Source organism: Hylobates moloch, unplaced genomic scaffold (assembly GCF_009828535.3).
Source record: "Hylobates moloch isolate HMO894 unplaced genomic scaffold, HMol_V3 SCAFFOLD_8, whole genome shotgun sequence".
NCBI classification, from domain to species: domain Eukaryota; kingdom Metazoa; phylum Chordata; class Mammalia; order Primates; family Hylobatidae; genus Hylobates; species Hylobates moloch.
In genome coordinates, this window is record NW_026652283.1 from 22,786,781 (window position 1) to 22,858,869 (window position 72,089).

Here is a 72,089-nt window from a genome sequence, read left to right on the forward strand (position 1 = left end):
ATGATGGTATTTTTATGTGTGTGCATAATGTAGCATGCAGAATGATCTGTGTTCCATAACCTGTGAGGTAGCATAATGTAGTAGACTTGCATCATGCCAAGAAACATAGATTTAGTTCTGTCACTAATGTTTCATGTGACAGAGAATAGTAATTTAGGCTTGTGAAGTAAGTTGATTGGACCAAGATTCTTTCTATCTCATAAGACTATAGGGATCTATGAGATGTTTGTCCCTTCCTTCTTGATTTTGCTTCCAAACATGCAAAAGTCAAACAGCAAGTGTATTCAATTTAAAGTCAATATTTATATAATAGTTGGATGACAAGAACACCCACCACGGTTAGCTTCAACTTATTTGGTTTTAATGTTTATTTCCATAACATTTGCAAACTAAAAATTTGGGAATGTTTATCATCAGAATACTCTTTATCAAAGTATCATTGAAAAGTGGTTCTTAACTCTGCAAGAATCAGTGCAGACACACTTACTTTGGCGTATCATTTTAAATACAGCTTTTTGCAGGACTCTTACCTAATTTAGCTAAAAGCAGAGAGTTAAGCATATGCATTGCATGAAGATATAGTTGAAATTTATCTTCCCTTTAAGCTAGTAAGCAGTGTTCTCTCAAGGTACATGCCAATAAAAATTTGTCCAATCCCTAATGTCCTAATGTTCATGCTAAAAAGTAACAAAATCCCTGAAGCATCCAGATAGAATAACTTTAAGCTTAGTTCCTTTATGAGTAAGTCATTTTAATTGAAGAGATCTGATCACACTAAAGGACAAAGACATTTATCTCTCTGTATAATGAAAACTGAAAAAGCCACTGGTAGTTGTTCTACAGAAGACCTGGATGTGGAGGAGCTAAGACACGCTCCAGGGGAGCTGTGGAAGCAGTAACACAGGAGGGGTTACAAGGAAGGAGGGGTTACAAGGAAGGAGGGGACCACCAAGTCTTCACTCATAACTAAGCAATAATAGTGAGAGTTGTGAGCATTGTTGAAACAACCAAGACACTTCCCTGGACCAAGGAATGAACACACAGCCATTAGCCACATTCATGGCAATGGGGACTTCAAAGGCCAGTGTGGCTCTAGCTTACTGAGAAATGTGACTAAAACTAACCTTGCACAATGACTGCTGAATGCTCCCAGGAGAGTCTTTGACTATTGAGATCTTTTATTTACATAGAAATTGATTTAATTAACTTTCATTTCATACGTGGTAGTCAATATTCTGTAGTTACCATTAGTGTTGGCAAACAGATTGACTCTGAAGAGTGTCAAGAGCTTTTAGAGGGGGACCCCAGCACAGACTATATGGCAGAGAAGAGAAGAAACTCGACTTTCATGACCTGGGTTGCCCCCACTACAATTACATATCTATTAACATTCTACATGTTTTAAGAATTTGATTCTTAAAAGTCATTAAGGGAAAGTCATTAAGAAGTTTCATTTCAAAACAGTTTATACAAGGAAAACATAGAAAAAATATAAATTCGGGCATCTATGTAACTTAGGTAAAAATTTTTTTTCTATTCTTGATAGTTTTTTAAATTATTATTTTCATTTTCAAACTACAAAAGGAAGATACCCAAATGCTCAGCTTCTTATATTATTAGTGTTATTCCTAATTTACAAACCAAGAACAACTCAAGCACACGGAAGAAATAAGCAAGTGGCAAGAGACTTGAGAATTGTAAAACTGCTGGCAAAAGAATGACCAGCAAATGGTAATGTAAATGTCCTGACCTGCTGAGTCTCCCAGTCCAATCTCTCCCACTCCAGGTGTCCTGGTGTCCTTGATATTATCTATTTCTTGAAATGCTAAAAAAAATAAATAAATAAATAAATAAAAAAGAAAGGAAGAAAAATTGACACAAAGAAAATATTAAGTGAGAAATCAAAGTAATTCCAAATACTCAAATAAAAAAATTGAAAATCATAAAAATAGTTAAATGAGATTTCTATTGCAAAATGTTGGAAAAGATATTAAGTAATTTCATTGTAATAATTTTTTTCTAGACCAGATTCATAGCCATAAAACAACATCAAACTCATATGACTGTGCCAGTTAGTGGCCAATGAATGAAAAATCAATGAAAAACTAAAAAATTTTTATTAATGACATTTCAAGATACAGCGACAACTGAAATGTAAAAATATGAACTAATTATTTTGGAGCCATATCAATTAAATCACTTAAAAGTCATCATATGATTAATTCAGTCATGTGAGCACGCATGTGTGATGCACGAACTCACTCACACAAGTGTGTGTGTATAGCGTGAAGTGATCCTAAGCCTAGTTTTACTGAGACAATTACAACCATTTTTTATAGTCCATGATAGTTTCAAATATATATACAATGCAATATTACTTAGAGCTACAATACTTTATGCAAAACATTCTAATGGGCACTGAAATTTATGGAATATATATGTGCATACATTTATAGAATTTATGGAATACATGTATATGTATAAATTTATGAAATAAAATTTATGGAATACATAAGCACTTAGCAAAGCACAGTGCTACATTGTACTAGGACACTAAGTTATAGAAGAATAAATACTTCATAAACCCACTGAATAATTTCCAGGCAAAAATACCAACAATAGGAAGAACAAAATCAGAAACAGAAACACTCTATAAGTAGTCACTTTATCAGAGACAGACTGCAGGGTCACCAAAGCAGAATTTAATTATTGATTTCCGGGAATTTTTTTGCAAATTTATCTAACCTCTTGGAGGCTGATTTTCCCAATCTACAAAATGGCTTCAGACGCTTGTCATGAACCCCGAATCTAAGTTTTCAATACATATAGCTATTTTATTATGATTTTCTTATTTATTTGTGATTGTTGAATATTTTTTATATGGGGAAGTTCATCAGCTATTGTCTGCTTTTTAAGGTTTGGCCACCAAAATGACTACATTATATGACTTCAAGACGTTTAAGCATTTATTAATTATATGTGGGATCTTGCAACAAGCATATTAAAATTGTATACATAAAAAGCTTATCAATTTTTTGTCTTAGGTTGGTCCTGTATTATCAACCAGATTATGCAGGTCAGTATTTTAATGACAATACTTCAAATTGTACTTTCAGGAAAATAGAATTCCACTTCTGAAATACTGGTCTAACATACCAGAGCTGCAGACCTAGAGGAAATATAAGACCAGGTGACTTGTGCAACTTTTATTTATTAATTTATATTATTTTTCATTTTAAAAAGCCTAAATAATTTTGGAATATTTAGATTCTTTTACAGTACATAAAATGGCAAAAAGAATTACACTCTATAACCAAGTAGGATTTATCCCAGGAATGCAAAGTTGATTTACCATATAAATATCAAATAATATAACATACCATATTAATAAAGGGAAAAATCATACAATATCTCTATAGATGCTTTTCAGCATCTGACAAAATCCAACACCCTGCTTTAAAACCATCAAAACATTTAACAAACTAGCAACAGAAGGAAACTTCCTCAACCTAGTAAAGACCATCTTGGAAAAATCTACAACCATAATACTTAATGGCAAAACAATAACTGTTTTCTCCTTAAAATAAGGAACAAGAATGTTTGCTCATACCACTTTTATTCAACATTTTATTAGAGATTTCATACAGGTTCACTAAATAAGAAACAGAAAGAAAAGGCATCCCGGCTGGAAAGAAAGAAGTATGATTATCGCTATTTGTAGATAACGTTATTATTTTTACTTAGAAAATCTTAAGGAAGTAATTTAAAAACTATAAGAGCCAAAGAACAAGTTCAGTAAGGTTGCAGGATAGTTGATCAGTATATAAAAATCAATTGTATTTCTACACACTAGTAATGAACATTCTGAAAATGATATCAAGGAAATAATTCCATTTATAATAGCATGGAAAGAATAAAATACTTCGGTATAAATTTAACATTAGAAGTGGAAGGCTTGTGAATCACAAACTATAAACATCTTTGAAAAAAATTAAAGAATATCTAAAAAATGAAAAGACAACCCACATTCATGGATGAGAAAACTTGATATTCTTAAAATGATAATACTCCCCAATTAATCTACAGATTGAACATAATTCTTATCAAAATCCCAGTTGGCTTTTTTACAGAAACTGTCAAGCTGATCCTAAAATTCATATGGACATACAAAAAGTCCAAAATAGCTAAAACGATCCTGAAAGGAAAAAGAAAAAGTTAGGGGATGTATCTTTCTCAACTTCAAAATTTATGACAAAGCTACAGTAATTAAGACATTAGTGCCAGGTGCGGTGGCTCACGCCTGTAATCCCAGCACTTTGGGAGGCCGAGGGGGGCAGATCACAGGGTCAGGAGATCAAGACCATCCTGGCTAACACGGTGAAACACCATCTCTACTAAAAACACAAAAAATTAGCCGGGCGTGGTGGCAGGCGCCTGTAGTCCCAGCAACTTGGGAGGCTGAGGCAGGAGAATGGCATGAACCTGGGAGGCGGAGCTTGCAGTGAGCCGAGATAGTGCCACTGCACTCCAGCCTGGGCGACAGAGCAAGACTCTGTCTCAAAAAAAAAAAAAAAAAAAAAAAAAAAGACATCAGTGGTACTGGTATAAGGATACACATATAGATCTAATTTCACAGAATTGAGAGTACAGAAATAAACCGATACATTTGCAGCTAGTTGACTTTTGATAAGGTTGCCCAGACAAGTCAATGGAAGGAAGAATAGTTGTCATACAGGTATTAATATATTTTTTTAAATCTGGTCTTTGTCCCTGGTTCCTGGCACAGAGTTTCAGAAATTCTTGAAATTCCCTGAGTCATAGATGTGCCTTTGTTATGCTAATGAGGTGGCACAGGGTTGTTGCCACAGATATCCTACAGGATGGGGGAGGTTGTCGGGGACCGGGGCTCAGGCCTAACCACACTTGGAGAGGGCGGATGGATCACAGGTCAGAGATCGAGACCATCCTGGCTAAACGGTGACAGAGTGTGATCCCGCCTCAAAAAAAAAAAAAAAAAAAAAAAAATCCTATGTAATTAGAGTGATGGCATTTCCAGTCCCCTCCTACCTCTGGGGAAAGAAGAAGATCTGAAGATTGAGTTCAGTCACATGGCCAATTACAGGCTTAGCTTATGTAATAAATACCTTGAATAAAAACTCTGAACATGAGCCTGGGTGTGGTGCCTCATGCCTGTAATCCCAGCACTTTGGGAGACCAAGAAGGAGGGCGGATACCTTGAGGTTCAGGAGTTTAAGACCAGCCTGGCCAACGTGGCAAAACCCCATCTCTACCAAAAATACAAAAATTAGCTGGGCATGGTGGTGCATGCCTATAATCCCAGCTACTCGGGAGGCTGAGGCAGGAGAATCACTTTAAGCTGGGCAGCAGAGGTTGCACGAGCCGAGATCACACCACTGCACTCCGGCCTGAGCAGCAGAGCAAGACTCCATCTTAAAAAACAAAAAAACTACGAACATGAGGCTTGAATTGCACCCAGGATAGTGAACATATTGATGTACCAGGAGGGTGTTGCAACCAACTCCATGAAGACAGAAACTTGTGCTCCAGATTATTCCAGACATATCCTGTGTACCCCTTTATCCAGCTATTCATTTAAGTCCTTTATAATAAAATGGCAATTGTTAAGTATAGCACTTTTTGTAAGATAGGTAAGTTGTTCTAGTGAACTATCAAACCTTAAAGGGGTTCTTAGGAACTCCCAGTTTTGTAGCCAATTCTGCCAAGCAGAAGTAAGGGTAGCTTGGGGACCCCACTTGCAGTTGACCTTTGAAGTAAGGACAGTCTTGTTGAGGACCTTGTCCTTGAGTTTGTAGGAGCTGATGTTAACTGTGAATAGTTAGCGTCAGATTGAATTGAACTACAAGACACCCAGCTGATGTAAGAGAATTAGCATTAGAACGTAATACAATCTTCAACAAATTATTCTGGGATAACAAAATATCCACATGCAAAAGAATTAGACTGGACCCTTATCTCATGTATAAATAAGAATTAACCCAAAATGGATGACATATACCTACACGTAGAAACTAAACTATAAAAGTCTTAGAAGAAAATGTTCATTCATGACCTTGGGTTTGGCAATGGGTTGTCAGACACAATACCAATAGATATGTCAAGCAACAAAAGAAATAAATAGATAAATTGGACGTGAAAATTAAAAATATTTGTGCTTCTAAGGACACTATTGAGAATGTGAAAAGACAACCTACAGAATGGGAGAAAATATTTGCAAATGATACACTTGACCAGGGACTGACTTACATCCAGAATGTATAAAGAACTCTTAGAACTCTATAATGAAAAGTCAAATAACTAATTTAAAAATGAGCAAAAGATCCGATAGACATTTCAGTAGAGAAGATGTACAAAGAAGATGCTCAATATCATTAGCCATTAAAGAAATGTAAACCAAAGCCACAATGACATGCCACTATATATCCACTAGGATGGCTATAAAAACAAAATAGATCATTACAAGCGCTGGTGAGGCTATAGAGATGTGGAAACGCTCGTAGATTGCTGGTGGAAATATGAAATGTTGCAGCTGCTATGGAAAGTGGTTTGCAATTCCTAGAAGTTTACAAATAGAGTTACCAAAATGACCCAGCCATTCTACTTCTAAGTGTATACCCAAGAGAAATAAAAACCTATGTCCGGCCGGGCACGGTGGCTCACGCGTGTAATCCTAGAACTTTGGGAGGCCAAGGAGGGCGGATCACGAGGTCAGGAGATCGAGACCACGGTGAAACCCCGTCTCTACTAAAAATACAAAAAATTAGCCGGGCATGGTGGCGGGCGCCTGTAGTCTCAGCTACTCGGAGAGGCTGAGGCAGGAGAGTGGCGTGAACCCGGGAGGCGGAGCTTGCAGTGAGCCGAGATTGCGCCACTGCACTCCAGCCTGGGCGACAGAGCGAGACTCCGTCTCAAAAAAAGAAAAAAACAAAAAACAAAAAACCTATGTCCACACAAAAATGTGTATACATATGTTCATAGCAGCATTATTTATAATGGTCAAAAGGTACCAATAATTTAAATGTTTTTTTAACTAGCTGACAAATGAATAAACAAAATTTGGTACATCCATTACAGTGAAATATTATTCAGCCTTAAAAAGGAATACAATACATATTACAACACAGATGAATCTTAAAAACATTTTATCAAGTGAAAGAAGTCGGTAAGAAAAGACCATATATTGTATAATTCTAAGTATAAGAAATGTCCAAAATAGGCATATCTATAGAGACAGAGAGCAGATCAATGGCTACCTAGAGTTATGGGAGAACACTTGAGGAGTAATGGAGAGTAAAAATGAGTGCAAAGCTTCTTTCTGTCAGATGGAAATATTCTAAAATTAGGTAGTGGTGACACTGAATAATCCATGAACTTACTAAAAAACATTGACATGAACACTTTGAATGAATGAATTGTATGGTACATAAATTATAACTCAACAAACAAGTCTTAAAAATTACCTACTATGAAACAAAAACACATTAACTTAGTCTCATTATCATTTTTTTTAAACTACACACATCTACCTTGAAAAATCTAACAATGTTAAGATAATACAAAATAAATGTAGATTACTCCCTGATACATAACATTAATGGCATACCATGGCTAAAAACTAATAATAAAATGTGTAATAGGAAGATGTTCTACTTTTAAATTAGTCTTCAGAGATTAGTCTTTCAACAGGACTCAAGTATTGTAATACAATCCAAGTGTCACTGTCTCTTTTCAAGGCTTAGACTGTAGACATATTTTTTAACTCAAAGTATGGCCACATTTAGAATACAATTTGTTAATAGTTGGAAATCATAGACATTCTAGAATTTTGTAAAACCACAGAGATTTTTGAATTATCAATTTGAGAATGACTGTTATAAAAGAAAATTTTAGCTGCCAAACCAAAATAGATAAATACAGGAGAAAACATCTGCTTTAAAAACATCAAATTTTGAAAGAGGGGGAATAAGAAGGGGATCATTAACAGGGTTCGAAAATACAGTTAGAAAGAATAAGATCTAGTGTTTGGTAGCACAATAGGGTGACTGCAGCTCACAATAATTTATTATATGTTTCATGATAACTAAAGAGGTGGAATTGAAATGTTCCTAACACAAAGAAATGATAATTGCTTGAGTTGATGGATATCCCAATGACCCTGATGTGATTATTACACATTGTGTGCTCAAATAAACAAATCACATGCGCCTTAAAAACATATGCAACTATTTTGTCTCCATAGTAATTAAAACTTCTAAAAACATCAAATTTCAGCGACATAAAATTGAAGTTCCCCACTTCTATCTATTTAACCTTTAATTTTAATATGAATGCAGTTAATGAAATACTGAAGAGGCTACATATCCTAAGGGACTCACATTTATCCAATTTCATGATCATAAGAGTTATATGATTAAACAGCCTCAATTCCAGTTATACCACCTAAGTGTCTAACCTCTCTGTTTAGTTAAAACATATCTTACTATTCAAGTGTATTTTCTGCTACTGAAATTTAAATAAGGCTCCAATCCCTGCTCTAAAGTGTATATGCACATTGCTTTGAGTTAAATTGGGGATTTGTTGAACAGAAACCATCCAACCATTCATCTGTTCATTTACTCAACAAAAAGTTCTTGAACACTTATTATAAGATATTGCATATAAGATAAGGCAGAATGGAGAGATAAAAATAACATGTAGTTTGGGATCACACAGATGTAAGCTTGAGTTCAGGCCTCAACTTATTATAGGTGGTAAAACCTTTCTGAGCCTTAGTTTCCTCATGTTTAAAGTGATGATTAATTGAACTAATGTGCTTACAAAACTCGGTAATTAATGTTAATATCTTTTTTTCCTGCCTATTTGACAGTTAAGTAGATTAATCAGACAAGAATTCTGTGTGTTAGGAGGTAACAGCAGATATTGTAATGTGTATAAATAAATAATATGAAAAATTACAAGGTAGAAATTTCCAGTGATAAAATGAGTGAGATGATTTATACTAGATATAGAATATAGTATCATCATTATCATCAGGTAGATATAGCATTTATACAGTTAACCACTGAGATAAATAATTATCAAATAACATGAACTTTCTGCCAAAACATTAATGTTCCAAAGTATTAACTTTGGGAAATAATCAGAGGATTTGTACTTTATATAACCAATGATGTGCACATTCATACATAATATAAAAATGATTCAAAGTATAAATATGCAATGTTACAGTGCTAATTCAGAATTACAGGAATTTTTTACTTTCTCCTTTTGCTAAACTATATTTTCTAAATATTTCTCCAATAAATTTCATAACTTTCCTAATAATAAAAGGGCTATTAAATAAAGTAACAAAACATACATAGGTTATATGTTATTATTTAAATGAGGCAAAAAAAAAGTTTTCCAAAGGTTCTAAGTTGGCACCTAGTCCCTTCATACCCAGTCTTCCACCACAGCACACAGATCTCTACTGGGGCACCCCATTCAACTGGAAGTATCTAATTTCATCCCTGCTAGAACTTTTTCTAGCATTCTGCCTGCTCTTAAGAATAGAAAAGCAACATTTTGAACAGCAGTGCTCATCATATAAACATGAAGTTTCCTCCAAACAATATTGAATAACCAAATTCATAGAGTCAGAAAACTATCATTATCTTTGGATTTATATCACATTTTACTCCACTTCCTATGTAGTAGCCAAAAGTCTGAAGAAAACATGTATTGACTTATTGTGTTTCCTGTTAGACACCTTATCTACACTGGGTTTTGATTTCACAACTACCCCATGAAGTGCCCATGGTTAACTCCACTTAACAAATGAGGATACTGGGTTGGACTTAGTTGTCTGTGGTCACATGTGACAGAGCTGAGATTTTAACTCAGGATGGCCTGGTGTCAAAATTCATTTTCTTCCCAATATATCACATAACCTCTTCAAAATATGCCTGTGTATCAATTTCCCATTTTGTTTTCAAGTGTTTGCCATTGCATTAAATCAGGTAATTGTTACTAACATGGAAATGAGCTAGTCAGATTTTAGTGAAAAAAATACAAGACATGAAGGCCTCCTCCACTCCATGCATCACTCCTCCTTCTTCCTTTCCTTTCTTTCCTATATAGCACTTGCCATCTCTGAAATTGATTTGTTTTATAACCATGTCTATTTTGTTCATCGGTTTACCTCCAGCACTTAAAACAGAGCCTGACTTCAAATAAGAGTTTAATAAATACTTAGTAGATGAATAAATATATTCATGAGAACACATGTAAATTCTTTTTACTAGTTAAGTGTCTCTTGACAAATCTACTAGCCTCTTTCAGCTTTTAAATCTCCATTTCTTAATGCAATACTACCTAAGGTTGTTATAAGTTTAAATTTATTCACTCAAAAACTGCCCACTGAGCACCTACTACATGACAGATACTATTCTAAGCAATGTGATCACAGCAGGGAACAAAACGGACAAAAATCTCTCATGCAGCTTACAGTCTGGTAAGTAAAGAAAGACAAGAATACAACACAATGTATTAAATAGCAATAAGAGCTTTGGAGACAAAAACAGTTTGTGGATAAGAATCTGAGAGCAGGATCTGCAATTTTAAGCAGGGTGACTAGAAAAGAAGATATATGAGTAAGGAGGTGAGGGACGTGTAAATTGGGGAAAGAACTTTTCATACAGAGTAAATAGCATGATGGCATACTGTATTTTCAGAATGGCTGCAACGGAGTGAGTGAATGCAAGAGTAATAGGAAGTGAGGTCAGATGAGCCAGGGGGAAGGCAAGGGTTGTGTAAGGCCTTGTAGGCCATAGTTAGGATACTGGCTTTTGTTCTTAGAAAAATTAAAAGCCAATACGGAGGTTTGAGCATAAGTGGAAAACCAGGTGACTTAGGTTTTAATTGGTTCAATATTTCTCAATGAGGTTGTTATTGGCATTCTGAGTGGACAGCTCCTCTTTGTCCCCCCTGCCACCAAGCACATGGCAGGCCATTTAGTGTCTCTAAACTGGGCCCATGAAATGCCAGTAGAACTGCCCTGGTCTTTTGACCACCAAAAAATGTCCCTATTTATTTCCAGGGCTATGTTAAGAATAGGCTTAAAGTAGGTCAGGGTAGAGTCTATTTTAACATTCCAGGCAACAGTTTATATTATCTTGGGCCGAAGTAGCAGTGGTGAATGTGGAATTTTTTTTCCGCACGGAAGTTTTGCCAGTGGACCGGACAGGGGTATGAGTGAAAGCTAGGAGTCAAGGATGACTCCCACATGCTTAAAATGAGCAAATAAAAGGATGGAATTACTATTAGCTGAAATTGTGAAGACTGAATGTGGGTGGAGCAGATTTAATGGAAAAAGCAGGCGTTCATCAAGGCACGTTACAAACCACCATGTAAAAGCAGATATATCTAGGTTTTATCCAATAATTTTATGAAATGAGGGAATGAGAACTAGTTCTGAACTGAAGGATTTTGTTAGACCATGTTTTGGGAGGGGATAGGATTAATAGAAATAAACATTAAATAAATAAGTGCATAAATGATTACTGATAACTAATTGTAATATATTAGCTCTTCCAAGCAATAAGATTATGCTAAGAAACATTAAAAAAATATATAGCCCAAAGGATTGAATCTAATTGTGGGATTTCAAACAATACATGGTATGGTGGTAGGCAGGCTTTTAACATTGTTAAAATCATACTGTGCCCATATTGCTTGGAATAGACACCCTACAGTGAGACTAAGGCTGAACCTTGGGAAAACAGTGGGTGATACAACTGTCCAGCACCCCATACTGACTAAGCATCACCACTTTCAACACTGCAGAGTCAACTGGTCAATATATGTGACCTTTTCTCTATTCTGGGTAATTCGAGGATTTCAAATGAAAAGCCATGTCCAGATATTATTTAGATGTTTCTTCACGTGTAGAGTTGAGACATCTTTCCAGACAGACGAAATTATTTGAATGAACACGATAAACTGATTGATACAAACACATAATTTAGAGTTGCTACGGGGAAGTGGCTGATTGCATCACTGTTAGAACATTTTCCAGCATTCTGCCTGCTCTTAAGAATAGGAAAGCAGCATTCTGAACAGCAACGCTCATCATATAAACATGAGATTTCCTCCAAAAGGTATTGAATAACCAAAATCAAAGAGTCAGAAAATATTCATTATTTTTGGATTTACATCACATTCATGAACACTGTATTTCAAGATTTCTTATTCATATTCTCCATGATTAGATACAAGTGAGGTGTTTACATTCCAAAAGAAGCCCCAGGCCTAGTGCAGTGGCTCACACCTGTAATCCCAGCACTTTGTGAGTCCAAGGCAGGAGGATTGCTTGAGGCCAGCATTTTGAGACCAGCCTGAGCAATGTAGCAAGGCCATCTTTATACTGAAAACTTTTAAAATTAACCAGGCATGTTGGCATGTGCCTGTAGTCCCAGCTACTCTGGAGGCTGAGGTGGGAGGACTGCTTGAGCCCAGGAGGTTGAGGCTGCAGTGAGCTATGATCACACCACTGCACTCTAGCTCAGGCAATAGAGTGAGACCCTATCTCAAAAATAAAATAAAATAAAATAAAATAAAATAAAATAAAATAAAATAAAAAACATAGACACACGAATGAGTTTTGCTTCCATTAGAAAATGTTATCACGTTTCAGACTGACTCAACCTATTGTTAGAGATGCTTTTTCTGTGACACTAGTGGAAGAGAACTGGATGCAAGTCTTCAGGCAGGTGGCATCTCCAATCACCAGTTAGCTAAAGAACTTAGAAGCGTTATGCAAAGGTGGTCGCTTGAACTAAAGTGGAAAGGAAAGAGATCAAGAAGCAGCAGTGGTAGACAGATGCCCCACTGGCTTCGCATTGTTGTTTCACTGGAAGGACATAGTGTGTCATAACGAATTACCATTAATTTGAGCCAGCAGTACTGTTAGATTGAGCCTGGCAACCCAGGATGACAAACAGTGCCTGCAAGATCATCTAATGAGGGACAAGGCTGCTTCAGTCGTGCCGCTTCACTCAATTAGTGGACAAGGCTTTTAATGCTGCTCTGCACAACTAAAGTAATTTTGATTACTTAGAGCTAAGTCTCCATTTAGAATGTTTCGGAAGCTGACACAGTTTTTTTGGTTTTTGTTTTTTTTTGCCTTTTTAAATATAAATTATCTAGAGAGCATTTGAATGGTAATAAGCTATTTGAAAGCCAATCACATTATTCCTTATTTTTGCTTAAGTAATACTGAAATATATTTTTTTAAAGTTCAGAATGATAGAATTTACTCTAGCAAATGAAATGTAAATAAGATAGCAAATGATTAAGAATATTCTGAGGGTGTGTGTGTGTGTGTGTGGGTGGGTGTGTGTGTGTGTATGCAGGCACTATGTGTGTCTCTCTGTGCCAGAATTACAGTTGGTGAATTTCACTTCATCAGCCAACATTATCAGGAGGGTTGCATATTTATTCTATATATCCACATTTTTAAAAAATTCCAGATCTTGCCTTCTTTGGCTGGGAGCATTTATATCTCATAGCTTTTGATATAGGGAACTGATGTTTCTACTTCATTATTTTTTTCACTATGTCACTGCATGAGCACTGATAGGTGCAATGGTATGACTTATTTAATATTGTGATCATTGATTTATCTCATAACTAAAACCTTACCCACACAGAGGCTACTTAGGCTGAATAAATTCCTTCCATTCTCTTTTGAAACATAGGGTGCTCACTCTGTCTTTACACAGCATTCTCCCATCTTCTAGCTTTTTTCTACTTAGTGTGTTGAATTCTCAGACTGCCTCCCCTGGGTGGCACACAATATACATTATTATTTTCTTGATTAAGGCTTATACTTCCTGTATTTTTGCAGAAACAAGCAAACGTATGTATTTATTCTTACATGCCGCTCTTTGTTAGGCAAAAGACAGCATTCCATATACACTTTTGAAGTTTTCTTTAAAATTTCCACCTAACAATCTTTCTTGGAAATGTCTTCATATTAGTGCATAGAGATCTTCCTCATTATTTTATTTATTTATTTATTTATTTGTTTATTTATTTATTTATTTTGAGATAGAGTCTCTATCCCCCAGGCTGGAGTGCAATGGTGCGATCTCGGCTCACTGCAACCCCTTTCTCCCGGGTTCAAGCAATTCTCCTGCCTCAACCTCTGGAGTAGCTGGGATTACAGGCACCCGCCACCATACCCAGCTAATTTTTGTATTTTTGGTAGAGCTGGGGTTTCATCACGTTGGCCAGGCTGGTCTTGAACTCCTGACCTCAGGTGATCCACCCGCCTTGGCCTCCGAAAGTGCTAGGATTACAGGCGTGAGTCACCACACCTGGACTGTACAAATACTTCTGTAGCAAGAAACAACTCTTAACTGTCTTTAAATTTAGAACTCATATCAGCGGTTTCAAAACAGTGATTGAATGAATGAATGAATGAATGAATGAATGAATGAATGAATAAATAAATCTACTGGATCCAACAGCAGCCTGACACAAGAGCTTGGGGATAGCTTTCAGCAAATATAAGCCTGATTTCGAGTTCTGAAGGCAGGCAGGTGTATTTAGCAATAGCTTTTTCCTACTCTTCGGAAAATGAGGCAGCCTGGAGATGAGGTACAGACCACCTTTCCTGCAGTTCCTATGTAATGGACGGGGTGCATCCTGGTTTGTGGCTTGAGGCTGCTGTGTGTCCAAGTAACACATTCATTCTGTTGTTGTAACCCTTACAGGAATGATGACTAATGCTTTGAGGAGACAGCAGAGGTCAGCCAGCAAGCCCAGAAAAACCTGCCAGCACCAAGAGGGTGTCCTCAACAAGCGCCTGGGGGACTTATTATTCTAACTGAAGGGACCAGAGCTTCCCAGGAAGGGAAGAGGAGAGATATGAATACCGTCTGTGTTCATGTTTGCCAAAAACAAAAGGCTGAGAAATCTCTGAGAGACTCTACATGGGAGGTGAAATTTACCTTTTCTAAGACCATTGTTGATTTTCCCTTTACCCTTGAAGTGGAGAAATATCACTAATGGTCAGAGGAAAGCTCCGCGGTTCTATTAAAGAATGTGAAATAGGTTAACGCTTCTGCACCAAGATTTGACTGACTGTTAATACTAGGTTTTAAAATTCACTTGTAACATTTATAATACAAATACCTGATTCACCTGCATTCTTTTGGTGGGGGGTGGTGAGGGAACCTGGGGTGTGAATGGCCTCCTAAGCAGCAAAATCACTGCTAATATCAGCGTTTTGCTGTCTCATCATCTAATTATCACATACAGGGCACTAATCGAAGCACCTCATTTAAAGTGGGAAAAGCTTTGCTAAGGGCAGATGATTCAGCACGGTATCCTTCGATGAGTACTGTCATCTCAAATCATTTTTAAGAAGTAGGTGTTGTGTAACTAATAAGTAAAATGAAAGCATAGAGTTTACTAATAAGTTACATGTTCCATTTTTTAAAGTCTCTGTAGTCACGATCATCCATTTTCCCCAAAACTGCCCTGTCACATAATAATATGCATACATACAAAACTTATTTCATGTTTAAAAGGCATCCCAGAGAGATGAGATGTGGATGGGTGTGAAGAGTGGATCTGGGGAACCGAATGGGTGCAGATGTCTCCACTGACAAAGAGAAAGGCATATGGCTTCCTTCCTCCCTGGTGTGCCCGGGTCTCAGAGAGAGCTCTAGATTTCCCTGTGATAAGCTTCTGCTTTCGAGCTCCACTGGGAAGATATTTTGTATGCCACAGAAAACCAAGATGTTTGCATTCCCACCAATCCAGGGATAAAGCATTTTCCTCATACAGACACAAAACATACAGTATATGAATGTTTAATGGAGGCTAAAACTGGGAGAGGAACAGAAAACAAGAACAGAGCAGGTTAAAAAAATATCTGGTTTCTCTCTATCAAAATACTAATTAAAATTCATGTTCATGGGGATGATTATACATATGTTTTTGAACTAAAAGTCTAACCTGGCACTATTTTTTGGCCTTATTTTTGTGACAACATTTTTGTCCATATGGCATGAAGTGAATCATTTTACATCTTTTTTTAAGCTCTATATGTTTTTCTTGTTGTCTATTCCCTCTTCTCCCACCACACACACACTGGCAGCCGCTACCAAGTTACCAAATGCCAACTCAACCCTGCAAGCTGGCTGCATGGAGCTATATAGTACTGGCATCTTCCTTTCTTTGCAGAAATATTCTGTGTGTGTGTGCGTGTGTGTGTCTGTCTCTCTCACACATGCATGCATGCACACACCCCACATACATACCATTGAAGCACCCTGAATATTTCTCCTTCATTTCCACGCTAATCTTTCAACTCCTCGGGATTCTGCCCAGCTTCCAGTGTGTGTGCGGCACTGGCTGCTGGCCTGCTGCAGAAGACCACACCAGCTTATTTGGTGCCTCTCACCCCTGGCCTTCCTTCTCCATGGCATTCTGACAATTAGTGGTTCACTTAAGAACTGCTATAAATTAATGGTTAATCGAGCCCATATAATTAGTTTAGTCACAACAAAGTGCAAGGCCCATGATTGTCCAGTGGTTCTCCGCCAACCCCAATCTCTCATTTTAAAAATTACAACAATCCATATCCCCACTTTTGCAGACAAGAGAACGCTCCTTATCTGTGGTGCAGCCACACCGCCTGACCGCTTGGGTTGTGGATGGCACACGTTTTGTACACGGGCTGCCTCCACCAGCATCAGGCACTGCTGAGTTTGTGTGGAAGGGCAGCAACTCCACCTAACAAATGTAACTTTAACAACAGTAAAACAACCTAATAGCTTAGCATGCCAGGGGGCTAATGTGGCGGGCCATTTACTGCTGCACTAAATAGCCCCGGTTTGATTCTCATTGCCAAGTGTCGAACTGAGAATTGCAAGGCAGGAGTAGCTCCTAATTCGTGAGATAAAGGGGGTCATTGCTCATAGAGCTGGGGAAACTGTAGAAGCATAAGAAAAAAAAATAAACAAGGCATTCCCTTTTCAAAGGCCATCAAAACCTGGGCTAACCATGGTCGGGAAAAGCAGAGGCTGATTTCTTGGCACTCATATGCTAACTTCTAACTTTGGGTAAATGTGCTTTGTTTTGCAATGTTCATCTGGAAAGAGACTGGAAGAGGAAGGGATCCTAATATTGAACCATGTCATTTATTATTTGTAAATCACTTTGACACCCTTGGAACAGAAGCAACAACACAAGAACAAAGTATATAATTCAGCCTTGGCTGTAAAATGAGCCACTGACATGTCCCTGCCAGCTATTCCGCCTTGTGTGCCCTGAAAAAGTTGCTATGGATGGTTGTGACCCGGCTAATAGGCTGGGCAGGAAAAAGACCGCCAGCAATAAAAGGGAGAACAAAATTCTTGTTAATATTGCCACATCTGATAATATTGTCTTTCTTTTTCCTTTTTATTTTTATTCCCGGCAGTTATAAAGAGTTCTAAGTTCAAACTGCCCTCAATGGTCATCATAAGGTTATGTGGACAAAACAGTTCCCCTATCTTGTTTTTTAATAGAAAAGAGAAATCATCAAAAATTTCAAATGAGATCCCTAAAATGGGACATCTTTCTTTCCTGAACATTAGCCCTAAAACAACTGATTTCTCTAATTCCTGCCATCACTCAGATTGGCCTTGAATTACCTCCCAATAGGCCTCCCATGTGCTTCTAGATGAGAGTATGTAATGGGGGATCTGTTAATTAACTAGAAGCAAAGTTGCACGGTGGGGATCAAACACTGGATACGTCCTAAAACTCCCACAGAGAAGATGAAATGCAGCGCAAACTTTAAAGACTTCCCGTCATTAGCTGAGACCTTGCTGCTCCTGGCCCAGACCCCTCCTGTTTCTGAGAACAATGAGGACAATGATGGCAGAAATGAAATAGTGCAGCCAGGAACAAAGGAACTAGCTATTTACCGGTAGAAAAAGAAAAAAGCTGGGGGAGGGGGAGAAAAACGGAGAACTTTCTTTTTCTGTGGTTCCTGTCTACTTTTAATTAATTTACGACTGCCAGGGAATTGCACAGAGAGCACACCCAAGCGCATCGTACCCCAGCTCAGTGTTAATATATGTAACATCTTCTGTTTACTCCCAGGAAAAGTGCAACCCGCTGGAGAAAGAGAGGGACTCCGGGGAAGGAGAGAGAGAAGAGGTTGGAATGAAAGAAAATGGACAAACTATCAGGCTGAACTTTCACACTTAAGATCAGGGTTCAAACTAGAAGACAATAAAAACAAAGGAAAACAAAGCCAACACCATCCCAGGAGTAACATACCCTTTTTAGATCACTGTAAAATGCAAGAACCATGCCCTGACACAAAGCTCAAATTTTGCAATTTTCGGAGGTCTCCTGGTAACTTTCATATAAATGTACATAAGTATCATGTCAACAGCAAAAGCACATAGTCATGATATTGACTTCTTATTCTTCCCTGCTTCTTGACAAGATAAATCTAAAAAATGGCACTGAAAATTGAGAGAACAGCTGAATAACAAAACCTGACTAGTAAAAAACTTGGTCCTCATTTTGCATTCCCTGTTTTTGCAGAATTCAAATCAGGAGCTTTTCCGTTATCTAAATCACAGGTTTCAATAGGATTAAGAGAAGAAATAAGAGAACCAACAAAGTGCACAGAAAGGCAGCTCTGACCTTTGTTACTTCTTGTCGAAGCTCTTACTTTGAGATGGACCAGTAGACGAAGAGAGCCATTATGCAGAGGAGCTGCTCTTGCTCTTCAAATTTCAGTTAATATGACCACATTAGAATTACTTTATTTTTAAACTTCAGTAACAAGGCTCTCTTTCCTGTTTTCAACTCACATGTTTAGAATAATCAGTGGAAACTCTGCAAATGGATGAAAGAAACAAATCCCCCAGGACCGTTTTGTGACTGATTTTCTTACTTCTCACCTATCTAATATGAAGGGTTTAGATTTTGCTAAGCTCAATCATAAACTCAACTCTAGGGGGAAGAAAGTCTTAAGCACATGGTTCAACCAACTGAAAATGCTATACAATCAAAAGGAAGTATAGGCTAGAGGTTTACCGTTAACTGCTTGCACATTCTAACCAGTATTAAAGATTAACTTCAATCTTTAATTAAAACGAAGTGAAAGATACACTGTGGGTTACTGAGAAACTTATCTAATGTCTCTACACATATACTCACAAAGAGTAAGGGATTCCTCACCACGTTTTGTGATTGATACGACTATGCCGGTTACCAATGCTGATATGGCAGAATGGCATAAAAGAGTAGGAATGAAAGGGCCCACAGTTATATTCCTTCCACCTAAAAACTAACTGTGTGTCTTCGAAAGCATTATGTACTCTACTTGGTCTCAGTTTCCTTGAGGATGATCATTCTCCTGATCACTTCATAGGGCTGTTTTGAGTGTTGAATGATGTATATCAAAGTATTTTTTAAAAATCCATTTACTTTCAGTTTGACTGTCCTGAACTGTTCCTAGAACAGTGCTGGATCCAAAACAAAAGGTATTCAGAAACTAGGAATGTGCTTCAGGGTTACCAATTTCTTTGTGATTTTATAATTATCTTCAAACTTTCTGAACAAATTTGTAACTCAATCTAGGAACAATCACTTTCTAAAATCCACTTCAGATCATTCCATCTTGCCTTTCATTCACCTGTGTTTTTTCTTTTTTTTCCCTGTCCACCTACCATGGTATCTTGGGAGCAGGCTTATAATATTTTCTCCAAAGACAGTAATGGCTTACCTATTTTTTACTTCATTCATCAATTTTCATCTTCCTCTTTATGCAACATTCTATTCATACAATATTCTCTAAAATTCTTAATATACTTTGCTAACCTTTCAGAGCTTCTGAAATATGGGGATAACTCCAGAAATTTCCTTACATTTAACAAGAGTTCTATAGGTAGCAGGAAAATCAAAATAACAAAGAACAATGACAGAGCCACACTTATGGCTGTAAAGATGTAAGAACGATTTCTTGACACAAAGAGAAGCGTACTAACACTTAATACTTTCAGGATTCAATTAACCAACAATAAGAAAGTAACTCTATTCCTGAGACAGGGAAGAATCTTTCAAGGGAATAATCCCCATCATTAAGATCACAGTTGCTAGAGACATGCCCCAGGACAGGAAGGCAGGCCAAATAAGGCTGATTTCTGCCTCTAAGAATGACTTCAGATGAGTGAAACCTCCTGATTTAATGAATAATTCTATTGGTTAGATATCTTGGCAAGGGAAAAACGTATGTAACCTGGCTTTCATGGCCACTGCAATAGCTTTGAGAAGTACCTGCATACCACTCACTGTGTTGGTATTCTGTCCGGCCTATGTAGTGTTCACATTTTTTAAAAAGTATTTTCCACTATTTAGAAATTGAGACATTCTGTATAATATCCATATTTCTGACACTTAAAAAAAAAAACCTTGGACAATCTGTCAATGCTATGCCCACCCTTCCACATGGCAGCAATCTACTGGTATTAAATGGAAGCCACCATGTGATAGAGACACATAGCCCTTGGGTTCATCCCAGTCCTCACCAGTCTGTCTGGCTCCCGTGTAAGTTGAGTTGTTGACACCTGAAGTTTTTGAGTAGGCTTTAGGGGATTGAAGTAGTAAAATATTCAGAAACTGTTCTCAGAGCATAGATTTCACAGCTGTTCCCTCTTATGCCTAACTTCATGATGAAAGACAAAAATGTGAAAACCAATAGAAAATACAAGATAATAGTCACACAAAGGAAATGAGAAAATGGATAATGTTTAAATAAATGCAAGAAAAATAGCATAAGGGTTAAAAACTTTAGAGAACATCCTAACCAATTAATAATATGAATAACAATGAAAATATAAAAAGCACACCAAGAAAAGTTAATCAATACAAATTACAAAATTGTAGATGATTATGAAGACAAAACAAATATAAAGAAAAATTAATAAGCAGAAAGTATGCCACAGAAACCATAGCTTAATACGATGAACTAAAGTTATGTTAAGGAAACAGAGGCACAACTACAGAATTGAGGATCAATGAATAATTGTGAAAATGTAGAAAAGGGAAAAAGTTAAATTTAAGTGGCAAGTCAGACTTCAAAGTTGCACATACCTTTGCGTAAGCAAACTTCAAGTTAGCTTTGGACAATCTACCCACACAGTTGTCTTTCTAAATGAGGGTTTTCTAGAAGACAACACTTAGTTGGTAAGGTTTGCGAGTTCTCTGAATTTGGGACATTCAAAATAAGACTGCAGTGAATGGAATTGTCAACGTTGCTGTTTGTCCCTATTGGGATATGATGCAGCCAGCAAAAGGAACACCTACGTGCATATTTGGCATTAAGTAACCAGACAGGTTTTTTAAGAGATCCCAGGAAAGAACAAGCTGGATAATAGGATCATTTGTCTTCAGCATGCTCGAGGATGAACAGATCAAAGATCGGAACTTGTACCATGACTTTTATCTAGGAAAATGTACTCAAAATAATAAAGGAAAGGCATAACTTGCTTTCCAAACTGTCAAGAACAATCTTTAGGGAAACTTTGTTTCATGAGCTCTTGGTTCATATCCAATTTGGGCTGTCCGAATCTACACACGGAATCTGAGGCCAACTTCCTCATACTTCCTATTGTGCTAGGGCAGTTTCTGACTACTGTTCTATAATGTGTGCTTGGGAAAAGAAAGATAATTTTAGTATCAGTTGAAAGGGTCATGCCAGAGGACCTATAATATTTCACTGCATAATTGAGAAGGCAAATATTTTGCAAAATCATATTTGATCATTTATTTTTTCAGTGTCACAAGAATCTAAAGGATTCTGTGTGCCAGAATTTCTGAAATTACTGACATTTACCATATAAACAACACAATGTTTAAAAAATTTCAATCAGTAGAATGTAAGGCTTCCTAAAATACATCACATATTTACCTATCATGTTAAAGAGAGAGGGCTAAAGATAACAATCTTTGTCACCAAGCCTGGAGTGCAGTGGCACAATCTCGGCTCACCGCAAACTCCACCTCTCAGATTCAAACAATTCTCCTGCCTCAGCCTCCCGAGTAGCTGGGATTACAGGTGTGCACTACCACGCCTGGCTAATTTTTGTATTTTTAGTAGAGACAGGGTTTCACCATGTTGGCCAGGCTGGTCTCGAATTCCTGACCTCTGGTGATCCATCCATCTCAGCGTCCCAAAGTGCTGGAATTACCAAAGTGCTGGTGAGCCACCACGCCGGCCAAAACAACACCTTTTGATGGCTTACAGTTATGCTAAGAAATATCACAATTATATTTTGAAGGACTCTTAATGTTTATAGAGCTGTTAAATGCTACAGTGATGGTTCTGAATAGGGGTCAATTTTGCCCCTGCCCAGGGGACCTTTAGCAAAGTCTGGAGACAATTTTGTTTGTCACAAGTGAGGTGGGGTGCCAGTAGCATCTGGTGGGCACAAGCCAAGATTGCTGCTAAACATCCTGAAACACACAGGTCAACTTCTTCCCCATAAGAATTATCTAACCCAAATGTCAACAGTGCTGAAGATGACAGAACCCTGAGCTACAATAAACTGGATCAGTCTATTATGCCTGCAGTACTTGCATGGGATTTTTGTTTTGTTTTGCTTTTTAAAATCTCCTCTGTACTGTCTCACACTAAAAAGACTTCAGGATGGCCCTTCATCTTTCTGATTTGCTACATTATTCTGCTGTGGCTTGGAAAACATTTTTCTCAAGCTTCAGACAATTACATAGCCTATGAAAGATGGCATTAGAGCTATCTTATGAGTAAAGCTTAGCAGCTCAGAGGCATAGAGTAATAAAATAATTTAATATTTTCTAAGCTTATTTTGGTTCATATCTATTCAATTATTAGAGGCAAATAAAATAATTTAGTATTTTCTAAGCTTATTTTTGGTTCATATCTATTCCAATTACTAGAGGTCACCAGACTTCAAATATGTGAAGGAAAGTTTCTGGTTTATTCAAAACTAAAGAACCAACTAACAAATGAAAACTCATAAAACAAAATAACAGAAACCCTACATTAATTTGTACTCTACTAATATGACTAATAATATCTTGAAAAAGGTTGAGCTAAAATGTGCCTTCTACTCTGAGTGATTATCATAGCCAAATTCATATCATAGATAAGACCCAGAAGAAGGGCAAAATGTTTATCTTCTTAAGAAAGTATCCTTTATTATATGTACTTAATTTTTTATGAATTTCATTATAACTAGTGATTTTATATGTTAATGATACTTAAGTCTCATCTATATCTAATTTTCCATAGTCAACTTTAGCTAGTTTATGCTTTTGAGACTAATACAATTAAAAATTTTTTTAAAATAAAGCTACTTATATTCAAGACTTTCCTTTTAATTAGTCAAAAGTCGGGAAATTGTAACTAATAGACAACTTTGCATGATCCATTCTGGGAGTAATAAAGAAGTAATGGGCTGGGCATACTGGCTCACGCCTGTAATCCCAGCACTTTGGGAGGCCTAGGCGGGCGGACCATAAGGTCAGGAAATCAAGACAATCCTGGTTAACACAGTGAAACCCCGCCTCTACTGAAAAAAAAAAAAAAAAAAACACAAAAAAAAATTAGCCGGGTGTGGTGGTGGGCACCTGTAGTCCCAGCTACTCGGGAGGCTGAGGCAGGAGAATGGCGTGAACCCGGGAGGCAGTGCTTGCAGTGAGCCTAGATCGCACCACTGCACTCCAGCCTGGGCGACAGAGTGAGACTCTGTCTCAAAAAATAAATAAATAAAATAAAGAAGTAACAGTGATGAATCAGGCAAAAGAACTTGTGTTGTTCTTCTCATATCTGTTAGTCTATGTACCTAGTGCTGAGAAGTGTTGCTTGATGTTCTAATCCAATACATTCATCATCAGACTACACATTAAATTCATTAACTTAATGATACAGAGTTGCCACCTGTAAATTTGAGAAACTGTGAAGATGAAATTTAGAATTTCCATAGGAAAAAGTTTTCAATTCCAGATTGTTGCAAGCTAGCATGGAAGAAATTGGCCAGGAAGCACAAACAGCTAAATTCTGATTCACTGCAACTGCCACCACAAAGGCAAGTCTTGGGCTGACTGATGTACACAGGACTATTTGGTTACAGTTTCCTTATCTTCTAATGAAAGACTCTGAAATGCAGTTGTGGAAACCAGGGAAAGATTATAAGCAAGAAGCAGAGTTGAATTCAAATTTGCAAAGCACTTGGTTGGCAATAAGACACCAATTCTTTGTTGAATTGAATTCAATGCTTGTTTCGAGTTGTTCAGCCTTTAACCATAGAGACTCTAGCCTGTATTTCTGCAATGATTCATGGTAGAGAGGCTTGAGTGCATGAGTGCAGGTGAAAGTAATAAATACATGGGGGCACTGAGTGAAAGGTCAATGCCAGCCCCTCAAAAATAGGTATCTACAACTCAAAAAAAAAAAAATGTAGATCTGGAATGCTCAGTGAATCCTCTAGAAGCCTAAAACAGGGCATCAGTTGGGAAAAGATTAAGAAACTTTGCCACGGTCTTTTGATCATTAAAATTATACATGTCTACTAGAAAATGAGAAGCTGCCAAGAAATTGATAATTTTTGATGTAACAACTCCCAGAATACAACTCCCAGCAGCTTATGTGTGTTCTGAATTTACCATGTTAGTGGGTATGAATAAATGTTATTGGGCATACATACATTTCAGGCCCCTACTGGAAGTCGGTATCTTAAGAAGGTATCTTAAGAAGGATCCCAAAGAAGGATCCCTTAATACTTCCTGAGACAGAGTTCCCCAGAGATGCCCTGAGTCCTGCCCTTCCAAGCTTTGGGGCACTAGGATACTCCAATATCCTACAACTTTTTGAAAAATACCTGGCTAGTTCACTGTCATATGGAACCAAATGAACCTTAGTTGATTAATCGAACTTTAATTGGTCAATATGAAAGTCATTAATAATGTAAGCTTTATTCATGTATGTAATTATTGGATACTAATAATAACCATTCTAAAAACCAGAAGTTAAAGTATAATTGTAATTTTCTTCAAAAGTTTAATTTGTAATTTCCTTCAATCTAACCTAAAATGTGAATAAACTCCAAGCCTGGAAGTCGTAAGACTTTTTTTTTCATAAGCAACCTGATAAGGGAAAAGGTAACAATTATGAAACATTTGAACTAGTCAAGTTGTATTTGTCTAAACATACATAATGAACTTATTTTGTTTGCTATTAATAATATACTATTTTATTACTTATTTCATATGTACTATCTTGTTTACATATATAGCCTATGGAAGTCATTATGGATTGACTTTGCCTGATATTTCCAGTGAATTCTCCATAGCATCAAGCACAAATGATGATCTCCTAGGACAGTGGCAGCTTCCAAGAACGCACAGGAAAGTGACCAGGGAAAGAATGATTCCATCTCCAGGAATCCCTGGTGCTCTTCAGAGCCCAGACAGGCCCCTGCTGGGCCATGGTAACTGAGAAACTGAGAAGCAGATACACTGTGGTCCCTATGTTGGCAACCTCAGCTGAAGAGGAACAGCTCTCTCTATAATCAAGGTACCAAGAATAAAGAGCAAGTGCAAATTATTTATTTTCTTACTTTTAGACTCTTTCTAGGGTAACAAAGAAAGAATTTTGTATAATAAAGGGCCATGACACAACTACATAAATTTCCGAGAAAACAAAGTTGCTGAAAGAAGGGACTACAGATGAAGACCCTTTAAGAGTAAAATAGAACATCTTTTCTCTCCATGGTGGATAGCAGAGAGGCAGAGAGACAGAGGGAAGGAAGTAAAAAGGAAGAGGAGGCAGAAATAAGACTTATCTATAGGGAGCCATGCTCTGCACTAGGCACTTCACAAGAGTAGTTTTTTGAGTTTTTTGTTGTTGTTGTTGTCTGTTTGTTTATTGCCCAGGCTGAAATACAGTGGCATGACCTCAGGTCACTGTAGCCTCAACCTCCCAGGCTCAGGTGATCCTCCCACCTCAACCTCTAGAGTAGCTGGGACTAAAAGCACATGCAACCAATGTCCAGCTTATTTTTTGTTGTATTTTTTTCAGAGATGGGGTTTTGCCATGTTGCTCAGGTTGGTCTTAAACTCCTAAGCTCAAGTCATCAGTCCTCCTCGGCCTCCCAAAGTGCTGGGATTACAGGAGTGAGCCACAGTGCCCGGCCACAGACTAGTCTTACTGCCATTAGTTGACTTGTTATGCTGCTTGAACCCCACTGCCTGGGCTCTCAATTTCTACCTTCTTTTCTGTCCTCTTAGATCCTACACAGCTTACATAATCCAAAAAATGCACCTCGCTTTCAACACAATAGCAACCTAATTCCCATTTTGCACATGGCATGTTAAAGTGTACTCCAAAGCAGGACTTCTGCCCATCTCTCACATTCAGTGTCACAATAGAAAGGCTTAATCACATATAAACTGCCTCTCCCAATGTTGTTTTATTTCCCAATTGTTCATTACCGTGTAGGCCACAAGAGCTAACAAAGGTTTGACAAATGAATAGATCTGCCTTTTATTTATAAGCATCTGTTGATATATTAACTACAATAGAAATAGCACATTTTGGTCAGGGTGAGACAAAAAGGTAACAACCTTCAGAATCCCAACATATCATCATTCAATATTGCATTACAATTGCTGTTCAGAAGAGGTTCTGAGTGGAATAAATATGAGAAGTGGATTACTACACTCTACTCAAAGGAAGCATTCCTACCAAATAATAACTGCAGTAATTGATATAACTATTTACAAATGCTTAGAGTATAGATGCTTGGGCAGTAGCTCACTGAATCAGAAAAAGAAGATACAGTCTTCAAACTCACTAAATTTCCTTAGAGATGACAAGGAATAAAGCAGAACTGCATGCCACAAAAATATCAAATTTTATCTTTGGCAAAAGATTTAAGGTTTTACATGATTGTCTGAAACTGCATATTCTGCTATTTTTTTTCCCCCAGACTTAATCTTGGCCTGGTGTGCCTCATTTTTATAGGACTTCTGAAACTAGAAATCACCGGCGTGGGGAGAGAACATTAAAGGCAGAGGTGTCTCTTATAAGCACAACATGTGACCAGGTAATATTGTCTGGATTAGCAGCTTTACAGCCTAACTAAGCCCTGGAGCTACAATTATCTGGTCACATTAAACGGAAATCACCTGAAAAACTTCACACTGAACAAGCCCTTGGAAATGTCTAATCTGCCAGTTTACACTCAGAAGTGAAAGTGGCATTCAGTTGTTACAGACAAGAAGACAAAAGTTTTCTGCCAGGAAGAGTCTCATCTTAGAACCAGTATAGGGTCTGAAGACATTTCTGCAATTTATTTTTATGCCATTCTTTCACTTTTATTTAAAAAGGAGATTTAACCTGACCATTCTCTTTGAAGCCGATGTCCCAAGTATATATGTTTGATGAGGGTACAGAAGACATAAGGAATAAAACTGCATTGCCACAGAGGCAATACACAGCTCCAGATACAAGGCTTTATGCTAATTTTAGCAAAATGTATGTATCTTTTTATATACATACAGTTATGGCACTATATAAAGAGATCCTTAAATGTGACATACACTGAAGTCCTATTTACTGCCTGACTATTCCTTTTAAGAAATAAAAACTACAAGTAGTGGTTGTATTAATATTAAATTATCTCCAAAATTCACTTTAGTTCTTTAACTTATAAGATATAGCCAAATCATATGCTCAAAATTAAAACCCTGATTTTAGTACCAGATTACAGTTATTTAATGGCAGATCAAAGCAGCTAATCTGAGGCTCCAAATTAGGACCTCACTACTCTGTCTTGTAATGCCTCACTTGCCTCTGTTTCCTCTTCTTCATTTGTCAATACTGATGCTGAAAATTCATTGTGTCAGGTTGCAATATATTCTGTAAAACTACATTTCCCAAAAGAACAACTACTTTTCTGTACAAAGATGCAATTTATGGCAATTTGGCTATGCTGTATCTTGAAGTCAAATATCAAGATATCCAGAAAACAAAATTAAGTTATTAAACATGTACAAGTACTAAAATTCTTTATCTTACACATTGTCTTATTGGACAAATTCCTATTTCGGCGAGAATTTAGGTACCCTTTCCCTCCTTAAATCAGTAAGAGAGAAATAAAAAACACTTCATTTTCTATCCCAAACTAATTTCTAATACTATCACAAGACTGGCAAGATTGACAGCTGAAATTTACTCCAGAACACTTACCCTTGGTGGCAAATAGAGGAAATTCACTGCAAAATTACATGATCCTATCAAGTGGCTGTTACTATCGAACAATATCTATGGTGAACGTGTTGCTTTCCATACAGCCATTCTATTCTTCCATACCAATTAATATGCAGTGTAACATTTCAACCTGAGATACTTATTAGTGTACAGATTTTTCTTAATAACGTCATTTTAAAACAATGTGTAACTCAAGTATTCATGGAGAACAGGTTCCTAAATCTTTTTATGATGACAAGAGTTTCATTTAAGTGTGATGGTTTATATGTGGTGCCATGAAATAGAAAGATTGGTTTGATGTACTATGAATTCCCTCTCTCAGTTTTTATAACTCTGGAAGAGTAGAGAAGGCCTAAGCTTGTGTGGACATTCTTCTCAAGAATTTAAGGTTCATAGTCAAAATTTCCATGATTTATAAGTAAGTCATATTGTTTTGCAATTAAAAAGAAAGTGTAATACCAGGATATACCAATACATCCAAAACTACAAGATTTTTTCTTACTAGTTAAGATGAATCTAGATTTGGGCACAACTTAAAATAGTTTTGATACAGATAATGAGATTTTAAATACATGAGTAGCTCTGCCTGATTTCATTACAAAAGCCTCTTTGTTTCTATTCTGTGATCTTTCAGTGAGAATTTAAAACAGAATACATTCTCTAAATAAGAACAAAATTTGAGACAATTTAAAACAGTCTCTCTCTCTTCCTGGCCAGGAGTATGTCAAGAGGGTTCCTTAAATCAGAACTAAGGTTCACACCCCGAGAATATATCAAATGAATTTCCATGAAAAACAAAAACCATCTTCTGCTTTTACTATTGCTGTACAAGGTATGCTCTGCAAATCAAAACTCCATTCCCAGTTTGCAGCGTTCAGGTGACCAGAGCTACCTCTGGAGAAGACACTGAAAAATGTACTTCACTTTCCCCCTCAACAGAATATTCAAGCTCATTAGGCTGCTATTCAAAAAATGGTATAGTTAAGATCCCCAGCATGCAGCTCTGGCAAACAAGCAAAGTTGCCATTTGTAGAATATCGATATTCTAGATTTCCCTTCCATTTATATTTCTAAAATACAATAAGTGTTGGTTGGTTCATGAAAATTAATCAGCCACTAAAATTTGTGACTGTAATTAAAGCTATTGGGAATAAAATAAGTTTTCTTACTGCCTACAGTTTTAATTTTTAAGTGAATTTAGGCACTTAGAAACTTAAAAAAAAATAAATAAAAATACCAGAAGGATCTGTTTTGATCATTTTTCACTATCCAGCTCTATGAAATGAAATAATTCATGTTGTTAAGATTGCAACTTTTTCTTTGGGCTCTTCAGCTCGTCATCGAAAGTTAATTTTTGTCTGTTTTGTAAAGTTATGTGAAGAACCTCAAAGATTTGCACAGAATAATAAACATCATAAAGACGGGAGGAGTGTTCATAAAATTTGAAAACCTTAAACTGAACTAATTGATTTGCAGCTATATACTGGTTAGAAGCTATTTTTTGATATAGAAGTGGAGAAAAATGTTTAACCTCGTTATGGCTATAAATACTGCATCTCTTCTAAATTAAATCAATTTTCTTGATGAAACTAATTTCTTGCCTGAAAGGTATTAAAATAATTTCATTATAAAGAAAGTTTTGCTACAGTTCTGCTCATTCCCCCACTAAAGCAAATGTTTCAATGTATGTGTCATGACATGTAAACCACTTTTACAAAAAATGAGGACATTCTGAAAACACTGGAAGATAAGAAATAGACTAATATAAAAGATTCATTTTCAACTTTCTAAATCAACCTGATCTTTATTCCCACTGAGTTTATTTTCTCTTCTTAAAGCATCCTATCCTATTCCAAACACGTATATTCACTAATAATCAAAGAAATGCAAATGAAAACTCCAATAAGATATCACTTTTCAACTACCCAACTGATACGATTTTAAAAGAAGATCATTCTGATTGCTAATAACTGCAGGGGGCGGTGGGGCTGGGTGCAGGGGGAAGCAGATCCTCGTGTATAGTTAGCGAGAGTGTAAACTTGTACACTTTCTGAGGGCAATTTGGCAAAATGGGTGAATATTTTAACCGTGCAAGATTTTTAGCCCAGCAATTCCACTTCTAGTAATTTATCTTATATAAGTAACACTTAAGTGTATATGTACAAAAATACTCATTTGAAGTATCATTTTCCAAAGCAAATAACAGAACACAAACCTAATGCCCATCAGGGGAATTAAGGGTATATAACAACAATTTTAAGTGAGTGAAGCAGTGTCTTTATACATAGCAAGAGAATATTAAACAAACTGTTAAAGTGTTTATCTCTGGGAAAAAAATGGGATTATGAAGGTTTTTGCTTTCTCCTGAATATTTTAAAAAATAGATTTACATTTTATAATCAGAAGAAGGTAACAAGAATTTAAAAAGAACCCCATGAACCTGGAACCCTAGCTCATTTACCTGATCCTACAACACGTATTATTTAGATAAATACATGATTTACCAGAGACATAACAATTTTAACAACCAAAACTCTATTTCTCTATTTCCAGTTTATGATTTGTAAAGTTTCCTTTGTTTCATGGTGTGTATAGTGTTTAAAGCATGTTTTTCTGTACATTATGAATGTATAAATAACATTCCAATTAGGGTAATGATAGTATTTTCTGTCTTATATTTGTCTTAACTGCAACCAAGTCATTAAAAGTAGAAAGCTCAATAACAGCTTTTTAGTAATTCAAAGAGAAAAAGAATTAACACTGAAGATGCTATTCCCAATATAAACTATATTGTAACCTTGCCCTATATTTGTTCTAATTTTTAGTCTTCTATAAATGGTCCTTCTTTTCATATAATCAGTCCATGTAAGTATTACTTTTAATGTATTGTTTAGATATAAAGCCATTCTAAAACCCTACATCGCCTCATAGAATAGCAGTATTATAGAATGACGTAACTAACTACTTATGAAAAGAAAAACAGGATTTTCATTAAGTATACCTGTAGTTATTATGCATTTTTAAATTTTATCTGTAATTATTATAATGATATAGACTGAAAGTCCCTTAGCCCAATCCCAATGAGTCAAGTCCCAATACTAATTCAATAAAGTTTCTCCACCTAACTACATGTGGAACTTCCACCTGAATAGAAATATTCTTAATTTTCAAATAGCCAAAAATAGCAATGATTCTTTCCAGACATGAGCTAACATAACCTTACATTACAGTTCTGCAGTTATTCTGAATTCAAGCTATCTAACTGATCAATTTGCAAGTGGAACAAAGTAACCACTGATCATGTTAGGAAGATTTAAATTTTGAATGTAGGCATATTGGTTAAAAAAAAAAAAAAAAAGTTGGTCATGTTACACCAAATCATAATTTCCACATTCAAGGGCAGAAAGAAAAGGTGGGGGAAAAAGAAAGCTTTACCACTTTGCTTATTGTACTGCACTTCTCTAACCTTGAGCCTATCTGGTTTTCCATATAATTTAGAGTAGATCCACTTAAACAACATCCACGGGCAATCTGCTACACCTTGAATAAAGATGGTTTCCTTTGAGTTGAACTAAGACATTTGGGAAGCAATGGGGTCCGGAGATGCATGTAACGCAAATGCAGGCAGTTATGTACCCTGGTGGCTTCCTCTGTTCTTTGTACTCCCACTGGTCTTCTTTCAGCCCCTCCTACTGACTGTGCTGCACATGTCCCCCAGGGCCTATGCACCAGCTGCAGTCCCTGGAAAATTCTTTTCCCACTCCTCACATAGGCAGGAAAAAGGTGAATGGTTAAACACTTGGGTGCTAGCACAGGCCCTTAAGTAGGAATACTCTGTTTCTGGTTTCCCTCTGCCAACTGTGGTGAGGCACTATTGTGCCATCCTCCCTGGAAATTTGGGGGAGATTAGATACATTGACAACACAGGTAAAACACTCATCACAGTGCCTGGAGCAGTGTAAGAGATCAATAAATGTTAGCTATAATTATCAGTAATGTCTTTTTTTTTTTTTTTTTTTTTTTTTTTTGCTCTTGTTGCCCAGGCTTAGAGTGCAATGGCATGATCTTGGCTCACCGCAACCTCCGCCTCCCGAGTTCAAGCAATTCTCCTGCCTCAGCCTCCCAAGTAGCTGGGATTACAGGTATGCACCACCATACCTGGCTAATTTTGAATTTTTAGTAGAGACGGGGTTTCACTCTGTTGGTCAGGCTAGTCTCAAACTCCTGACCTCAGATGATCCAAACGCCTTGACCTCACCTCCCAAAATGCTGGGATTACAGGCGTGAGTCACTGCACCTGGCCAGTCCTATCACTTTTATTATTCATCTAGTTATATCTGACACATGCTTCAGGGAAGCCTTCCCTAAACATCCTGATTAGGTGAAATCCTCCCATTACAGGGCTCATCACAGTGTTCACTCTTCCTTTGTAGCATTCATCATAGTCACAATTTTACATGGCTTTGTGCAATTGTTTAATTAACACTAATTTTTCTTATCACTAGACTGTGAGCTTCATGATGGCTAAGAGCATCATTTGTGTTTGGAGAGATGTGTGTGTGTGTGTGTGTGTGTGTGTGTGTGTGTGTGTGTGTGCGCGTTCTACTTACTATAGTAATCCCAAAAACTAGGATAGTGCCTGGCAAATAACAGGACTTAGAGAAATATTTCTGAATGAGTTAATAAACTAATGAATAAGCTAAAAATAGGAAACAATTTTTAAAAAGAAAGAAAGAAACTAAGGCAACACACTTTAAAAAACTTATAAACTGGACAACGTGACTTCCCTGAAATTCAGCTGGCAAACTAATTTGATCTGCCTATAACTTGATCTGAAATTTGTCCTAAATCCTGGGCACCTTAACACAAATAGGCAGACGGGGTAACACACTTGGTGGATTAAAATCTGATTCAGGGTGTTTGCCAGCTTGGGGGTATGGGAGAAGAGCTGTGAATATGTACAAACACATATGTGTATATTATATGGCCCATGTCTAGAATTGGTTTATGTGAAAATTAGCTAATTTTTAACAAGTTTTAAAACCCAACCAGAAACAATAACAAAATTTGGCTAAATAATAACATAAAAGAAAGAGATATATCACATAGAGAATACAGAGCAGCTAAGGAAATGATCTATGTGAAGGCAGAACTTAAATTTAATAAATAAGGAGTAAAGAAACAGTAAACAGAGACAGTAAAGAAAAAAAAAACTTGTTAGTGATAAAGAGAAGAAAATAACCATTTCAGGAATTTGTGTCTTAACTTGTGAAAATTTTTACTTATCCAAAGCAGAAAATGGCTTTCATGTAGAATTGTATGTTTATTAAGCGTTTCTGTGTTCTGCTAAACACTAATATCACTGGCTAACATCAAGTGTTCATTTCAGATATGGACAAAGTTCAGTCTTTGGCCATAAAATCTAGACCTTCAACATTACACCACTGGTGTATATATATTTAAAATTTTGGTTTTAGTCTTGTTGAACTTTTTTTTAAAGTAATGTTTTCTTATAAAATGTCTTAGTTGTCACATCACATTGACTATTTTACAAATCGCTTGCTTCAATTTTTTGCCTAATTTTTTTCCTGTTGATGTTCTCAAATTATAGACACAAATTTTTTTTAAAGAGTGTTGGAAGTAAAAGATTTGATGATGGTTATATCAGTCATTGCCCGTCATATTACAGCTAATATTTCAAACTAAAAAAAAAAAAAAATTCAAGGAAATTACAATAATAATTCAACACCAATGATTATCAACCTAGCATCATACCACCTGAGAGAAACTGTAAGAGACTAAGAGCCAGGAATACATTCTCATGTTATCAACTTTTTTTTTTTTTAATTCTGAAATTTTGGCTCTTTTTGCCTTAGTTCCTTCATATTATAAACACTGGCGCATTGGCAGCAAATCAAGTAATGACTGGAAAGTGCTTAAAGCTTAAATATTCTTGGAAGAGAAGTAGTGTACAGGTGCAAAGTAAAAGAATTTTTAAAAATGTTTCCCACAAATTGAGAAAAAAAAAATCATCACATTCTTTTTGGGCCATGTTTACACAAAGACAAAGTATTTTCAACACCACTATAATTGTAGGGAACTGGGCTTTCCTGGGGTTGATACTGCTCTCACTTACTTATTACTGGATACCCTAGTACTTCCAGAAAGCGTTGAGACAGCTTATAATGAAATACAAAATAAAAAGACAAGAGGTGAACGATAAAGGGAGAGGGGGTTTATGAAACAGTCATACAAAAAACCTAAGAGAACAAAAAAATGCAAGGTTTCTACCCATCACTTTCAAAGGAAAAAGATGATGGCATGTAAAAATCACATTTTAAAAAAAGAAACAAAAGCAAGCCTGCTTCTTAAGAGAAGAAAAATGTACCAGTCCTCAACGACAAGAGTGATTTATTTTTGGAGATGTCACAGAAGGGGCATTCATTCACACGAAATATATTTCCTGAGTGCCTCCGATACCGTGCCAAATACTGTGCTGCGGGTAGGGACATCAACAGGGGGAATAAAAGGCCTGATCCTTGCTCGGAGCTGTTAGTTTAGAAGGGAGATAAACATTAATCGACCAATGAAAACAAAATGACTATGTGATTCTAGACTGAGATACTTCTGGAAGAAAGAAACACAGTAGGAGTTTGGATAATAAAGAACTCTGTCTAGACTGCAGAGTGAGGGAAGGTTTCCTTGAAGAAGTGGCTTAAAATGAAATCAGTTCGAGGACTAATTCTTGTAGCACAAGGTAGGATTGGTTAGAGAGAGAGAGGAGTTTATGCTAAGGCCCAGGAATAGCAGAGAACTTGGGGCCTTTGAGGACTAAAAGGAAAGGCCCAAGTGGCAAAGAACAGAGCCTGGTGTGGTAAGGCTGGGGGAGTTGTACAGGGGTTGGATAAGCAGAGCCTTGTGGGCGCATTACATCTTTACCCCAAAGCAAGGAAATGATCCCTGATTTATTTATTTACTTTTTTTTTTTTTTTTTTTGAGATGGAGTTTTGCTCTGTCACCCAGGCTGGAGTGCAGGGGTGCAGTCTCAGCTCACTGAAACCTCTGCCTCCTGGGTTCAAGCAATTCCCGTGCCTCAGCCTCTGGAGTAGCTGGGACTACAGGTGCCCGCCACTACACCTAATTTTTTTTTGTATTTTTAGTAGAGACGGGGTTTCACCATGTTGCCCATGCTGATCTTGAACCCCTGACCTCAAGTGATCCGCCTGCCCCAGCCTCCCAAAGTGCTGGGATTACCGGCGTGAGCCACGGCACCCAGCCAGCAATGGTCTCTTGATGGCTACTTTTTAAAAACACCAGAGACATTTTCTTTTAAGCTACTTCTTATACTGTCTCAAAGTTTAGGGTCTGGGTAGAGCCTTTGTGGAGCTTACCATTCAAGATGAAGTTTTACTGAACTTGTCAGAAAATAAATGATTGAGAAGGTTGTGGGTTAAGCCTCTCTCTTCAGGGAGAGAGAAACAGCAAGAACAGGATTTTCTGGAAATACACTGTTGGGGAATTGAACAGGAAGCTTGCAGAAGAGAGCCTGATTTGGGGCATGTAGTAATTTGCCTTTGGAGGGAAAATTCATAGGGTTGCTTCCCAAGACCACCACACTCAGAAAGCCAATATTCCTGAAGGAAGCAGATTATGGTCTTCAGGAAGTTGGGCCGCCAAAAATTGGAAATCACTACTTTAATGCGTTTGAAGAAAGAAACAAGTGCCTTTCTTTTATTCTTCTTCTTCAAGACTAGCTCTATTGCCCAAGGCTGAAGTGCAGTGGCACAATCTCAGCTCCTGGGTTCAAGCGATTCTCCTGCCTCAGCCTCCCAAGTAGCTGGGATTACAGGCGAGTGCCACCACACTTGGCTAATTTTTATATTTTTAGTAGAGACAGGGTTTTACCATGTTGGCCAGGCTGTTCTCTAAATCCTGACTTCAAGTGATCCGCCCAACTTGGCCCCCCAAACTGTTGAGATTACAGGTGTAAGCCACCGCGCCTGGCCCTTCTTTTCCTTTTTTTAAGCTTTGTTAGGTCCACATTCTCACTCTCTCTCCTTCGTGTTCATCCTTGGACTGTAGTTTCTTTGTTGCTCTCTCTCTCTGTATAAGCCTTTCTTTCTAACTTTGGTAAGGTTACTTGTTTATGTTTTTAAGGATATTTTGTTCTAGGTGAATGTTGTAATAATCACAAAAGGAATGATAAACAGGAGAAGATCTTGCCGTTCAACTGACTGAAAGAAGGTGGTATATAGAGAAAGGCTAAATAATCATACAACGGTAACCATTAGTCAAGTCACTGATTAAAAGCACGTCCTTTAGTATAAAAAGTGCTAAAGAATGGCTTGCACGGATATATTGATCCATCATGCCCACACCACTGATCAGCTCTCTGAACTGACAATAATATTTATCCTGAAGCCGTCATTTCACACTTGTCCATCACATTACCTGGCATAGAGTAGTGCTGTGTAAACGATCAGTGTTGAAACAAATGTATTCCCAGTACTGGGGAGGGAAAGTAAATGTGAAGAGGCCTTTCATAGGCTTGCACTTGCCCTCCTAACCTAACTCCTTTCCATTTGAAGGTTCCCCTGTGCAATCACTGGTTCTAGTCTTTAATTTGTAAGGTTGCTAAGACTTTTCCCATTCAATTGAGAGACAGTGTTGGCATGCAGGATTTATCTATCTAGAGAGGAAGGGGTTCAAAACAGAAACATGGGTGCATAAGCGATACATAGCACAAGCCCTTTAAAAAAAATCATACCTGCTCTAGACCTTTCAGGGCAGGTTTTCGTGGTGTATCTTTTTTCTAATCTTACATCTAATCAGACAGCAGCCTGTAATTTTACTCATCATTACATATGGCCTATTGACAGTTGACAACAACTTTACTCATCATTACATATGGCCATTTACAGTTGACAGCTGTCACCCAGGCAAGTTCACATACGTTGCTTCACAATCACATGGCATCACAAAGAGGGTGAGATCCCAGGCCAACATGCCATTGATCAGCCAGTAATGAACCATTGCAGCTGGAAACCACCTCACTGAAATAAAACAGATCATCCCACAGATAGTACATATAACCTAAGCATGCTGCCATTAAATGGTACTAACCCATTCAAATTAAATGGTCTTTTATATTTCACTCAATACTTTTAGATCACCTTTGTTCTGGTACCTCTGGCATTAGTGCTTTTTTTTTTCCTTTCCTATTCAAGTTGATTTCCTGCAGAAGGAAGGGAAACAGTATCACGATATTTAAACCGCAAGAAAGCCCTGTTTGAAAGATAGGGAAGCAGGCATATCTTCACATTGAGCCTGACCAAGCACTGCCATTACATTCAGTGAATGAGAGAAATCATACTAGTGAGGAAACAATAGTTATATCATAAAGATGTAAGATTCTAGAAATCCATCTAAACTGCGCATTCCCAATATCACCTCTGGTTTGAAATACAGTAGAAAAGAGTTGCTATTACTACAATGAACCAAAAGTTTATGATAGTAAAGTTTTTGTTCTGTTTAAATTTTTAAAAAGGAATCTAAATTCGAGAAGCATAATCATCCTCAATATAATTTATTCACCTAGCACATTTTATATCATTGCTGTATTTATGCCAACCTATTCCAAGCAGGTCTTATGGAAGGGATTTTAGTCAGTACACAAATCCCTTTGCAGCTAGTGAATTCTAACCTTATTACCCCAGCAAGAGATAGACACTTTTTGAGACGCAGCCTAAACAAGTCAAAAGGTTGGTGTTCCATTAATACCAGCAGGAGGAGAAAATGACACTGCAGTTGTCCTTGGAACAGAGAAGCTGACAGATTTGCTGAAAGGTTCAGCCATTGTAGGATTTTGTTAAAAATCTAAAGGCAACAGCATTTCGCTTTGAAGTTCTGAAACATCTTGGAAATCAAAAAGCTCAACAAAGAATAACGTGGACAATTGAGTTTTTCAAAACTCTATTTTTATTTAACTTTTAAAACATTTTGCCTAGTAATTTATAGTGTCAACTCAATCAAAGGTACAAAGTAAGTTCATTAAGAAAGATCACTGAAGGTACCCAAATAGACTTCAAGTTCAGAAGACAGATGCCAAGGTCTAATAAGTTAAAATTAAATGCCCTACCTTCCCCATGGGCTTTCCCAACAACTCTAATTGAAAGGCACTTAACAGAGGCAGGCCCACAATTCTGTGTATTGTATACTGGCTCTCATACTGAAGCTCCCTCCCATACGGAATGTGAAAAATCAGATTCCAGGTCCCTTGTCCTTTAATTCCTATAATCTTTTTCAGTTAAACTTAAAATGTGAGTTTTATAGTAAAGACCAACATCCAAGACTAAATTTCGTGGAGTTGGCAAATATGTTATTCTATATGGGAAGTGTTTGGGTAGCAGCAACAAGCTGAATGAGACAGCTGAGACTAACAAAAAAACTTACTTCTACTAAGATTTATATAATTACTGTACTTCTTCCACATAAATACAGATCTTCATTATTTTTCTCATAAACCTGGTATTTAGGAATTTAACTTGGTTCATTCTTATCCTAATCATTTATAGACGATCCAATTTTAGGGTTTGTCTAATTAACTGCCAAAAGTATTTAAGGTTGAACAACTACAGTCTCAAAATACATTTTAGTGATAAGATTCAGCATGGCAGGAAGTTTCTTCATTCCCTCCATTAATGTTTTGATGACCTTCTTGAATTCCCAAAATGAAATACTTTTTACATTTTTACATTTAATAAAATAGGTCCCATTTGCCTTATTTCTTAGGGTCTGACAGTCTATATTATACCCTAGCTCTAAATACAAGTGAAAGTTCCAGACTCTTTTGAGGAGACATCCTTGTCCTATTGAACTAAGATAGTTAGGGATTTTTTTTTTTTTTTTTTTTCTTCAGATGAAGTCTCGCTTTTGTCGCCCAGGCTGGAGTGCAATGGCGTGATCTCGACTCACTGCAACCTCCGCCTCCTGGGTTCAAGCAATTCTCCTGCCTCAGCGTCCCAAGTAGCTGGGATTACAGGCGCCTGCCACCACGCCCAGCTAATTTTTGTATTTTTAGTAGAGACGAGTTTTCACCGTGTTGACCAGGCTGGTCTCAAACTCCCGACCTCAAGTGATCTGCCCACCTCAGCCTCCCAGGCTGGGATTACAGGCATGAGCTACTGTGCCTGGCCAGATATTTTAAAAATAAATTAATAAGGCAGTATATTTTATCACAGCCCAATACACCTCGGCACCACAAACCCAGTTATTAAAAAAAAAATTCCTGCTAAAAAGAGAAGTACAGATTTTTGTTAAATTTGCCATCTTAAGTTTAATATTTTTCATTCTGCAAATCTTAATCATTTTTGCTTTTGCCAACATTACCAAATGAACAAATCTCAACAGTGAAGAAATGGTGGGAAAAGAAAGACGTCTCTTATATACTCTTACACAAATGAGCACATTCCTTAGAAAACAGACTCATTTCCTCTCATTCTTTAGAGGAAAAAATGTCTTTTACATAGATCCCAACTGTATCAGTTCTATGGAAATTAGGAACATAATGAAACAAGTTAATTTCCTAAATGTCAGACATATAAGAATCATAGCAAAGACCTATGAAATTTTACCTCTAGTATTTAAGCAAAACCAATTGCTGTCACAATTTGCCTCACATGCCTTCGTTTTTACATAGAGAATGTGTTTGGTTTCACAGGTAATTGGTAGCCTTGAGCACATGTAACTTACAATCACTGAATAAAAAGATTCGCTTTGGTGAATTAAAATGGAACAATTTCTCCGAAATAAAGGGGGAAAGGCCAAAAAAAAAAGTTAAGGGGATTAATAGGCAAGTGTTTCATCTATTTTTGCATTTAATTTGATGTCATGAAAGCTTCAGGCATCTAAAAATATACCCCTTTTATTCTTGTAAGTCTGTAAGATTTGGCTTTTGGAATAGAAACTGTTTAGGTGGGGAGGAAATTGTTGAATTCTGTGTCTATGCTTAAAAAAAAAAAAAAAAAAAAAAAAAGAGGGTTGACCATAACCCGAGGCCCCAGCTCCTGCAGAGTGCCTGTTGTTATGAAAGCAAGGTGCTCCACACGATCTAATCATAGCACTAAACCTTGTTACAAGCCCTTTTACAGCTCCAATATCTAGGTTACATGGAAACACGCTGGAGAGCCTCCTTGTACTATGAAATAAATGTCATTCTGACTGGCATCCTCTCTTCCAGCAAGTAATTTCCCTCTGCTGATAAATCGATACAGCAAAAACAAATGAGAGCGCACAATGGGCACAGTGAGGATTACATTTTTATTCATTTCAGAGCCCCTGCAGCCAAGTTTTTTAAGCACAATAGCAGAAAATGATGCACTTGAGCTAGGAAACAAGAGATACAGAGACATTGAGATAAGAAAAGAAAGACAAAAAAAGAGAAGAGGGAAAAAGTGGGAACAAAGAGAAAGCCAAGAGAAAGGAGGCAAGCGTATTCCTGCCAAGCAGCTCAGACATAAACTTTTGTTTGAGAGAAAGATTAATATTTGAATTCTTGCTCAGCTCCTCATAAAAATCATCAGAGAAGCACGTGCACATTTTTTTTTACTTCTTTATTCTGTAAGTTTGCAGATAATTTGAAAGGGATCTAAGATTCAACTTTTATTGATTACTTACTGATACTAACATAGATACAACATAGGATCTTATGTAGAAAATGAAGACTAATCTAGAAAATCCAAAACTAGAAATAGTAGAAAAGACGCCATTGATCTTTATTCATCTTTGGGAGTCCCCTCAAGTCATTTATATTTTTCACTGTCTTTAAAGCAAAGATGGAAAGGGCAAAACAAAAGAAAAGCAAGAGCATAGTTACTATTTGTAAGAGGTGTGGGAAACCCCCATATAAATATCTTTTAAGATACCAATTTTCTAAGTCTCAATATAACTGAATGGGCCATCAGGCAGAAGGAATGTGGCGTTCATTGTAAAGTGAAAATTTTAAGACATTCTGTCTTTTGAGGGCAAAATGGAAAAGACCATCTCATAAAACCTTGAAAACCCCAAATTTCCTGTGAAAGGATGGCGTTAGGTTTCCTGTTATTTACTATGGCATTTAACTCTTCTTAAGGCAATGGAAGTGAAAATGAGAGAATTCTAAAGTCTTAATAAGGCTTTATAGACAATATGCTCTTGTAATCCTTCAGTTCCAAAATAATTCTTGGGCAAGTTTCTTAACTATCTGTGTCTCAATTTCCTCATCTATAAAAATGTAGATGATGGTAATAGTAAGTACCTCACTGTTTTGGAAAGAATTGAGTGAATTAGTGTAAGTGCTTAGAACAGTTCCTGACTCACAGTGAGTGCCACATAAGTAATGACCATCATCATCATCATGACCATCATCATCATCATCATCATCATCATCCATTGCTTCGAAAGCTACAGTTTGGGTGTTGTCAAGATTTTCTGTTTGATCTACAAGGTAACAATGCATTCAGAGAATACCACTGCACAATACTGAACTAGATGGATTATGGGTCTCATCAGGACATAATTTTTAAATATTCTTAACTGTTCTGTGATATCCCAGAGTCAATATACTCTCTTGGTGGTCACAGGAAAGGCAAGTTAGAAAATGTATCTCTATTGCAATCCATTAACATAGATGCTCCTTGATTTGTGAGGGGCTTATGTCCTCACAAACCCATTGTAAGTTGTAAAAAATAGTCAAAAATACATCTAATACATCTAATCTACCAAACACCATAGCTTAACCTCACCTTCCTTAACCATGCTCCCAACACCTATATTAGCTTACAGTAGGGAAAAAAAAAATCATCTAATACAAAGTCTTTCATAATAAAGTGCTGAATATTTCATGTAATTTATTGAAAATTGTACTCAAAGTGAAGAACAGAAGGTAGCATGGGTACTTGAAGTACAGTTTCCATTGAATATGTATTACTTGGGTTATCAAGTGGAAAAATTTTAAGTTGAACTATTGTAAGTTGGGGACTGTCCATATTCTTTTTTCTTTGGGCTGCTCAAATATATATATATATATATTTCCTATGACTTTTTCAACGATAATTCAAAGACAGTGTTTAATATATTTTAATGTTATTTATGATCTTTCTCATTTGGGCTTTAATTTTATATTCTTCTGTCTTTTAAGAACTTGGATTAGTGTCGGCTTCTAGTGTCTCCATCATTCATAATTGTACTGCATTGGTCCACCCACTTTACTCCTAAAGAAGAGGTAAGAAACAGAAGAGGAGATGATAGTGGCTCTTCAACTATTAATATACCACAGACTTCAATAATAAATGAAGAGAAACAAGAAAAGAAAGCAATGCAAAAAGAACGGTACTGCCCTCTTTCTTTCCTGAACCATCAATAAATCAAGGGTAGGTAATAGCCTAAATCTGTATTTCTCCAGTTTTTTCACTAACATCTTCCCCAATGAACCATTTTAAATAGTTTTTCCTAATTGTCCAAATATGAAATGTTAATGCACTAGATGTACTGTATATGTATATATATCTTTGCTGTCTACATAAAAAGAGTAAGCTTTTATTGTCTCCCAAGAAGCAATTGTTGCCCCTTAAATGGCAATATTGCCTTTTGACAATATATGGATTAATTCTTAGGAAAACAGCTTTCTCTTTATTAGAAATATTGAGTCCAACATAACTGAGAAGGTAGGCTGAAATTCACTGTTATACTTGCATGGTTTGCATGTTTTTAGCAAACCTTTAAGTACTACTCTATGGCTGTATAATTTATCTTACCCCAATTCCAAAACAGTACTTTGAGGGTGTAAGAGATACGGCAGTTTGTGAAAGATGCCTGACAAACTACAGAGCAGTTTAAGGACAAGAAATAAGGGGGATGCAGAGTAAAGTGGAATTGTTTCCAATTAAAGCAGCTAGGGAATTAGGTAGGTGGAATGTAATTATCTACATTGGAGTTTGGCCAGGCTTCTCGACTCGGAAAAAAATGCTCTGTGATCTTTAATGAATAGAGAGGTAGGTCCAAGTTTAACATCTCATCCAAAAAATGAAATAAGATTTCTAAGTCCTTCTTTCCCGGAACATAAGTGGCATTCTTCTTTAACGAATTTGAAACTGCTTATAAGTTCCATACTTCAATTTAAAATAATTATTTCATAAAGCCATGACTTTTGAAATGGGAGTGTTGGAGAAAAGACAGTAAAATGGCTCCAGCAATCAATAAAAGAGGCTCAATTAATAGCAAATAAAAGTGAAATCTGCGGCATTTTAAACCACAAGTTGTTAAGTCATACCAACATATATCAAAAATTGAACAAGTTGGTTAATGTTTTCTTGGTTACCTAAAGAAGGAATTTTTAAAACAGGTTAGTTTGCTCAAAGTGTGCAAACCTTCCCCAATGACTGAGCTGCCAAAGCAGTGTAATGAAAACTGATAAGCTATGCAAACTTGGGAAGCCCGAGATGTGTGGCCGATAAATGTAAGCAGACATTATATCTTTCATAATCAGTGCAGAAGGAAAATGTGAACGGAATAAATGGTTGAGAAATATCATACATTCCATTAGATGCAAAGATTGAAGTGTTAGACACCTTTTAGCTCAACTTTCATTTAATTTATGGCTTTCCATTCTGTAGTCTAAAGGGACTGAAAAATTCTTTCTCTAATTTTTTCCCCTTTCATGGCTTGACCACGAAGATGAAATTGGGGTACTTTAATTACCATTCAGAGCCAAAGGCTTGCCCTTTGATATGGAAATCCCACTTCTGCGACCGCCTTTTCCCGGGCCCTTCTCCTTCCAGTTGCCCAACAGGAATTTTAAGCAGCTTTTTCACCAGCTGATAGGGAAAGCTAACTGTAGCTCTTTTCTATTAAGTTTTGTTTTAAGTTACACTACCTTTCTTTCACCAAATTGGAAGAGCTGAAAATGAGGGAGGGGAACAGAGAGAGAGGGGGAGAGAGAGAGAAGAGGGGCAGGGTGGGTGGGGAATGACTGACTATCCATTAGAGTTGCAGAATTATAGTTTCTCCCCTGTCAGCATGAAGTATGGCCCATCCTGCACAAAGCCTCTTACTTTAAACACACACACAGAGCATAAACCGATGAAAACTGCCATGTGCAGTTACCCCGTTATTGTCATCTGCCTGCTGCATGACTCCCGGCTTTGCTATAATTATTAATTGCACTTGTCAACTGTCATTAATTCCTCTTTAGCATCCCTGTCTTTGAGTAATTAGACAGAACAGCCTCACTGAGCTCATTGTTTAGAGCCCCTTGAAAGAGCCCACTGGGCTTTCTGCAGAGAAAACCATCAGGAATACAATAGAGCACTTCTGAGTTAACCCTTTGGAAGTGTGAATAGAAGGGAAAGTACTTTCACAGGTTTGGGTGGCCTGCTTTGGTTTCTGGGTACAGAAAGTCATGGCCAGACACCTAATAAATGGAACCATGTTTTAAATGTTTCTTTCCTGCAAAGAAGGGTATTTAAGTTGAATGAAAAGTCAGAGAAAGGCCTTAGGAAAAACATAATTTCCTAATTATCATCGCTAAATTTTTAATGATTTTCTCATTTGATCGTATGTTTTGTATTTTGGAAGGAACAAATTTTTCAGAAATAATAACTTCCTACATTTGTTATATACATTTACATGTACAATGTATAGATGCATACACAAATATGTGTATATTATGCACAAAATTGTTCTAGGTGATTTCTGATTTCTCTAAGTCACAAAAATTTTAGAAGAACAAGATTGAAGCTCTAGGGGGTTTTTTTTGTTTGTTTTGTTTTGTTTTTTTCTGAGATGGAATCTCGCTCTGTCACCCAGGCTGGAGTGCAGTGGCGCAGTCTTGGCTCACTTCAACCTCTGCCTCCCAGGTTCAAGCAATTCTCCTGCTGCAGCCTCCTAAGTAGCTGGGATTACAGGCACGCGCCACCACGACCAGCTAATTTTTGTATTTTTAGTAGAGATGGGGTTTCACCATATTGGTCAGGCTGGTCTCAAACTCTTGACCTCGTGATCTGCCCACCTTGGCCTCCCAAAGTGCTAGGATTACTGGGATGAGCCACCGTACCCGACCAAAGCTCAAGTTTTTATTTAAACCTTTTTCCAGCCTCCCACAGAAGGATCCAGTTGATGGTGCTTTTAATTGTACAACTAGTGCCTCTGACAACATGGTCTTATTTTCTTTTAAAGCCCCATCCTGGTCAGGCACCATGACTCACGCCTGTAATCTCAGCACTTTGGGAGGCCGAGGCAGGTGGATCACGAGGTCAGGAGATCGAGACCATCCTGGCTAACATGGTGAAACCCTGTCTCTACTAAAATACAAAAAATTAGCAGGGCATGGTGGCGGGCGCCTGTAGTCCCAGCTACTCAGGAAGCTGAGGCAGGAGAATCACTTGAACCCGGGAGGCGGAGGCTGCAGTGAGCCAAGATCGCGCCACTGCCCTCCAGCCTGGTAACAGAGCAAGACTCTGTCAAAAAAAAAAAAAAAAAAAAAAACACTTATTCTGAGAACTAAGACATATTTGGCTTTGGGCCCATGGCCCTTAAACATTCCCTGAATTTAGCCAGTCTCACCTGATTAAAACAAAACAAACAAGTGAGCTACATGGTTTACCTTTGAGCAGTAATTAAAAATAGGAATTATTGTTATCATTTTAAATGACATCATGTATAAAGAAAGCACTCGAAAATTATTAAGTATTATAAAACATCATTTTTATCACCATTGGCTAATAAAACTAAATTCTGTTAGCCATTTTCTAATAACAACACTCTTAATAATAATATTAAAAAGTTACCTGTTATTTGTTAGAAAGTTACCTGTTATATGTTAGAAATCACTCCTGTAGAAAAGCTTCTCGATCTAGCTGTTCCAGTAAAAAACAAAAATCACAAGAATTTCTTTTGAAGAAAATTAAGGTCTATGGACTTGTGGAAAATAAACTAAAGTAAAGTTGATCACTAGGAATCATTAGAGCTATTTCCTATATTATCTTAGCTACAAGATTTTTTCAGATACTAGGTGAGTGCTTTTTAGCAATAATAACATACACTGAAGTCTAGATATGTACTCTATGTACTTTATATACATTAATTCATTTAATGTCCAAATCTCTGTGAAATAGGTACTATTATCTCAATTTTAGAGATGGAAAATCTAAGCAACAAGTAGTTACAGAAGTTGTCCACGATCGCACAGTTAGGCAATAGCAGTCAAGTTCTGGTGAGCCCAAAGGCTCCATTTTAACCACTCTTCTAGGCCACCTCTCCAGGATGGAAGACACTATCTTTTCAGGTTTCCATTCAATAGGTAATGTATCTAGATTTCTGGTGATGTTTCCTCCAGAGCAAAATAGATTAATTAATGTACCTTTGGGTTGGTGCAAAAGTAATGCTTGTCATAAAAGTATGATAAAAATGTGTTGAACGTCTTAGCAACTTGGCATTCTATATATTCAATGTGGAACATTGGGGAGCACAAGAGAGAGATCAAAGAGAGCGAGTGAGAGAGAGAGCAAGCGAGCGAGAGAGAGCGCGCACATGAGTTTTGCAAATGTTGTAGATTAGCTATTCTCGGGCACTGTTATTGGTGTATATGTTAGGCTAAACTAAAAAAAACATATTTATACATTTGTGTGTATATATTTACATATACACGAATATTGAGCTATTAACATAGTTCAATGCATTGTTTACTGAGTATTTATTGCATATGTAGACTGTGCTAAGTATGTAAGGTACAGAGGGAAATAGAAAAACATCAACTGTGATTCCTAAGTAAAAGACATTTTCAAACTTATTGAAGACAGAATTTTGAGAACCACACAATTAACACACTACAAAATGCTAAATGGAATATGATCAATGAAATAGATTAAATGAAACAGCTAAGATCAATGACAAGCAGTTACAGGGAAGAAAATTTTGAATTATTAAAAGGAACAACTTTCTAAGTATTATAGGTGTCCAACAATGCATCAGGCTGGCTTGATAAGTAATGAACATTCATTACTAAAACATTCAACTTGGGTGATGATCTATGAAAGAACAAAATAAGAGAATTTCTATAGTCGGTGGGACGTTGAAACAGCCTAAATACTGTTAGTGTTCATCGTGTACATCTTAGATTCCATAATTCCAAAAAATAACATTTTAGTAAGGGACAGGAACTTTATTTCATTATTTATAGAAAAGTCATCTTGAAGAAGTTTGATGCTGGATTTGATTTTGAAAGACGAATTGGAGATTAAGAAGTGGTAATAAGAGTAAAGAAAAAAAATCCAAATAGAATTACAAGCACAAAGACAGATATGTAGAAATAAACATTTCTTGGAAAGATAAGCTTAAAAGGCCTTCCTCACTAACTCAAAGGGTAAGATGGGAATGGTATGAGAGGAGTGGGTGGGGATGGTATGAGAGGGAGTGAGGAAGAAGTAACAGAATAAAAGCTGTTAATCTGTGGAAAAGAGGCACACTGGAGAGGAGCATGATGAAGCATTGTTTTCACTGATTCACTGAGGATGAGCATGATGGGTGACCTGTCAATCAGGAGATAGCTGGAGTTTAGTACTGAGTTATATGGGAATAGAGATCTCGTTTCCACTACCAACAAAGGGACCTTAGGTAAATTACTTGACCTTCCTCTAACTTGGTAGCCATATCATAGGATTATTACGATGACTTAAAAGAGTTAATCCATAGAAAAACATTTAGAAAAGTGCCTAGCACACAGCGAGCATGTAATAAATGTTAGCCATCATTATTATTACAGTATACCTATTGCTAACCAATACATCTTAATTGATGTTTAATGAGTATAGTACAGGGGAAGAGAGATGATTCAGGGTGGTTACTTTTCTAACAGAGCTCCTGCAAAGTGGAATGGACTTCCTTAAGTAGTGATATCTTTTTCTTATTTAAAGTACAAATGATGAAGAGAAGTCATCTATCATAAAGTTGTGAAGAGGTTTTCTGCAAGGAATGAGAAGTTGGATCACATGTCTCTCAGCTCTCTTCTTATTCTAAAGTGCTGAAATTCTAAGTGATTAACAGTCAATCTTACCAATTAATAAGAAATCCATACTTTTAGTCATTGCAAAAAAATGAAATTTAGGTAATAATTTCTCAACTTTGGGTTGATGAAGTACTATACTATTAAGAGTGTGAGCTTTGCAGTAAGATTATCTAGACTCATATCCTGGTTGGGTCATTTAATTCTACTTGTGTAAGCTTGGACAAGGGCATTTTAATTTGCACATGCCTGAGATTCCCAAATGAAAACCATGATGATAATAATAGTAATTCTTATAGGTTTGTTTTGAGGGCTCAGTGAGTTCAAACAAACATGTAAAATATTTATAAAATACTTATGAGTGTTTAATATATGCTAACTATATCCTTGTCATTGAGATTTTACGTGTAGAATGTAAAAGAATAGGAAATACTAAATTTTAGAGGAAAAAAACTGTGTATCTACAGCAACAGCACATTTTAAAACTCTCTTTTCATACTTTCATTATTCACCCTTTGTAGTACTCCAGTCACTGTGACTAAAATTTTTAGCAGAAAAGGTAGCTGATGGACTCATCCTGGACAGTTTTGGAGTATATGAGCCATTAAGGACTTTGTAGCAAAGGATCACTCCATTGAATTTGTATTACTTGGATTTACCATTGCTCCCAACACCCACTCTCATTAAAAGCATTTACACAGTTTCTATTGGGGAACTTACATTACATTTTACTTTTGGTTTCTTGAATTCCAAAATCCACTCCCACCTACTCACCCCAAAGCCACACCACACCACACACCAGAAAAATCTTTGAGGCCATAAACACAGCATATGCTGAATATTGACACCTCCTCTATAGGAAAAAAAAAAAAAAAAAATCAATGGCATCTCACTATTCACCAAATTAGACAAGATTAGCAGGTTGAATTTAATGACCTGAAATTGACAGACTTATGTGTCGTTACTGCCTTAATATTTCTGAGCCAAACTGAATTACACAGTTTTTTCTGTCTCTGCACCTTTGTGCATCCTGTCTCAGTTCTCTCCTCATTTCCACCATTCAAGGCTCCACTCAAATATCATCGTCTTAGCTTTGCCTTTTTGGATTCCCACTTCTACTCCATAACCTCTTCTTCCTCCATCCCAAGCCTGTGAAACCTCTTCTGTTTCTGATATATGAAATATACCAAAAAATATCAATTTTAAAAGCATATGAGATTGTGAAAATAAAAATGAGAGGTTGTATTGTGGTAAATATATTCCATAAATGTTTATATCTTTGGCTACGGAGACTTCAAATTTGGCACCATTTTAGTAGTGAATGGCAAAAAAAGAGTACTGATTAGGTATACAATTCACAGGCATCATTAGATAAAAACAGACTACTGCTCAGGGGCAACATAGCATGTAAGAGGAGTCCGAAATTTCTCCCAAGGAGACTCAGAGACTACAAACTGTAGGTTGCAATGAAACAATTCTGCAACGCAATTCTTGATGGGCATAATGAGTTGTATGGGACTCTTTCTTACAGCAGCCCTCAATCAAGGACAGTGACACCATACTAAAGCATAGGTCTTAGAAACCACTTACTTGAGGTACTCAAGAGGCTGAGGTAGGAGAATTGCTTGAACCGGGAGGCAGAGGTTGCAGTGAGCCAAGATTGCACCACTGCACTCCAGCCTGGCTGACAGAGCAAGACTCCGTCTTAAAAAAAGAAGAAATTACTAGGCCGAGTGTGGTGGCTCACGCCTGTAATCCCAGCACTTTGGGAGGCCGAGGGGGGCGGATCATGAGGTCAGGAGATCGAGACCATCCTGGCTAACACGGTGAAACCCCGTCTCTATTAAAAACACAAAAAAATTAGCCGGGCGTAGTGGCGGGGGCCTGTAGTCCCAGCTGCTCGGGAGGCTGAGGCAGGAGAATGGCGTGAACCCGGGAGGCGGAGCTTGCAGTGAACGGAGATCGTGCCACTGCACTCCAGCCTGGGCCACAGAGCAAGACTGCGTCTCAAAAACAAACAAACAAAAAACAAGAAATTACTAAAAGGAAGATGAAACAATACAGAATATACTAATAATTTTTGTTTCTGTACATTTTGAGTACTTTGTTCAAAGATAACCTAAGCATATCATTAAAATAAAAAAATTGATTAAAATCTTAGGTAATGAACACCTTGGATATTGCTATGCAAGTACTCAGTATATATGTAACTAAGATAAATTTGCTGAGCAATATTTAGCTATGTAGCATTTCTACTTTCACAGGGGTACTGTTGCAAACTAGAAGTTCCTCAAAGAAATTTCAAATCAGATTTCTCCTCTGCTGGCATTCCTGCACACTTGTACTTTCTAGTAGTTATGCAGCCTTAATCTTCTAGAAATTTAGATCATAATTCCAAGAGTTATTAGGTTGGAAAACAGCTTCTGGGCAAATGATGTTATTCCAAAAACTTTTTACACCAGAAATAATAGTTGGATTATTTCTGCCTTATAGTCTTCAGGCTTGATTTTTAATGTAATTTAAGTATACTGACATGACTTTTTTCTTTTTACTTTTAAATAACAATACTCTTAAAACATAAGGGAGAGATGAGGGGATAAAGATATGACAAGGGTTTCTAAAAGGTTAACCTTTGCTTTGAGCTTCCAATTTCTGTCCAGTTTAGCCTATTCTTCTGTATTCCAATGGCATTACATAGATATCTTGGTATTTGCTATTTAAGGATCAATCAATACATTGAGTTCTATTAAATTTCTGTCACTCCTTTCTAAAATAGCTAGTAAATGTATACATTTTCTTTTAAAAAATTTTTATTGCTTTTGAAAAGTTATATTTTTCATAAAATATAAATATTTGTCTATGAATTTTGATATCAGTACAGATAAAGTTTAGAAATAGAAAAATGTTCATGTACTAAAACTCACTTATTTAAACCTCACCGTCTGAGGTGTGTTGAACAACGGGAGAACACAGAATTCATTTTATAAGGGAGTTCCTTTAGAGTCAAATAGGTGAGTTCATTTGAATAAGCTATCAAATGTATTTATCTTTATTTCAATAATTTGCTTCATCCTCTGCATCCTTTCATTACAATAATCACGTCTTCAGATTAAGGCATTTGGTTACAAAAGTGCGGGGAAAAGGTGGAAATGCAGAGCCTTAAAAAATCCCTCTGTAAATGTATCTGTAAATTCATGGATAACCACTTCATTAATAAAGGAAAAAGTGACTAAAAAACACTAGAAGAGTGGTAGAAGGATTTGAGTTTTCAAAAGGTGAATATCACAATAAGGGATGATGTCTATTATAAAGGATCCTGAATTTATTTTCAAAATATTCTAAAAATCTCAAATCTGGAGTATTGTTCTCAGTGACAACGGGACCCAGTTGAATTCAAATTAAGGCAAAAGTTGATAGGACAGGAAGAACTACCCAACTGGGGGAGGCAGATCAACCCGAAAGCCTGCTGTCTCCAGAAGTGGTAAGTGGTGTGTCCCCCAACTTACCATGGGGATTTTCTGAGCAAATCTTGGATAAACTTGTTATCACTGTTACAGCATATTATTCTGCCATGTAGACTTGAGTTTCAATATACTGAAATTTTCAAAAAATATCTTGTTCCTCTAGATTTTCTCTAATTAAAAAATTAGAAGAAATAACTTAGATTCTTTTTTTTTTTTTTTTTTTTTTTTGAGACAGAGTCTTGCTCTGTCGCCCAGGCTGGAGTGCAGTGTCGCGATCTCGGCTCACTGCAAGCTCCGCCTCCCGGGTTCACGCCATTCTCCTGTCTCAGCCTCCCCGAGTAGCTGGGACTACAGACGCCCGCCACCACGCCCGGCTAATTTTTTTGTGTTTTTAGTAGAGATGGGATTTCACCGTGTTAGCCAGGATGGTCTCGATCTCCTGACCTCATGATCCGCCTGCCTCGGCCTCCCAAAGTGCTGGGATTACAAGCGTGAGCCACCGGGCCCAGCCAGAAATAACTTAGATTCTAAGTTGAAATAGTAATCTATGTATATAGAAAATGCTCTCATTAGAAATAATATGGCTGGGCGTAGTGGCTCACGCCTATAATCTTAACATTTTGGTAAGTTGAGCCGAGCCCTTGAGCCCAGGAGTTCGAGACCAGCCTAGGCAACATGGCAAAACTCTGCCTCTACAAAAAATACAAAAAAGTTAGCTGAGAGTGGTGACATGCATCTTCAGTCTTAGCTATTTGTGAGGCTGAGTTGGGAAAATCACTTCAGTCCAGGAAGCGGAGATTATAGTGAGCTGAGGTCACGCCACTGTACTCCAGCCTGGGCAACAGAGTGAGACTCCATCTCAAAAAAAGAAAAGAAAAATAATATAGAAAGACTACTACATTGATATTTATGGTTTAAAAGTGATGTGCATTTTTCTTAAAATGAAAGTAATATATGTTCATTAAAGAAAGGTAGCTGAAACATACAATTGAGAAGAATAAATTTTGAAATCAGCTATAATCCTATAGTGTAGGTCAAGCATTTTAGTGTTATCTATACACTCTTTTTCTATGCATGCATGTGCATGTATGTACTCATTCAACCAATATTTCTTGAAAATTTCCTATGACCCTGGTGTGGTTTCTCATGTCATTATAAAATTCTTTTTCAATAAAATTAATATTGCATCATACACGACCACCACAATTTACCTAACCAGAGTCTTATTTTTCTTGACATAGGGTTGCATTTTGTCACCCAAGATGGAGTAGAGTGGCATGATCATGGCTCACTGCAGCCTTGACCTCCTGAGGAGCTGAGACTACAGGTGCATGCCATCATGCTGGCTAATTTATTTGTGTGTGTGTGTGTGTGTGTGTGTGTGTGTGTGTGTGTGTGTTTTATTTTGGTGGAGATGGGGTTTCACCATGTTGCCCAGGCTGGTCTCGAACTCCTGGACTCAAATGATCCACCTGCCTCAGCCTCCCAAAGTGCTAGTATTACTAAAGGCTAAGCCACCGTGCCTGGCCCAGGGCCCATTTTTAATAAACAGGTTTTCAGTTTTGTGTTACTATTAACACTATATCCTTTTAGCTATAAATATGCATATATGTATAACTAAATATAAATATATACCTATATACATGCACATATATAATATATATGGCAACTTGCTAGAAGCATAAACATCAACATTAACAGACTTCTAATGTGCACTATGTGAAATGGTTCTGATGCAGTAACACGACTGACACAACTGGACACAGAATGTGAGAGGCTTCATCTCAATGCAATTTCTTCATCATTGGTTACTGTGGCATTTTTAATCTTCACCAATTTGCTAAATGAACTATGATCTCAATTTAATTTGAATTACTTGATGATTCATAAAAATCAAACATTTTATGTTTATTCATCATTTGACTTCCTCCTCATTAATTGAATATTTCTATTATTTCTGTTCCTATTAATTTGTAAGCAGTTTAAATGATACCCTAATTGCATCTGTTGAACATAGGAAAATGCCAATAGTTGACCAGTTTTAACAAAAATGGCAATTTAGGTTGTTCCGCCTAATGTACCGCAAATATATTTCTTGGATTTCCATTTGTCTGCCAGTCTTATCATTGAAGATGCAAAGAAGCTTTCTCATTTATGTGATCAAACCTATCACAATTTTTCTTTGGTGATTATCGCCTTTGGTGTAATGCTTTAAAAGGACTTTCAACCCTCCTCCTGCTTCTATTCACCAACACTGTCTCTTAGTATTTTTATGGTTTCTTTTGATAAGAATTTAAATCTCTAATCCTTCTAGAATTCATATTGGTAATGGTATAAAATTGTAACTTTTTTCTAAATACTTATAAATCTGCCGTGAAACCATTTCTGTCACAAAGATTTGAAATGCCTAGGATAACACTTGTGCTACTCAGGAGGCTGAGGTGGGAGGAACTCTTGAGACCAGGAGGTCAAGGTGGCAGTGAGCCAAGATGACATCACTGCACTCCAGCCTGGGCAACGGAGCAAGACCCTGTCACAAAAAGAAAACAAAACAAACCAACAAAAACCTTACTATGTTATGAGGGGAGTTAAATTCCCTAATGATAGTCCAAGCATCATGTTTATATTTTGTTATATCATAGAATATTATAAAACACCCATGATTCATAAAATGTAAGTTACTTTCACAAATTATCTAAAAGATGCATAGATATGAGCATTATGTAAGAAAATAAAAAACACAATTCATAATTACAAATTAGGGAATACTTTTACATTCATTTTAAAATTAATCTCAGCACTTCAACCTCACTTATGTATGCAAAATATATTTGCATTTACAGAAAATGACTGTGGGCAACGCTTCCACTGAGATGATGTATAATCTAGAATTTCTGTACTCTAAACTTTGCAGAAAGTACTATGAAAACAGTTTGGGTTCATGGTTTTTACTTAAATTATTCTTGTTAGGACAACTTCTTTGTCTTTCTAAAGAAAGACAAAAATAAGCAATTGCTTGCTCACATATATTACGTTAAAGGCTTTTAGTCAAAAGTTCATGTATTATTTTATTTGGAAGTAAAAATCCTCTTCATTACAAATAATTGCTGGACAACAGAATGATGCTTATGCAATTGTTATTATATTATTAAGGAGCAGATTTTGTCATCTGACTTTTAAAAAGTAATAAAACTCAAATTGTCCCATAACTTTTGAGAGATTCTCACATATTTTTAATCAATGAGGAAGCTGAAAAGCCATAGCAAAAAAAACTGTACAGAAGACCATTATATTCTGCCAGGCTAGGGTTTGAGGGCTGCTTCAAGTGGATCAGTATTGGCTACTCAAGTAGCAATACCTAGTTCCAAGATCAGGAAAATGGAGCATTTCTACTGAGATGGCATTATGTTACTTAAGTTGATGTACCTTTTGAAATTAACTCTGTAATTCAAAAGCATGCTAGTAAAACTCTCCCAGTGAATTATATGTACATACACTTGAAACACCCAGAAAATAAGTCTAATAATTTTATGCTAACCTATTCAGATAAAATATTTGTATGTAGAGCACGAAGACAATCAAGTATAATCAGGCATTTAAACAAATAATGTTGTGCTAAGAAAAAAATTATAAGGGTATAGTAACATTAGATTTAAGTATTCCTTTAGTCGGCTTTGCATGGTGTTTTACTGAAAATGCTTCATTATCTTGGTGAGACTAAGCTGAAAGTATATTAAAAAAGGAGTCTTACTCAAGAGATTTAGGTGTACAATAAGAGACAATTTACGATGATTTATAAAGGTTCTGAAAGACAATGAGAAATAGAAATAGACTATAACAGAAATGTTATACCTTTCAGAAGATATACGATCATATAATGAATTATTAAGAAACAAAGGATGTACATCCAAAGACTACTTTCAGGAATCAATTCTACCATATGTTACAAGAGAAGTGTGGATGAAATTGTAGAGCAGAAACAATTAGGTGCACAGGTATGTAGCATCAGGAGCCTTTATTTGTGCAACCTAAAATCTGTGCTTTCTTTATTAAAGTAATAACCAGGATTTTTATTTCAGCGGGTCATTGGATTTGGCCAAGGTCTTTCATTCTTATTAATTATTATGTGTTCAGAGTAATGCACGTTTTTATCTACAGGTGGCAGACCTTTTAAAAATCAATTTCAGTCATATTCAGTATTTTGTTTTGGTTTGTGTATATTTTTTAGCTGCCATCCCCATTAAAATGTAAGAGTGTGCTGTTCAGAGTTCTCATTAATGTTGCACAATTTAGATGATAGATTTGTCAACAAAGTGGCTCATTCTCAAAGGCCAGTGAACCCTGTCGGGATAAATGCCTTAAAAATTGTATATTGCAGGGTAATCTTTAATTATATAGAACTCACTTGACAATTTACAGTATATTGGGATTATTTTCCTTTTTCAAGCAATAAAGCGTTTTACTTTATAGATTAGGGTGACTGAGGGAAAAAAGTGATTGGATTTGATAAATAGTAAAAGCAAAGAGCTTGCTTATTTGCAAGTAAAAGAGAAAGGTGACCAAAAGGCGTGTACAAATGACAACCACTTAGGATCACAAATTATTAAGTGGCTAAATGGTTAAAGCAAATAACTATAAATGCAGTGACATTTTAAAAGAATGTTAACACAGAAAGAGATAAGCAAAACAAAAATATACTGACACCAGTGGTATAACTAATCATTATCCTCAATTTAACTTCATAAAATCTTGGATTTAAATACCTATGTGAAGTTTCTTATTTTGTTGTGTTGGTTTTGGTCAATTCAGCATATAATCTGGGGTTCAACTAAGCCTTTTTGTGACTATTATTGATTTGTTGGAAAGGATTTTTAACAGAGAACTCAAAATATATGTAAACAATAAGTTTATAGTTCTCAAAACATTTTTATTCCATTCAGTCTAATACCCTTCTATGCCTACTATCCTTTATCACATTTCTTTATTTTTATTCTCTATTGTTTTTTGAGACAGGGTCTTGCTTTGTGGCCCAGCTGGCAAGAATGCAGCTCACAGCAGCCTTGAACTCCTGGGCTTAAGGTATTCTACTGACTCAGCCTCCTGAGTAGCTGGGAATACAGGCATGTTCCACCATGCAATTTTTTTTTTTTTTTTTTTTTGAGACAAGGTCTTCCTATGTCACCTAGGCTGGTCTCAAACTCCTGACCTCAAGCTGACCTCAAGGCATCTTCCTGCCTCGGTCTCCCAAAATCCTGGAATTACTAGCATGAGCCACCATGCCCAGCCTGGTATTAATAAACGCTTATTTTACTATCCTATTTTTGTTCATTTCTAATGTGGGAAACTCTTTTTCTTTTTTGAGATGGAGTCTCGCTTTGTCATCCAGGCTGGAGAGCAGTGGCCCGATCTTGGGTCACTACGACCTCCACCTCCCGGGTTCAAGCAATTCTCTGCCTTAGCCTCCCGAGTGGCTGGGATTACAGGCACCCACCACCACACCCAGCTAATTTTTGTATTTTTAGTAGAGATGGGGTTTCACCATCTTGGCCAGGCTGGTCTTGAACTCTTGATCTCGTGATCCACCTGCCTCAGCCTCCCAAAGTGCTAGGATTACAAGTGTAAGCCACCACGCCCAGTCTAATGTGGGGAATTCTTTATAAGAACCTTCAATTATTTTACTTAATTTTGAAAGATGTCTCTATTTAATTTATACTATTTGCCAGGGTATTTCTCCCACTTAAAGCATAAAACACCACAAAAAATTAATAAAATCTATCAACTATTTGCTCTATTAAGATTTATCTATCGTGAGATATATGTACAGAATATGTTCAGTTTAACACATAGTAATAAAGCACATGCCCATGGAAGCACCACACAGGTCATTACTGGCACTCTCTCTTGAGTGAGAAGTGTTCCTGGACACAAATTCTGCACCCTGACCTCAACCTCTTTCGTCATTCGTAGATACCAGCATTCCCTGGCTTTTACACTAGTATTTCTTGCTTGTCTTTAGTCTTCCTATCTACGGTGCGCTCCTAAATGATATAATTTAGTTTGCCTGGAATCGTCCTGTGTGTATTCTGATGTGTCTTGATTTTTCCAGCTAATATTAATTACAGCACTAAGATTCTTCCATTCTCAATACTTCACATGTCATTGTACGATTGTTCTATAATTTTCCAACTTGCGGATTACAGCTGAGTTATTTCCGGGTTTTTTGGCAAATACAAATATTTCTCCTGTAAACCATCTTGTAGATGTCTTCGACACATATATACACATATTTCTCTAGGATATTTATCTCTAGGAATAATAGAATTGCTATTGCTTAAGCAAGGGCTATAAATTTCAACTTTACTAGGTACTGTATCTAAAAGTAGTTGTTCCAACTTACATCCCAACAAGCCCTACATGAGTGTTGCTGTTGCTCTCCAACCTTCTCAATGCTTTGAACTGCTAGACGTTTTACTTTTCTCTATTCTGAGGCATGTGTAATGGAATCTCATTAGGAGTTTATGTTGTATCTCCTGGCTACTACTGAGACTAAGGATTTTTTCATGTCTTGGACATTGTTTCATATTTTGGACATTTTCAAATTATTGTCCATTTGGATTTCTTCTTTTGCCTTTTTCTACCGGACTGTGTGAACTTTAACAATGACTTGTAGTTTTTTAAAAATCAATTCTGAATACCAACCTTGTCAATGATGTTTTTGAAATTTATTCTACTACTCTAGGTCCTGTTTTTCACTCTTTTTATGGCGTTTTCTGATAAACAACAACAAGAAAATGTGTTGTGTGCTTTTTCGGCTTAAAGAATCCTTCTCTACTCCTAAGTCATATTCCCAGGTTAGGATCTTAGAGTCTCTCAATATTGTTCTGTCCCTTACACTTAGGTTTGGGCCAACTAAAATTGATTTTTCTATGCGATGTGAAGTAGAGATCCAATCTTATTTTTTACATGGAAAATCAATTTTCTCAGTATCCATGTATTAAAAATTTCTCTACTTTAAAGGACTGCCCTTATTAGAAAAAAAGTATCCATAATTGCAAGAGTCTGAATTCTCTATTGTCTCTCATTTGCCTACTTGTCTATCCATGCAGGAATGCCATACTTTCTGAATTAACGGAGCTTAATAAAATCTGTAGGGCAAGTCTTCCTACCCATTGCTCCTTTATAAAGAGTATCTTGACTATCTTTTGCCTTTGGCATTTTAGAATTAACTTGTGACATTTCACAGACACACACAAACACACACACACGATGTACAGATAACAAGACACAAAGACAAAAACAGAGTATTTATTGTGATGGCATGGTACTTATAAATCAATAAGGGAGAAAGAGACATCTTTACAATATTGGATCTTTTCAATGCACGAATATGGTATATCTCATCGTATCAGCCTTAGAAAATATTACTTAATAATGTTTCACATTTTCCCCATAGAAATATTGTGCATCTCTTATTACCAGAAACTAGAAAAAATGATGTTGATACACAGAAAAACTGTACATTATACTATATGTATCAGTCTTGCAAAATTGTCTTATTAACTCATATCGTGTGCCAATAACGATAGTTAGTTGTTTCTTTTTCAATCCTAATAACTTTATTTCCTTATCTTTCTTTACTGCATTGACTAGGATTTCTAGAAAAATACTAAATAGCAGGAGTGATAGCAAATATCCTTGTCTTGTTCTTGAACACAGAAGGAAAGCCTTTAACATTTTACTGTTACGATTTATCTTTGCTGTATGTATTTTATATCACATTAAGGAAGTTCCTCCCTGCTTTTAGTTTTCCAAAACATTTTTAATACAAGAAACAGTTGTTGAAATTTATTAAATGCATTCCCTGCATTTATTGAAATAATCATATGATAGTTTGTTTTAATCTGTATTATTTTTTTTTTTTACATATTATCAAACCTTGTATTTCTGGAATAAACCAACTTGGTCATAATTTTTTATTAAATGATTAAGTGATTTTTTTATATATTGCCAATTTTGAATTGCTAATATTCTGTTGAGGATATTTCCACTTATAATCACAAGAGGAATTGGCCTGTAAGTCCTTTTTCATACTATTCTCATCAGCTTTGGTATGAAAATTATATGATAATTATAAAATGAATTCGGATTGTTACCTCTTCTATCTTTTGAAAAAAAAAAAAAATTATGTAACATTAGACTTTGGCTGAGTGCAGTGGCTCACGCCGGTAATCTCAGCACTTTGGGAGGCCAAGGCGGGTGGATCACTTGAGGTCAGGAGTTTGAGACCAGACTGGCCAACATAGTAATATCCCATCTCTACTAAAAGTATAAAAGAAATTAGCCAAGCATGGTGACATGTGCCTGTTAAGCATGGTGACATGTGCCTGTAATACCAGCTACTTGGGAGGCTCAGGCACAAGAATCGCTTGAACCTGTGAGGCAGAGGTTGCAGTGAGCCAAGATCAGGCCACTGCACTCCAGCCTGGGCCACCCAGTGAGGCTCGGTCTCAGAAAAAAAAAAAAAAAAAAAAAAAAAAAAGATTAGACTTATTTCTTCCTTGAATTTGCCTGTGAAGTCATCTTGGTCTAGATTTTGCTTTTGCTTTATAGGATGATTTTTGATTACTGAATTAAATTTCCTTTATAGTTATAGAACTATTCAAGTTCTCTATTTCTTTTCAGCAAATTTTGGCATTATATTTTTCTAGAAATTTTCCCATTCATCCAACTCTTTATATTTACCCCAGAAAACTTACACGTATTTCTTACTAGCCGTTTAATATCTGCACATCTGTTGTGGTGTCTCCTTTTTCAATACTGATATTGGTAATCTGCCCATTTCTCTTGCATTCTAGCTCAGTCTCATCAGAGGTTTGAAGCATTTATTCATCTTTTCCAACAATCAGTTTTTTGGCTTTCTTAGTCCTCTTTGTTATATGACTGTTTTCCATCTTGTTAATTTTGTTCTTACTTTAATTAATTTCTTCCTTTTACTACACTGAGTTTATTTTGTTGTTTTATAACTTCTTGAGAGGAATTCTTGGCCTATTAATTTTTGCCCTTTGCTTTTATAGTATATTCATTTAGGTTATAAATTTCCCAGTATATACTTCTTATAGGCATTCTATAATTGTTATATGTAGGATATCTATTATCGTTTAGTCTAAAAACTTTCCAATTTCCATTGTGATTTCTTTTTAATTGTGAAACTATATTCCTAGCTCTATTTCTGTTTGCAGCTTAATTTCATTGTAGTGCATTTTAATTCTTGGAAAATGGTTGAGGCTTAATTTAATAAGATATTCATTGACTTAGAATATGGCCAATGTTTATCATTGTCTCTTATGTGCTTGAAAATAATGTGAATTTTACAGTTGTATGCAAGGTTCTACATATATCCATAAGGTCATGTTTCTTAATCTTGCCATTCATCTAAATCTCACCAATTTTTCTATTTTATGGTATCAATTACTAAGACAAGTGAATTAATATCACTGCTATTATGCAGTTGTTTATTTCTCTTGTTGTTCTACCAATTAGTCCTTAATACACTTCAAGATTATGTTATTACGGGCATTGAGATTTGAAATTATTCTGTCTTCCTGTTGAGTTGAAACTTAAATCATTTATAAAGTGACTATCTCTGGTAATGATTTGGGCTTTAAAGTCTATTTTGCTTAATGAACTTTAAACACTAGTCACACCAGTGTCCACATAGTAACTATTTGCATGGTATAATGTTTTCCATTATTATTTATCTCTGACACATGAGAAGTCTGAGCAATAGCAGTTAAGGAACAAACCCAACAGGAAACAGGTATAAGTGGTATAATCAGGAGACAGACCCAAACTATCTGTCTCCAAGGTCTATGCTCCCAAACATCATGCTTCTCTTACAAGTTCAAAGAGTTAAGTCAGTTTAGGTTTTGAAGGGGGAAAAAAAAAAAAAAGCTTTCACTGTCATTTCCACAAATATTTTCTCACATTGCTAACAAATTGTGATTTTTCACTCATCTTGGAGTTAAATTCTCACTCTTCTAATATTCTAAGGTAACATAATACTTTTAAAAAAACTCTTAATCCAGAACTGAAGTACTCAACCTCTTCTACTTACACACAAGTTTTGCTTTGTGCCTTTGAAATAGACATGCATACCAGAAGCCTTCATGTGTTTATCCAATGCCACTGAACTGCAGCCCGGTGCCTTGAACTGCCCTAAACTAAAAGAGGCAGCCAGGCTGCAATATGATCAAGATGTCTAAGTGGTTGTACGGATCTACTGAGCAGTAATCCTCATTTCAACCCGACTTTGGGAACAAATAACCAAAAGGACGGGTGCTGGGCTGTTTCAACTCTCCTTGAATAGAGATATATATAGTATCTTAACAAACAGAGGCACTTAGCAACTTATGTATACCTTATGAAAATCCATACCTTTTATATTTCCCGAATTTTAATATTAAATTATACTTACTATTTAAAAACCCTGTAAACTATGAAGAAAATTAAAACTTCTCATGAGTCCATTATCCAGAGTTAATTATATTTGATGTGTTTATTTTTTTTTTTAATTTTTCTGTTTGTAATATATATGTACATGTGGAGATATATATGTGCATACATGTGTATACATATATACCCACAAACTTGGAAACACATTATATCTTTAGTGTAGACTCCGATTTTTTAATTTAACATTGCATTATGCATAATTTTATGTCTTTTAAAATTCTTTAAAAAAGAATTTTAAATATCAAATATCAAATTTTAAATATCAAATATCAAATGAAATACTCATTTCATTCTGGTTGCAGGATATCCCATCATATAAATGTATTCAAATTTATTTAGCCACTGCTCTACTGCTGAACAGTTAAATCTATCTCAAATTCTTCCACTTATAGATATATGAAAATTAACTTAAAAGAAATACAAAATTTTATCTTGTTTAAACTGTTATGTTGGATCTGGATCACTTGCAACTAAATATCTTCCAAACTAATAGCATGGGAATGTTGCATAGAATGCTTTGAAAACATTTAAGGCTGTTTACAGAAGTGGCCAATTCCTTCCTGGGAAGTTGAACAAATACAAGGTTTCCCCAGAATTATTAAAAATGTCCATCTCTCTATATTCTTGTTATAATATTATTATTCCAAATTACTTTCCTTTAGTTAGATAAGTGAGGCATAACTTTGCATTCATTTTATTAGCTTTTGTATTACAGTTATATTCCTTATTAACTACTTGTTCTTATATCTCATTATCTTTTAAATTAAGATATCACTGTCTTTCTTATAACTGCTCTTTACATTTGATGTTTGCCATATTTATTAGAAGCAGTAGTCTCAGTTTGTTACTTGCCTTTTAATTTTATTTATATTGGTATTTTTGCCTGTAAACCTATAGAATTTTTGTTTGGAATAATTTGGTTGTGACTTATTCTACTTCTGTTAGCATAAAAATCTATTATTCGCTATGTTTTCTTCTATATTATATTGTTTCATTTGTCTGTGAATATATGAAGCCTGAGTTATAAGTATTTTAATAATACTATTTGGGATTTTAACAATTTTGTTTTTAAAAGAGGTAACCACTACCACTAATTCTAAGGGTTTTCACACATATACTTGCATCTTCAAATGGTGGGAACATAAGTCATAACACTGTAAGAGCAGATTTCTGAATAAATGAGCTTTAAGTCATTATGCAAGATGAACAGTGTTTCACTATTCTTTTCAGGTATCAACAAAAGGAGATTTCCCTTTCAATCTTACCGGTGACAACCTTCTCCTGAACAACAGAATTCCTTCCTTTCATCCTTTTCTGCAGTTACCTGCATGATGACTAGTCAATCAATAAATTAGAAAAGGATTTTCAACTCTAGATCCGTGGTCAAACTTTCAGTGCCTGTTGCCAAGAGTATAACATTTTTGAAAAGATGAACAGGGATTTCATGCACACACAGATAGGTGCCCGTGGAATGCTTCTGTCATAAATTAGAAAATATTTGTCTGGCTTTAGCAATATTACATTTTTGTGTGTATTAACAGAATCATACCCTGGGATACTTAATAGCCTATGGAAATTTTTCTAAAATATGTGACCTATCCATTGTAATCCCTAATATTTATTTTAAAGCAACAACAAAAAGGAAGCAACAAATGTTTCAAAGAACATTTTTCAGTGGAGAAAAAGCTTTCACAACTTCAGAAAAAGTGTATCTCATTAAGAAAATGAAAAGAAAAGAAATGTTGCTATCATCTGCCAGTTTAGAGACATCACCATCATAATGAGTCTCAAAATCATAATTAAAAAGCCAGTTGTCATCTGAATATAAAAGACTATGCACTATACTTTTATATGCATATGTTTTATATATTTTTACTTATAAATTAAAAATAAGAGAAAGCATATAAACTTCCATTTTTGTGAAATAGCATAGTTATCAATTTTTCAAAAGTGTATATTATGTGTTTTATGAATATACCTTTTTCCTACCCAATGCAGTGCCAGAATTCTCTGTTCAGCTTTCAGAATCTTGTCAACAGATTCAAACAGGAATCACGTCATCAGCAAGAGGAAATCTGGAAAAATAAAAGTAGACCATTAACAGTGCATTGTTTTATTTAGTAAACACCAACATATGACTCTTGAAAATAGAAAATGTGTAAGGATTTCAAAAGAAATTTATATTTATATATGTAAATAAACCATTAAATATATAAATATATGTAAATGTAAATTTACATATATAAATGTAATAAAATTATGGTTTGTGGAAGAAGGGGTATTATCTTGGCATTATAAAGCCACCACAATTAATCTAAAAACCCAGTAGTTGTTGTGGTCCAATTGTAATGTAAATATCCTGCAGATGCTTTAGGACAGGCTACACTAAGGTAGATTCTTGTTGCTTGAAATGACTCATGAGACTTCTTCAGGGGTCCTCTTAGGTCTCTTCTTTGAGCCCATTCAAACCTATAACAGCAATGGTCAACACAGTAATTGTTAAATGTTCAGCTATTTTTCATTTCATTCCATCCCTGCTATGTATTTCTCTGACTGCCGTGCTCAGCTCAACTTCAGAAAGTGCTCTTGCCACTATCATGAGTGAATAAAATTCTAGCTTTGTTACCAATTTTCCTAGGCTGAACAAAAATCGGCCCTGACAATCTGTTGAGATTCCCAAGAATCAGACTTATGAAAGCAAGGAACCTGAACACGGTAGGAGCCACAGCCTTGATTCTGGCTCAGTCGCTCCACTGTTAGTCCAATTCAAGGGAAACTGAGTAATCCCTAGGTGTTTATTTTTATGTCATCACTGATTATTCAGTTTTGATCACAAGGTTTACAATATTTGAATAGTTTTACTACCATACTATATCTTCCTGGAGCATGCCTGGTATAGAAGCATTTTACTCCATTCCAAAATCAGAACTTTTGTTAAGAAGCACAGAAATCCAAATGCCACAATGTTGACAAAGAGAAGAATCCACATTACTTTATTAGTTTACTCATTACTTCTTGAAGAATATTCCACAATGAGAAAAATTATCATTAAAAACTTTGAACATCAGGCTGGGTATGATGACTCATGCCTGTAATCCCAGCACTCTGGGAGGCTGGAGCAAAAGTATTACTTGAACCCAGGAGTTCAAGACTAGCATGGGCAACACTGAGACTCCAGCTTTACAAAAACTTTAAAAATTAGCTAAGCATGGTGGCATGCATCTGTAGTCCCAGCTATTTGGGAGACTGAGGTGAGAGGATTGCTTGAGCCCAGGAGATTGGGATTGCAGTAAGCTGTGGTTGCGTCACTGCACTTCAGCCTGGGCACCAAAATGAGACCCCATCTCAAAAAAGCAAACAAACAAAAGCCAACCAAAACAACAACAAAAAACTTTTAACATGGGAAAGTATGTTGCTGAAGTAGAATAAAGGCTGTCTATATATAGCCAGTGGATTTTTAAAAATGTATTTCCATAAAAATATTTACTTAGAAAAAATACCACGAACTCCACTTTTTTTTTTTTTTACAGTTAAGCGAATTGTCTCATCTGCCCAAATGTAAAGAGATTACCACAACTGTGTTTACTAAGTGAAACAGCGAAATTTTGTCATATCATATATTTGGGTGACACAGAAATTCACAGGTGGTAATTTTACCCACAAGAGGGAGCTTGTATTTTTATATTTTTATTATAGAACATGAAAAACTTGAATTAAAATATGAAGTTCTAAAAATGTCTGTTGATACCATCATCTTTATGTCAAGTCAAATTTTGAGGTAACCAGATTGCAACTGGCATATTTTTCTTCAATGATAACATATCACTATGGCAAAAGATTGAAAATATAATTGGAATTTTAAAAACATTTCCTACCTATATTATAATTAGGTTTTTTTAGATACAAGAATGAAGATGTAGCTGGCAAAGCAACCTGAGAGAAAATTCTTTTTAGGTGGTAGTAACATTAGGTGTGTGAAATTGACTAGAATTATTATAAGTACTCTGCACCCAAATTTAATTACATAGCAGTGAAATGATAGTTCAGTCATTCTTTTATCGGAAAAGAGGTTGTAAAAACCAATAATTTTCTATGTATTTATAGAACAGGAAACAACCTACTTTAAAAATTATTAAGATCGCCGATATCGCTAATATCACTTAAAACTTGCCTAAGTAACGATGTAACTGGCATGATACCACAATGAACTTTCCTTTCTTAGAGTTGAGAGAAAAAAATTTTCTTAAAAAAAAAAACTAAGCTCAATTCCTTCATATCCTGTAAGGTCCCTAAACAATATCTTAAGTTGTTAAGACTCTCAGAATAAATAAATACACCCTGAACTTTGTAAAAATAAAACGAATTCATCAACTTAAAAACTCCCATCTGAAAAAATAATTTTGGCAACTCTTATTAACCCCGAGTGATCTGTTCTATCACATTCAGACACAGAAATAACTGAGCTGAAATTTGTTTTCCGACCCTCTGTAAACTGCAGGGGAGATAGATGATAAGAGTTCTGTCACTTTCTCCCAGGATTCTTGTCTCAACTTCTAGAAGATACTATATAACACAGGCACGGAGTTGAGAAAGAAGGGGTTAATCATGCTGCTCTTCCTTCTGGAATTTCCAACCTACCCATTAAATCATTGTTTTTTTCTCCCACTAGGGACTGTGAATCTAATGGACCTAAAATCAATGCCTTACAAATGACATAAAAAATATATTCATTTTATGGACTAATGTACCCTAGTGTCTGAATCCTATTTACACCCTCTACTTTAAAAAGGAACGGCAGACCCATTTCTGCCAGTAAAAGGTTACTCAGTCACTTTGGTGACATGCTGCAGAATGCACTGTCATACTGAAGTGCAGCACGAGGGAAAGATTGGTGGCTGCAAAACCACTATTGTGGAAACTTTCAACACGGTGCCGTGAAATTGTGTTAAGAAACACAGTCAGAGAGGAGCACGCAGGTAGCTTCAAACATGTTAGCCATGTTCTGAGGTGCTTTCATGGGTCTCTGTTTCATCATCTTGTTTCATAACTTAAAGTACATTACATAAAATTTTAAGTGGATCAAGTATTACATAATATCATTTTAAAAACAAACACAACTTTCACTTAATAGTGAATTCTATCATGATTGAAAAAACTAGATAAAAATTCCTAAGAGGCAGAAATGCCCACTAACATACGAAAGCACTATTAGCCAAATAGACATAGTGTGCAATCAAGCCACATTAAAGGGGACAGAGCCAAGCCCCAGGGAAACAAAGGGTATTTCATTTACCAGATACAGCAGGGACACAATCACAAAAGGTGACTACTGCTTGGTGATTCACATATTGAGAAAGTATGCTTATGAGAGGGTTTTATGTTTGCAGAATATTCTCCAAACCAAAGAACCCACATACTTCATCAAAAGCCATTCTTATCATTTAGAAAGTATTAAGCTTGGTTTTTTTTAGCGTAATACATTGGTAACTTTTTTTAAATTTTGAGAATATCTTCTTCTACATTTAGTATTTTTATGATATCAAATATAGGGCAACCCGGTACAAATGCAAAGATACCTTCATTTTCATTGCAAAGATTAAAGTATGAGAGGAAGGGAGAGTGAGAGAGGAAAGAGGAAAAAAAAAATTAAGGAAAGAACTTTTCTCCTAGGAAAATATCACCTGACTTACTTTTTGTTTCCATGGGTACAAATAGAAATAGAGAATAATGAATAAGAAATAAAACTTTAAAACAGATAATTTTTGAGAGAATTCTAGCAACAGGTCAGCATGAGATTTCCTGTTCAGTTTTACTGGCTTAAAATCTATACGGTTATAAAATTATCAAAAGGGAAAAAAAAAAAAAAAAAAAAAAACTGTTGTTCTTTATTCCATTTGCCAACCAGAGTCATTTATCCCCTATTAGATAAAGTATAATAGACTCTACGGAAAGGGTCATTGGCCTTCCATTTAATGATATTGCCAGCCCCAATCTGCATTTTCCCGGCAATGTCCCTCAACACAGAATAAATGGCTGATCTCTTCACAATAACAGCTGATTTCTATTTATTAAGCTAAAAAGGTCACCATTTTCTATGGCTGGGCCGCCCTGCACTATTGATAATTTTATGCATAAACAAATGGCAAATTTGTGCCACATAAATATGCATTAGCAATTACTTTTTCCTTGGGCAACGCTCACCGCATGCAAATGTGTACCTCGCAGGGCCTGGTAGCTTTTGTTTTAGCTCTTGAACAGTGAAACAAAAGAACACAATAAACAATTTTAAAATTGCCAATCAATAAGCAATGCAAATGCAAAGGTAAATGGCAAGAAACTTGCTCAGAAACAGCAAAACAAAAGTGAAGCAGGAGGGGGATGGGGAAGGATTTTCTTTTTTATATTATTTCATTTCTTTCTCTTTGATAATGAAAAGGCTAAAGTACTCTTGACACAGAACAGCTAGCTAGGCTGGTACTAAAGCAGATGCCAGATGGGGAAAGGAGAAAATATACACATGTTGAATAAACACACACATCCCAAAAAGAGGGTAAGAGGAAAACGGTGTTCCTCGATGGGATTTCCGGGGCATCACCTACTCAAATTTCTGATTGTCAATTTCAGAGATTTGTAAGAATATTCAGATATTCAAAGAATATTAAAACTAGGAGGAGCTACAGAGACTCATAACCAAATCTCAATTCCGTAGTACTTTGCTATGCTGTTGTTTCCTAATGTCACCTCCCTCAGAAAAAAGGAATATACATGATCAATAAATGGGATATCTTTAGGAACACAAAGAAAAGGGGTAAAGGAGGAATATATAAGAAATAAAGGGAGGCATAGCATTAGGAGATATACCTAATGTTAAATGACGAGTTAATGGGTGCAGCACACCAACATGGCACATGTATACATATGTAACAAACCTGCATGTTGTGCACATGTACCCTAAAACTTAAAGTATAATAAAAAAATAAAAATAAATGAAAAAATAAATAAAAATCAATATTCATGAGAAAAAAGAAATAAAGAAATAAAAAGCAATCTACAAAATGTTTAAAATAAAAACCCTAATCTCAAAACAATGCGAGAATAATGTCAGGCACAAGAAGCAAGAAAAAAAAAAAAAAAGGGTTGCCCAATTTGAACAGGAAAACAATAGATAACTCAAAAAAGTTGATTCTTTTACATCAAAAATGAGCCTTAAGAGATTTTTTAGTGTTATTTACGGAGCACTATTCTAAGTGCTTTACACTTAGATCCATTACACTTCATCTTCACAAAAACCTCGAAGGATGGTACTATTAGCGCTGCTCCCATTTCCTAGTGCTGAGGCGCATGGAGGTTAAGTTAATTAGGGCAGTGCTAGATCTGGGTCTTGACCCTATCCGAAGCCAGCACCTGCAAGCATCACTACTGCTAATACTTGTCATCCATTCTTTAAAAGCCATCCATGTTGACCCAGTTGAAAAATTTCTTCTGACCTGTGTAGACAGCTTTACCTTTGCATAAATAAATCACACTGTGTTTCAAACATCTACATTCAGGGCTTATGTGAGTTTCTTTGGCCAAGTGATGAAAACACTTTGGCTTCTGTAAAATATATAAATATTAACTTGTATGTTAGTACAGATGTACCTTAGTACATTAGTGCATGTGCACTGAGAACGTGCCATCATCTTAATCACTGGAGAACAGAAAAACACTTTGTGATCCCATCTTGATCTTAATGTAATTAAAGGTTTTACTATTCCACTAAGGATTAACAAGATTTACCCACAATGTTGTAAAAATAAATATATAAAGTATTCTTGGCTAAATGAAAATAGGCAAACCCGGAAATCTAAAACCAGCAAGTGGTTCTGTCTTGCTCAGAGCCAAGAAAGTCTTCACAGGTATCTCTTAGAATCCTGATATTGATCCTAAAAGTCAAACTTCTTTAGAGAAGGTCACAAAACTTCTCCCAGCAGTATTTTCCCCCTGGTAATATCAGTGTTGGAAGGCCAGGACTGTTGCTTGCATATAGGGTGTCTTTGAGTAAGAAAAAGATGACCCCTTGGGGGAGGCCATTCAGAAAATATGCCACTTGCACAACCATACCTGGTAGTCCTTGAAAAGACTTTAGAGTTTCCTTACTTGGAAAAGTGTTATTACTAATATTAAACTCCATCTTTTTACGAACCAAGTACCTACTCTTTAATACAAAATCAGTATAAAGATGCATTCCAACACAATCGCGATACCTTACATGTTAATTCAAATAACTATGTAGCTAGGGTACTCCTATTTCCTTCTGTTTTGTTTCAGTTTTCAATCTTTGTGGCTGTGTATATAAAAGCTTGGGTATGTTTTTTCTTATTATTAACTAAATGCAACCAATATGTGCCAAAAGCTATTAATTTATAACAGGCAAAGTTTTAGTTATAATCATTCCTTGCTCAAATGCTCACTCTATGCAAGGTAAGTAATTCAAACTAAAACCATGAATATTCCAGCTAAAGTAGAGTTTGTCTGAAATTTCTAAGTACTCATAGACTCTACTACGTAGAAGTCATGTAAATGGAAGTGAACAGGAAGTATATAACAAGTGTGGTTGGGTTAAATGGACATTGCAATGTCCAAAGGCTCATCATGGGTTTCACAGCCAGAGACTATGTCAAATAGTGGCATTGTTTGTCCCCAATCCCACAAAATTAGAATTAAGTAAAGGGTACCTTTGGGGGATTCAGAAAGTCTTAGAGAACAACAGGAAATTCTAGTGAAGATTTTGTGTGAACAGCAGGAGGGGAACCACTGCCTCATTTGCCCTGGGTGAGGGTCTTGCCAGCCACTCTGCTTTAGACACGTTCTTTCTTTGCCCATACCCTGCTCTGCTAATCCCTGGTGTAGGCCGATCCCTGGAGGTCAAGTTTCTCAGGCTTCTCTATGAGTCACCTTCCAGGTGAGTTTCATTACTGGGAGGAGAGCTGATGGAGGTGTAAGGAGAATGTGGGAGGCACACATTGTGTGTGTGTGTGTGTGTGTGTCTTTAACTTTTTAAACATTTATTATAGACAATTACGAACACATTTTAAAAACTAGAGATACTAGTAAACCCCCATCAACCACATCTAGATTTCAACATCTATGAACCTTCTGCTATTTGAGTTTCTCCCTTGTCTTTCCTGGCTTTGCCAGGTGTCTCAGGCAGCAGACTCTCCTTGGTCTACCTTCTGCCAGGCAGGCTCACACGGTTCCAGCTGCAGTCCAGTGACCTTGGTAACCCCACCTACTCCCTTTGTCTCCCCAGCATAAAGGTGGTAGCAATTTTTTTGCTGTGCCTGAAGCCTAGGTTGCTCTTTTACAATTTTTACTGTCAATGTGTAACAATTTTCCAACATTATATACCACCTTTTGAAAATAATCAGGCTGAGCGCAGTGGCTTGCGCCTGTAATCCCAGCACTTTGGGAGGCTCAGTCGGGTGGATCACCTGAGGTCAGGAGTTCGAGACCAGCCTGACCAACATGGTGAAACCCCATCTCTTCTAAAAATACAAAAATTAGCTGGGCGTGGTGGCAGGCACCTATAATCCCAGCTACATGGGATGCTGAGGCAGGAGAATCACTTGAACCCTTGAACCCAGGAGGTGGAGGTGGCAGTGAGCAGAGATCAAGCCATTGCACTCCAGCCTGGGTGACAGGGTAAGTGAGATTCTGTCTCAGAAAAAAAGAAAAAAAATAATCAGAG

The 72,089-nt window shown here is 36.3% G+C and overlaps 1 long non-coding RNA gene across 1 annotated transcript; it reads left to right on the forward strand.

Moving 5' to 3' along the window:
- Window positions 1-12,123: 12,123 nt before the first annotated feature.
- Window positions 12,124-25,571, forward strand: LOC116472779 (uncharacterized). Its single transcript, XR_004249168.1, has 5 exons — window positions 12,124-12,176; window positions 14,796-15,021; window positions 15,343-15,450; window positions 18,181-18,237; window positions 25,428-25,571. It is a non-coding gene; the product is annotated as an uncharacterized LOC116472779 (long non-coding RNA).
- Window positions 25,572-72,089: the final 46,518 nt, after the last annotated feature.